At 44.9% G+C, this 61519-nt stretch overlaps 1 protein-coding gene across 1 annotated transcript; it reads right to left on the reverse strand.

Moving 5' to 3' along the window:
• Window positions 1-7632: 7632 nt before the first annotated feature.
• Window positions 7633-58392, reverse strand: DAAM2 (dishevelled associated activator of morphogenesis 2; the record flags this gene model as incomplete). Its single annotated transcript, XM_010075357.1, has 20 exons — window positions 7633-7848; window positions 9051-9221; window positions 17293-17424; window positions 21781-21841; window positions 23189-23296; window positions 25089-25257; window positions 26006-26094; window positions 26978-27084; window positions 28699-28783; window positions 35705-35811; window positions 39172-39204; window positions 41972-42079; window positions 49520-49837; window positions 50717-50901; window positions 51312-51370; window positions 52795-52933; window positions 54447-54564; window positions 55438-55504; window positions 57377-57480; window positions 58282-58392. Coding segments are annotated over 20 exons (2487 nt in total), but the record flags the coding sequence as incomplete, so codon positions are not given.
• Window positions 58393-61519: the final 3127 nt, after the last annotated feature.

Below are 61519 nucleotides of genomic sequence, written 5' to 3' on the forward strand. Positions count from 1 at the left end.
AAAGACTCTACCTCCTGAGGAGAGTCTGACCAAAGTAGAGATCAACAGTAACTACGCCTCAGAGAAAACAGCAAGAAGCCCATTAGCTACAGAAACATCAAACAAACAAAATCTAACACAACAACATTAAAAACCAAAGTTTTGGTCTTCAGGGGAAAAAAACCATCTTTAATTATTTTGTTTCCTAGCCATAGAAATCTATTCTCAAGGGGCCAAGGGGATTTATCCCAGAAGTCTCCCCACCTGATATGGCAGAGAGAAAGTCATCTTTGTTTAAAGAGAAGCCAAAGGTTAAAGAAAGCAAAAGCGAATGAAGAACAGATCCTCAGCCCTTCCCAGCACAAGCAAAGAGCTCCCCATACCCTCCTGCTCACTCCCAGTCATTCAGGGCAGCTAAATCCCAACACTGTTCTGCTCAGAAAAAGCCACGAGGCGCTTAGCTTGCTCCTGTGCGGCGATGATGAGAACAGGGAGGTCCGTGACCATGGGGAAGATGCCAATGGGAAGATGGAAGGGGGCTCCTATGCGGTGCCCATCATCCTGCCCCTGCCACTTAGGTACTGCATGGATTTCAGAATAATCCTTTTGCCTCTGCCCTTGCACCTGTAAAGCAAGATCCTTGGAGCCAGACTTTTAGCAAAGTCTGAACCAAACAGATTAAAAGAGAGAAACTAAAACCTCTTTCAGCAAATATAAACCCAGAACCTTCCCGTCCAGCACTCACACCCCATCTGCTGCCTGCTGGTCCTCAGCCTGTGCAAGCAATTCTCCCCTGATTGCTTTTGCTCATTTCCACAAGCCCTTCCCACCTGAGAACCAAAACCAACAGCTGCGGCTTGCTTTGGGGTCCCAGGGAATCCCCATACTGCAGGAACGTGCTGCACAGCCGGCAAGGCTCCCTCTCAAAGCTAGGCATGAGCTTCTGGGGAGCTCACAGTTAAAATGTTGCTCTTTGATGGGCTGAAGATAAATGTGAAAAGTTGTGGTTTAAGGGTGAATTTTGTCAGCAAGCTATTTCTGCTAAAAGGGAGATCCATGCGTAAATGAAACAGCTGCACACTTGCATCTAAGATGAAAACACGGTTCTGCCCCTGAGCTTCAAGAAGTCCTCAGCATGTCCCTTGATTCACCTAGAAACTGGCCCCAGCCCTTGTGTGCGTGGGCTCCCTTCCTCTCTTGGACTGGTTATGTCCAGCCATGGATTATGAACTCTTAGACAGCAGGACTGTCTATTTTTTTTTTCTTTACGTGAACTCGTGTATTCCCTATGTTGTTCTGAACAAGCAGTGGAAGAGTTCTTTACTCACGGTCTTTTTAAGAGGACCCTTGGATGTGCTGACCTGGTGGCTCCATGGTTAGCTCTGTACCATCGCAAGGCGTGGGGAGGATGTGCTTGTGTTCCACCACGTTGCTTCTTTCCCCCGGACCAACCCGTGAAGTTTCTCCCCAGCTCTGCAGTGACTGTGTCATCTAAAGAGCAGCACGCTCTAGACCAAAGAGGAAGACCCAGAGCATAGCAAAAAAGTGCACCCAGACCCCAACTCACCTTTCAGACTTTCCAGCAAAATGCACAGAAAATGCAAAGAAAATTTACTGAGGCGCAGTGGGGGCAATATATCTTTAATTTTTTTGCTTTTGTGTTTTTTGTTTTTTTTTTAGTATTACAGTATATTCTTATAAAAAGATACAGATAAAAAGGACACTACAGGATTTGTACATTTAATTCACTTATAGTCTTAAACTGACTAAGAAATGAGGATACGCCAAGGCATTACAGCAGCACACAGCCTCCCACTTTGGTAAGCAGCACTGTCCCTTCCAGCTCGGCAGGCAGGGCCACCTCCCAAAGTGACCCGCGAGCTTCAAGCTGAGCAGGCTTGCAGGGGAAGGAGAAGGGCTGGAGATGGGGGTGGTGAGGAAGGGAGGTGTTGAGCACGGAGCAGCTCGGGTACCTGACATCCCCTTACAGTTCTCAAAACTGCAGAGGTTTTTAAAGAGCCTGCTTCAGCACGAAGGGGGAAATGGCTCGTCGTAGATGCTATTCTAGATCTCTTGGGTGAGAGCTCCTAGTGGTGTCCAGCTGAAAGGACCAAGCCCTCCGTGAGCTCTGTAGAACACCTTGTAAAGAGCCAAAACTGCCTGAAGGGGAGCTTTGATCCAGATGCTGCTTTAAATTACGCTGGTGTAAACCCAGAGCAACTTGTACTGGTCACACTGGATCTATTCTATGTTATCTCCAGTAACAGAAGACTCTGCTTTGGAAGATGTATGAAGCATCCAGACTCTTTGACTACAGGAGGTGCCAGAACACCATGCACGACTAATGACATACTTCTCAGCAGGCCCAGTGAGGAAAATCTGGACAACTTCAGGTGATTCTGGTCATCAAAACTACTACTTTGAGTAGTAGGTAGCTTTTATAGATATATATATATACACACATATATAAATTATATATTTTCAGCTGACCAAATTGTGTTACCCAGGTTGGCCTCTACAATGTTTGATGACAGAAGCTAAGGTGGCCAATGCAGGCTACCTGTTTGGATGGCAGGCAACCAGAAATGTCTCATGTTGGGTATAGAAGCCAAGGAGCCATGGCTAGAGACTCCATGGGTAGAAAACCAACCAGCAGAAAGATTTTGTTTACCCTGGATAATCTGGAGAGGTGGGGTGGAGGAGGAGAAAGGGGAAGCAGAGGAGATCCTTCTTCCTTGGTCTTGAAGATAGGAAGGAGTATTAGTTCTGAGGAGGGAGAACTGTCCCAGTTTGTCTCACAGCGTGTTAACTCTGGTGAGAAGTTACAGGGCATGACCCACCTTTGTCCATCTAGCCAAGCTCCTCTGGCATTATGGACAGAATTTGTGTGGAAGGGTGAGGTTTGAGCACGCAACGGTGCAGCTCAACTCTTCTCAATCTTCTCACCATGATTCATGAGGAATAGTAAACAGGTTTGATAGCAAGCGTTCTAAAATAACCAACCTGCATCAGTCCACCACACACTTTGAAATGCATACTTTCCCAGGACCAGGATCACCAGGGGCAGAGTGCTTCTGACCAAAGCAAAAGGTAAGTTTTTTCTTTCCTCCCTTCCCGCAGCAGGACTGCTGAGGTGCGTCCCCTTGCCTAGCTCAGCTTGCTGCTCGGTAGCCAAGCCAGCTGTGGAGCCGGTGTAATGCCCTGGCACGGTCTCAATAGTCTTTGCTGTAATGCAGTGTATACATACAAACATAGCAAATGAAAATAAGGCAAAATAAATAGAGGTGTCAGATTTACAGGTTCCCCTTAGAGATTCCTAAAACTTTTTTTTTTTTTTAAAACATTTAACCCCCAAAAAACAAACAAACAAAAAAAAAAAAAAAAAACAACCCCCAAACAACCAACCCAGGAACAAAACTGCATGTATCATGTACATCATCAACTGTACAACTGATCTCCTTTCCCCTCGTGGAAACTCCTGACACAAGCTTCTCCCATGCAACCCAGCACAGTGTGAGCTTTCCTAAGGAAGAGGAAAGATTCAGACCCTTACAGAAACACCTGCCCCACAGTCTCCCACCAGGGCCCCTCGCGATTTCTTTCGCTTCCTCGGACATTGTGAACACGTTACCAAAATGCTTCTGAAGGACACCCAGGCTGTCTCCCTAGTGGGGAGCCTCTCACCCCTGAACACTCATCCCACTTCTGTTCTCGTAGGGAACCGCTGCCTGGACGATAGCTGTGCTGCAGGGCACCGAGGGGCCTTGCTGCCCTGAAGTCACTTTACCTTGTAGCATCTCCAGAGACTTAATGAGCGACTGAGAAGAGCGACCCAGACCAAAGGGAGTAGGAGGAGGAGGAGGGAGTTCTTCAGTCTTTTCTGGGATCATCCTAATGCAACCTGCTTAAGACCGATGCAGAGACACAGAGGTAAGTGAGCACTAGCCCTCTAGGGACAAAGTATGGAGAGTCAGAAAGGACCTCCTCTTCTGGGCGTGAACAACTTCATCATAAAGTTAGCAACGACTACATTTCTGCAGGAAGCAGAACAAGCCCTCAATCACACCCTTCTTTCTCCCATCTCCTCCTCCCCTTATTTCCAAAGACAGCATGATTTCACTTCTCATGCTGGTGCCAGCCACGCGTGCAAGGACAACAGCAGACCCCGGCTCTTCTCCGGCTCTCAGAGGTCATGCCTCAATGTTACGCATCACAACTGCTCGCTATACCCACCCGGGCTCTGCTAGCACTAGAGGACAAGGAATAAGATTTTCCTTTCTTCTTCAGCGTTCATCAACTCGACCACAACTGCTGATGAAGAATAGACCATAGATGCACTTGCGGTAGCCCAGAGATGAAAAGCAAGGACAAACTTGGCTTTCAGCAAGAATCTGATGCCAGGCCCTAGAGCAGAGCCAACTTTATTCCTTATCTTCTGGGTGGCCAGCCTCATCTCCTACAGTAGAGCTATTAACGGGCCTCTCCGCTTGTCACCACTTCCATGAAATCACTGCTTGCCTCAATGTGCAACTGAGCTTTTCCAAAACTCTCTTTAGGAACCTTCACCACAGAGTCAAGAGCCAGAGGGACCATCCAGCACGCTGAACAAAGCCGTCAAGACACCATCACAGATGCAAAACGAGTCTGGGGCTTCGGAGCACTGAGAAAGCAGTGATCGCAGCAGGGGCATGACTCTGAGCTTTGTTGGTCCCAGTAGGCATCCCCCAGCTGACTTATAGGAGCTGCACAATCTCTCATGATTTGTGTATGAGTCAAGGAGGTGGCAAAACTACAGCAGCTTTCTTTGACTCTGTCAGCATGGCCGGAGCGCCGCGTACCATCCTACGGGATCTCTTCCAATCCAGGCTGAACTGTGTACCCACATGGACAGAGGGCTTACCACTCTCCTTCTGCTTTTGCTACATTTGTGGCCTGGCAAAGTGACTTCAGTTTGAAAAAGCACAGCACAAACCTGGTTTGGCAAATACTGGGGAGGGGAATGCCGTATTTATATAGTCAAGGGTTTTGCCCTGAGCTGTTTCTTCTCCGACAGCGCTCCCACGCTGACAGCCTGCCTTATCGAACAAGTACCTGGGGAGCAAGTAAGCAGCCGTAAGTTGGACAGAGCCATGAGTCACATCATCTCGCACCAGGGCTGACCTTGGCACTACACCTGAATCTCTGGGTGAGTCCTAAACCCAGGGAGAATGAAGAAGGGAAAAAAACCCGACAATGTTCTAATCCCTGAAAGCATCATCTTTGGAATTCAGGGATTATCCAAACCTAAACTCAACTGTACACCACTTTGGCACATATCACCACCTCTCATATGGCTTTACGTGGCATAGGTTATATGGCATGCTTTCAAACAAGACAAACGAAAAGGGCTGGGATATAGCACATCTACTTCAGGGAGCAGCAAGGAGCTCATTAATATAATTTACAAGAGACATCTCTAAAAATCCATTTTGCAATTTAAAATAAAAATGCTTTAAAAAGTCAGAGTTTTTCTTAAACTTCCCAAAACCTTTATGAAATAACAGTCTTTCTTCTACAAGGTGCTTGTGTCCGCTGCAATGGGCACTGCTGTTAATAGCTAATCCCAGAAGGGGAATGGGATAATCAGGGAGGAGAATGCACCCAGCTCTTGTAAGATACCAGCTCTTTACGATGAGTATTCTACAGAGGCGCGGCAGTCTGGAATGTTGTCAATAGGGAAATTCTGGGGTGGGAGACTCAAAATTCAGTAAACAATGCAATATTAGAGTTTAACAATTCTGACTTTTTTTTTTTTTTCTTCTTTCCATAGTTTACATAATTATTTTACTCTCAAAGTGTTCAGAAAACCACCACAGTCTGCTTCTCCGATATCGGGAGTGTGTAATACTGATCAGGCAGCGTGCATGGCAGAGGAAGTTCTGTTCTGCAGCCTCAGTGCAGAGCCTGAGGTTAAGTGACATTCAGAGAAAAATCAAACCAAATGATTAAAGTGACAAATAGAGCTTTTTTTTTTTTTTTTCACTTCCCTGGGATTCCTTGACATTTTGTGCTGTTGACTATTGATGCACAGTTTGTAGATGGTGGGTCCCTTTTCTCAAATGTTCTCTCTTCCTGTCTAGGAGAAAGAATCCATCACCATTTATTTATTTTCCTCTTTTCCTTCTCCAGGGAAGATAGTAAAAAAAAGGAAGACAAGATTAAAAAAAAAAAAAAAAAAAAAGCCCATGACAGCCCACACAATCCAATCCCTTTCCTAGAGCCATGAAGACACACAGAATTCAAGCCTCTTCCTTGGGTTCTTTGCTTTTCCACTGTGTGCTTCATACATGTAGCTTAAATACAATTTTTTTTTTTTTTTAATATGAATTAACCCATCTGCAAAGCCTGCTCAGCTTAGACAATTCTGTGTCCTCCTGGAAGAATTCTCAGTCTTCATCATGGGACCCTCTGTTGGTTCATCCCAAGTGATCCCTTTAAAATGGAAAAGCCCGTGGGCTCCAAGGCTCTCTTTCGACACCGTTCGTATATATCTTACTGAGGCGATTCCCCTCGGTAGGAGCGGGGTGTGTGCAGTGAAGGTCAGCCAGTTAGACCAGTTCATGCCAACAGCAACCACAGCTAGCATCAAGTGGAAAAGAAATCACATTTCTTGCAGCCAGTGAACCCCGTCTGCTTTTTGCTGTTTGTGACCTGGGGATGATATTAGGGAGCTCCTGATTTCCATTGGGCTGCGCTAGGATGTCTTGCACAAACAGGTAAGAAATGTTCCACCGTTTCCTTCCCACCCTCCAGCAATGCCAACAGGCTCCAAAGTAATCTCCTTGTAATCCCAACCCGGCGGTGGCTTAGTTTGCTAAAGAAAAGCCAGAGCTTCTTTCCAAGAAGATGCATTTCATAGCCTCGAGACTCAACCATCAACAAATTCCAGAAAGCTGCTTCTAGAAAAGCAGAAGCTAAAAGACTTTCGCAAAGTATTTTATGTTGATCCTGATTCTTGAATTTCTCTCTTGGTTCCGGAACCCGGTTACTTCCTTCTGAGCATCACTTGCTTTGGACAGTGTAGGCCATACAAAAGTACTGTACAGAACATGAGCCCAAAAGCATTTTTCAGGTGCTGATCAATGGCTTATAAAACCCAATTCTGGAAGGGAACTGGAAACCTTGAGAACCACATCTTGACAAGCCCCCCGAAGGCCAGTCTAGATCTTGAAGAAGCGACAGCCCTGTAGAGCTGCTTGGAAATGAGTCTTTGGTTATTATCACCAAGATGGAGATCAGAAGCAGTTTTTGCTTTGGCACATAGGAAATGATCTTTCTCCAGCTGTGAGGCAGTCTGCAAAGCCCAAGTACGTTCTGTCACCACCACGAGGCCTTTGATGACACAATAAACTCCCAGAAGCAAATCTGTCGGCTCCGCACGGCCCAGTCACAAGCCCTGCTGGCTCCACAGAGGCACTTTTATAATGGTTCAAATTAGGAGCACAGAAGAGGGATGAGAGGAAAGCTGATCATGGCAAGGTAACGTCTCTAGCCACAGACCAAAGAAATCCTTTGGGGCAGCTGTCAGCCAGGCGCCATCGCACACATTCATCTTCCTGGTTTGGCACTTTTTCATCACCTTCTTTTGGTTGATTATTTTTCTTCCTCTTGTAATTAATAATTTAGCTTTGTCACCACCCGCTCTCGGCTCGTCTCTAAACCTTGGTTCCCCGAACGCTTGCGGTTACGCTTGAGCTTGGATAAGTCTTTGTCAAAGACTTCGCCCGACCTTAGTGCTGACACCAGGTCATCAAACTCCCCGCTCTCTTCAGAGATGCTTCCAGCTTTCGCTTTCTTTTGTCGCCTCTCTTTTTCCCGCTGCTCTTTTAGCTGTGAAGAGAGACAGAGCTTTAGGCTTAGCTAACCGAGGTGCCAGATCACTAGGTACACTGCCAAGAAGCAGCTAAGATGCATCTTGGGGGGGGAGGGGAAAGTCCAGCAGCATATCCACAAGGCCATCACCTGTGCCAAGAGCAACAGGCAACATGCTGGGCTTCCCTTCTTCTGCACAGGCGAGCAGAGAGCTGGAGAGATGAGGAATAAGTAGCGTTGTATGTGTGCCTCAGAAAGCACTCCCACCCTGGAGCAGCGAGGACACGTGGGATCTGTCTGTGCTGCTGCTGTTTGGTGCTAATTTTACAATAGGAGAGTGCCAGCAAAGTAGCTGTGCTAAATGACAGTCGAGAAGTGATGCTGGCATTGGTAATTACCCAGCTTCTGGGACCAGGCTTGCAGTGGCAGCACCTACTAAGGTGACAGTACCTAACCTAGTGAGTTTAAAATTAGTTTGGATGCGTCTGTCCAAACCACGGTCACTTCTGTAGTCACAGCTAGCTGAATTGACAGGCAGAAAGGCTGCAGTCGTGCAGAAGGAGGAAAATAAGAAAGGAAAAAAAACCCAGAAAGCCACAAGCTAAACATATTGGCAAAAAAAAGAAACCCCTGTGCAAGATATTAAAACATCAACAGAAACTCTGTCCACCAAACAGCTCATGTGTTGCAGTGGTGGGAAGAGGACGGCACATTGCCTCGCCTCTGGAAAGAGAAACTGGTCATAAACACAACGAGCAATGAAACAGAACTGCTGGTTTTGTAAATCATTGGATAGGTCCCCACCTCTCAACGTGATGCCCTCAGTCTCCTTAGGGCAGCTCCAGCGAGCTCGCTTGTCCCCCCCACTCCCCACCCCGCTGCTCGGCTCCGAGATGAGTGGGAATGCCACGGGAGGGATGCGGCTGTCGGGAAGCAGGTCGCTTGCTCTGCGTGCTAGCTCCTGCAGAACAGGCAGGGCTAGATGGGCTATGGGAATCCAAAAGACCATAATCTAGGAGCTAAACAACACAGCCTTGAGAGCTGATAGAAGAGCCAGCAGGAAAAATGTCATCGTTTGTGAAGAGAATGATGCCCAGGAGAGGCAGCAGGGAGAAGGACATAAAACAGTCACAGGAGATGAGCGTTGGAATTGGGTCACTCAACCTTCAAGACATGAAAAGGCGATGGAAGGAAAGACCTTCCTGCGCCCAGGTCCTTACCATGGCCTCCATGCGTGCCCTGCGCTCCTCTTCTTCCTTTTTCTTCCTCATATTCTCCAGATCTTGCTTGGCCTCTGCAAATGACTGTAAGAAAGTGTCGAAGATGCCAAAAAATTCATCTGGCTGCATCTTGCCCTCGCTCTCTCCAAAATGCTTCAGTGCCTTGGCGTACTGTCAAGGTGGGCAGAAAAGACAAGAGCAACAATGAGGCAGTTTGGTGAGTAACCGTGCGTGTAAATCACTATCCTCCGAGCATCCACACGGGGAGAGCAGAAACCACCCCCCAGCAAGAGAAGTGCCTCTCCTTAAGGCTGGTGCCTCTGGCCCTGAAGAATTTTTTCTCCTAGATATCCTTGGGGAAACAAGGGGCAACGGTGCTGGAGAGCACTGGCTGTCCGCTTACACCCCAAAAACCCCTGTGTTCAGTGCCTGAGGGTGGTGGAGTCATTTCACACCATCTGGCCACATCTCAGCTGCAGCTGTGGGACAGCAGGGGCACAGAAGACAGTGAGCTAGCTGGGGAAAAAGTAGTCTTGGTCCATCCTTTCCCCTTCAACCTTCTCCTCAAATCCACTTTTAAAATGGGTGGAGTTAGAGGGTTTTTTTGGTTTGTTTGTTTGGTTTGGTTTTTTTTTTCTTTTTTTTTTTTTTTCCCCAATAATATGACAGTCTGTCCTCTCAAGAGCCTTTTGCCGTGTCATCCATCACTCTGGAGTCCTCTGAGTCAGGGTGTTGCCTGGGAGAGAGGAGACTATGGACAGACACGGCATGAGAGAGGGGCGAGGAAAGCAGCCAGGGCTCCCGGGCAGGCTCAAAAGAGAGCGAATACAACACAAGTGGCTTTTATTTTAAAAGGCAAATGTTGAGGCTGCGGGACGCGTGTGGAGGCAGCCAACTGGCAGGACTTCAGTCACAGGGCAGTCCTGATGGGGAGAGGGTAAATCCACAGCAAGCCCTAGCTCTGGGACAGCAGCCCTGCAGTAGTTGTCCTCTCTTCTTTGCTCTCTCACACTCACAAGCATGCCTCTCCGCTCACCAGAATGTATGCATGCAGATAGTCTGTCAACAGCACGTACACCCGTGGCCACTAGGTCCTGTATCACTGTACACATCCCAAGGCTGTACCGCTGTCCCACCACCTTCACCCACACACCTCTGCATCGCAACAGGCAGCACCAGCGGCACGTTCCTGATGGCACCGGTGCCCCGGTGCACGGCTCCCCCAGCATCCCCTGCTTGGACTTCACCACACCACCGCCAAGCTGCAGAGCATCCTTACAGACCTCAGCCGCCACCCAGCCAAACCCAGACCCCGCCAGGCTGCGCACTGCCTTCAGGCTCTCTTGGGCGGGGATTCAGCTCGTACGGCCGCAGCCCAGCTTCCCTTTCCTTAGGTGGCTGCCTTTGCAGAATGGAAAGGACAGTACGAATAGATCAGGCTCCAGTCCCAAGCAGAAAATGAGTTTGGAAGCAGCTCTTATAAACCCCTCTGGCTCTGTACCAGGTAAAGCATAAACAATGTCTCCCAGTCAACTGCAGGGGGAAGAAATCTCCAGGGAAAGCAGCTTCCTTCTGGCACAGCCGGAGAGATTCGGCATCTCTTCTCCTCTGCTTTCCCTGCCAGGCCCACAATGCAGTTTGAAGCAATAGCTTCTTTTTTTTTTTCTTTTTTTTTCCTTTAAAAAGGCTGCGTTCTCAGCCAGAACCAAACAAAGAAACCCAAAGTATCTGAGGGGAAAAAAAAAAAGTGTTGGAAGAAATGCAAGTTGCTTTGAGCTACCAAACATGGCAAGAGTTGAAGGAAGCACTTCAGCAGCAAGTCATGGAGGGACTTCAGAGTATGGAAACAGCAACACATCACTTCTGTTTTAACTCCTTTTCTCCAAAACCTCTGAAGACGCACACACACAAATGTGCAGACTTATGCTTTCTCCCCACCCCTCTCTGTACATATGTATTTTCTCTGTATATAATGTACATGTACTCGGCTTGAATATTAGGAACGTGCAGCAGTCCCACAACAATCCAGGCTGTCAATACCACAGAGGGAGCAAAAGCATCTCCATGTGCTGTATTTTCTTGGCTTGCCTGCTCCAGTGTGCTCATCAGCCAGGGAGGCAGGAGTGCCAGGGAAAGGCTTCATAGAATAGAATCATAGAATCATGAAGGTTGCAAAAGACCTCAAGGACCATCGAGTCCAACCATCAACCCAACCCCACCCAACCCACTAACCCATGTCCCCCAGCACCACATCTACACGTTTCTTGACCCCCTCCAGGGATGGTGACTCCACCACTGCCCTGGGCAGCCTGTTCCAATGCCTCATCACTCTTGCAGTGAAGAAATTTTTTCTAATCTCCAGCCTAACCCTCCCCTGGTGCAACTTGAGGCCGTTTCCTCTTGTCCCATCCCTTGTTCCTTTAGAGCAGAGCCCAGCACCCACCTCACTGCACCCTCCTTCCAGGCAGTTGTAGAGAGTGATAAGGTCTCCTCCTCTTCTCTAGACTAAACAATCTCAGTTAATGGGGGATTAAATTAAGTTAAATGAGATCAGACTTTGCATCTCCAATGAATAAGACTCCACTTTGCTCTATCCGTAGTCACAAATAAGAGTCTTGCACAGAAATATTTGCCAGGAGGCCAGTCCTCTGACTTCTGCCAAGATGCTGCTTCATCCTTTGAAAAAGATTTATTACACAGTCAAGAATCCAAAGACCTTCCCCTTCAGAATATAATTTACTTGAAAGCATCCATTTGCAACAGGCATTGCCACCGCTGCTCACACACACAGAGCACCTGAAGCTCACTGCTCACAGGAGACGTGCTACCTGGAACCTCTTCCTACTTGTGGTTAAACGCTGGGGAAAACTGAAAATAAGGCACAAATTAACAGCAGTGACTAGAGCTGCCAGCCAGGAGGAAGGCTTGTCCGCCTCCTGTGAACCCTGAAGCCCAGAGCGATGGCTGTGGTGGTACCTAGTGATGCATCGCCTCCATCCCCCGTGTTCCTCCTGTGCACAGCAAAGGTGAGTGAGGGGCCATGCAAGAAGAGCTGGTTTGAGACCATAATGCCCATGGGGGTTTCCTCATCCTTTCGGGAGGCTGGGGGTTGAAAAGGAGGAGGTCCTTGCCTAGCCTCTTGGATCCCATATACACGGGAGCCTCCGTTAGAGGGTGGTGTTGTCTGCTGATGTTCTGCACATGGACCGTCACCCAACTATCGACACTGGTAGAGGGGCTTTTGCTGCTGCCTCCCCCCTCCAAGGAGGCACAGTGTTGCCATGTGGGAAAGACCCCGCAGCCTGGGAGCCTTCCAGAGACACTCATGGATATAAGGGGTTGTGGTCTCTATGCAGCAGCAAGGAGGAGGCTGAGAACAGACTGTCTTTGGTGCCCTGGGAGATGGCTGAGGAGGTCACAGTCACTCACTGTAAAGCAGGGAAAGATGAAAACCAAAAATCTGTGAGCTAAATGGACCAAAAGAACTACAAAAGAGAAATGTGCAGCTCACTGAAGTAAACATTTTCCTTCTTTCTCTGCCCTCTCCAGAAAAGAGCTGACTGAGCAGAGGAAGGCAGCTCAGGAGATCCAGCCTCTGCTGCCAGCTCTGCCCATGGTGTGGCTTGGGAGCTCACGTGTCCTTTCTGAGCCTTCTCCCTTCGTTACACAACAAAAAGTTTTGCCCCACTAACCTGATATAGGAAATGGCAAAAAAAAAATAAAAAAAATCAGTTGTTCACATCTGTAGGGCACGACATCGATACAGTGCAGTATTGTAAAGGGAGACACGCTGTCCTCTCACCGTTTACACTGCAACAGACCCCTCTGGTTTTATCACTTCTTCCATTTCCCTGCAGCAGATTCCTTGTCGAACAGTAACTGCTCTTGTGCACGACTGTGAAACCTGCAGCTAAGTCCTCACGCGTGCAAAACATTTCCTAGAATATCTGCTGGAATATTGCGGAACAAGGGCTGCAACTCGCTTGTTTCTGAAGTCATTTGGGGACAGATGACATGGGCAAAAGCAAGATGGAAAACTGTGTTGCCGACGGTTTTCCACTGTAATACAGGATGGTATCTATTTTTTTTTTTTTTCATTAAAAATTTCATTTCCACACCATAAGGGCCCCCAAGCTCCATGGTATAACAGGTCCACGAGCTCCGTGCCAGCTCTGCTTCCTCTGCCAAACTTTCCACTGAATTCATCCTCCTGCCAAAGCAAATCGTTTAGACAGTTGTTTATTTTAAAAAGGCATTTTAGCAAGGAGAGTGAAAGCGGGACAGCAGCGCACACAGTCTCTGCTGTGCTTGCCAACAAAATGTTAAACAGTGGCAGAAGAGCTCTGGAAATGGCAGGAACGGGGCTTGAGGAGGAGGAAGAGGGAAAACAGCCATGATAAAAATTTTCTGCTGTCTGTGCTGTCTGCTATTGCGAGAGGATACAGACATTTCTGATACCTTTAGATGCCAGCCTGCCCTGAAGCATCGGCAGTTCTAAGTTAGGGTACAACAGCTACAGAATTTATTCCCAAATGACTCCAGTCTCCACCATAAAGAGAAACACCCTGCTTGAGAGGAGCTGTCACGAGAACGACTGGGGATGGACCTTTTTCCTGCCCTCCTGAGCCCTGGCCAGGCAGTGGCCTCCGCTGTGCCTCGATAGAGAAGTTGAAGTTTGATATTCAGCACAGGGATGGCAATGGCTGACTGAGCAGACTTTATTTTTCTAGGAAGATCCAAAATGTTTTAAAAACAGATTTGATATAAAGCAAGCCCAAAGTAGAGCAGTTAAGAAGCAGTCTAGTGATCTAAGTGCATACGTGTCAACATTTAAGTATGTTGTAAAGCTTCATACAGAGGAAATGTCCCCTTTTTCACGTAGGAAAATAAAAGTTCATGCCATGGGAAGTCACTGTTCCTCTGCCTGGGCATTTTCATTCTCTCCCCACAAGAAACACAGGGAAAAATTTTCACAGCAAAACTCAGCCCTATTGTGTTCTTTCTGATGTGAAAAAGTCAATTTTTCATCTGTTTGAACACATAAAAACTGGTAAAGGATTCCAGGGCAGAATTTCACTGTCTCCTGCCTCCATCTTCTAGTTTATGGTAAACAGCAGAAAACATTATCCCTTGATCTAATCTATATATTCCCTTATAAAGTGGTATTGAAAGCGAGACAAACACAAAAAGAACAAGAACCAGCTGTGCTGAGGAGGTTGTTTAAAGAGTTGGTCTAAGTTTTCAGTCCGGTCTTAACCAAGCCATCTGTTCACGGCATGAAGACCGGTACAGTTATAAGGCTTCCTCTGCAAACACAGATGCCTACATCTGACAGCCTGGCCCTTTAAATATTAAAATAAAATTAAAAAAGGTCCTGTTTAAGCAAAAAGGCCAAAAAAAAAAAAAAAAGTACTGCATGGGATTGTAAAAAATATCCTCTACAGAGAAGGTCAGCACCACACCTTGGTAATGGATTGTTTCCATAACTTAAAGGAATAAAGAAATGACTTTTGACAATACTAAAGGCATTTAAAAAATAAAAAAAAATTCCCAGGTTTGCAAAGATAATATGTATTGTTTTAAATCCCAGCTGAGGAAACATGGCTCTGATTAACTCATGGCAATCAATTAGCCACATCTATATTTAGAAGGATATCCAACTCCAGCTGTTAAAACTAGGGCTCCATTAATATTAATAAATCTGTGCACCAGACCAATTCTTCCTGGTCTCATTACGATATTTTTAAAAGTCATCCCTCTCCAAATACCTTTTTTTTTTTTTTTTTTCCAATTTGCTTTGCTTTGAGAAATCAAAAAAAAAAACAACACCAGGATGATCAGATGTCTTGGTCCCTCTAGTTCTAGCAGGTTTCCATGGTAAGAAAAAAGCTCGTGATTCAACAAACACAGAGAGCCCATTGAGGTTGGAAGATGTTACAGGCTTCACAAAGCACATCTGGTTTGTTGAAAATTTCCAGCTTTCTTGTTCCTTTTTTTTTATTTTTTAAGAAAAAAAGAGGAAAAAGAGGAAGAAGATGGGGGAAAAATAATATGAGGCAAACATGAGAAATAGCTCAGCATCGGTAAGGACAGACAGTTCCCTTCCAGGAGTCCAACAGCAGTTTTTTTGCCAGTGGAAGAACCAAAGCCATAGGTTGAGCAGAAGTTGGAATGGCGTGTGTTCAAACATAGTAAGGGTGAGAGAAGGTAGGGAAACATTTCCTAAGCATGTTATAGTCATTAAAATAAAACATCTCTTTATGTCAAGCGCTTTATGTTGGCTACATCTAAAAAAGCGTGCAACAACTTCCAGACAGATTGGTCCGTCTGTAGGGAGATTCTCTGGTTATTCTTAAAGCAAAAGAACAGTATTTTTTTTCCCTGCAAGTGCCTGATCAAGGGAAGTCGCATTGCTGTGCTGGACGTGTACCACTTGCTGGTTTTTAACCCCTTGTAAAGAATCTGCATTGGGCGCTTGTCCTCATGTGCCGAAAGAAAGGACCACCACCATCCGTAACACCCAAGCAAAAGCGGGCAGTCTAAGCCAAGAACAGAATTATTTTCTTCCAGAAATGTGCACCTAACTATAATGAAGTTGAAAAATATACCCAGTTGTTAAACAAACCCCCAAACCATAAAAAATTGAACTTTTCTCAGTAAATTTCCTACAGGCACGGAATATAAAATATTGGTTTTGTGATTATAAAGCGAGTATGGTGTGAACATTATTGTACTGGAAGGAGTTTGAATCTTCTTGAGCAAAAAAACAATTGAAAAATGAGGCACATTATTCTCCACAAAATTTCCTTACAACTCTTAACAAGTGCTCGACTGCCCAGCTTTGCCTTCTGAGTGCCGTACCAACTGCATTTGCCAGGGTGGCCAGCTCTGTCCGATGGCCAGTAGCCCCTGCTGCTTGCAGCGGCAGGTCAGTATGACCAACATCTCCACAGCAAGGAAATGTTGGTGCATTCCAGAATGCCATTCCTGCAGAGCAAACGGATGAGTGAGGAGTCTTACTCTTCAGATCCTCAGCCTGGATGTTGCCTATCCTTCAAAATCTAAGGCCGACCAACCTAACAGCCCAGGTTTCATTAATAATGCAACAGCTCCCTTAACGCCGCGCGGATTGACACCAGCAGTGGAAACAATTCCATCCAAAAGAAATAACGCATTTGCTTCGTAAAGCCAAGCGCTTGTAACGTGCCAGCCAGCAAGGGCAGGTTTGCCATTACATATCGTTTACTTTAGAGCTTGCTCTTCTCCAAACATTTTCATATGCTTATGATCTTTTCATATAAATTCTTCCTCGTTCAGCTGAGAGACAGAGGGATTAGTGCCAGACTCCAATCATCAGCAAAGAACAAGCACCTCCTTAGTTGTACAAACCTGGTAATGGAGGTGCAGACAGGGAAAGGACAAAATGATCCCAGCAGCACCTGAAGAGGAACATACACGTGGTGCTGGCTGCATGAGAAGGAGCCAAGAACATCAGACAAACCAGGTGTGTTTGGGGTTTCTATCCTTGCAGTGAAATACAAGCAGTAGCAGAGAAGCACAATGGGAAAAGAGCAGGTATTCGGAGTTACCCAACTACCCAGAGGTGCATTTTAAAAGGAAAAAAATGAAGCACAAATGTCCCCAGCCAAACGAGCTGACTGGAATCAAGCAAAAGGTAAAATATTTGAGGTCACTGTCACTCATCACCAAAGGACCTCTTTTTGAGAGGCTGCTTAAAAGGCTGTTCCTTCAACACCACAGGATGGTGCAAGCATTGGAACAGGCTGCCCAGGGCAGTGGTGGAGTCACCATCCCTGGAGGGGTTCAAGAAACGTGTAGATGTGGTGCTTGGGTACATGGGTTAGTGGGTTGGGTGGGGTTGGGTTGATGGTTGGACTCGATGGTTGGTCTCGATGGTCCTTGAGGTCTTTTCCAACCTTAATGATTCCATGATTCTATGATATCCTGGTACAGACATCGCCATTGCAATTCTATGCCACAATAACATTAAGAAAGATTAGCAAGAAGTGAGCAAGAGCATTGAACCTTCTTTTCATCCTAAATATATATTCTAAATTGCTAGAGACCAGATTAGGAAAAGTCAGAAATTTCAGCCTACACCACTTTCAGTGTCTAGTATAGTTTTCACTCCAGTCCCAGCATCTGAAATTGCTGCTTCCATTTGGATTCAGGCTTTTGACTGAGCCAGTGGAACCCCAAACACTTCAAAAGGCGTTCATACCTTGTCTCTAGCCTCGTTGAGAAGGTCTTCCAACTCTGAGAAGCTGAAACTGGCCACGGTGATGAAATCACTCATGACGGGAACAAACCTGTCCCCAGATTCCCGCACGCGTCTCTTCTGATAATCCAGTTCCTGAAAGAGAAAATGTTAAGAGGTACAGACAGGCAAGTGTCCGAGATTCCTGGCTGACAAGGAAGGGAGCAGGGAAGCCCATCGATTTCACCCAGTGCAGGGCACGCTCTGCTCCCACTCCAGACACGTTCATCCGGAGCTGTAACTCCAAAACCACTTTCTTGCCAAGTCAAAGTTTTTGCCTTCTCAGCATGAGAGGGAAGGTTAAGGTGAGATGAAGGAAGGTCTTAGTTACAGTTCCCCATATCCTCAAACAACAAGCACTCCCAAGAAAGCCAGCAACGTGTTGAATTTCTAAAGCAACTTTATAATTTAAGCATCAAGTACATGAAATGCTGAATTTTTTTTTTTTTCCTATGCAGAGTGACAAATAACAGAGAACTTGGATTGTGCAGCAAGTGAATTTGGAATTTTTAATAGTGAGTTTCGCTCCATCTTCTCTTCCCATGGTGACTCAACAGGCTGGATACTTAGGGAAATGTGTACATGTGAAAAATCTATGTAGTTCCTAGCTTTGTCTCTTCCCTTTAATTCTCTGAAAAGCACTAGAGGGGAGCAAAAAGACATCAAAACTGGTTCTCCCACTGAAGAAAAAAGAGAAAGGTGTCAGGTAGAACATTTGCCAGCATCTTGCTAACCAATAAGCGTTAGCTTGGATGTCATAAAAGTCACAGAGTTACAAACTGGGGCTACTGTCAAAAGAATCATTACAGAAAAAAAAAATGAAGAAAAAAGAAGACACAAACCCATAGGAAGCTAAGCTGTGTTTGTCATCTACCTACAGAAAGAAAAAAAAATTGTAAGATTCTTTCTTTCTGTCTGAAGTTATCAGTTTCAGGCCAAGATGACCCATGCTATCTCTTCCCTGACTCTATTCACCATGCTTGTGGCACTGAAAGAGCTACGGAGCTCCTCAAAATGCCGCAGTTATAATGAGACTGGCATTCTCCCGCGCCTGGGCTTGGCTCGTGTGCAGTCTGACAGTCTCACGGGGACAATGAAATGGTAATCTGGGCCTCATCTTTATTGTCAGCTGAATAATTAGTGGGAATGATAAAGCCTTGCTTTCTCTGGAGGGAAAGCAGCATGAAACAGCAGGTCAAGTTACAATCTGACCCTCTGTTCCCTTCAAAAAAAATATTTTTTTTGTGTTGGCTGCAACTCCAGCTACACAGATATTTGGTGCTCTCTGTTACTGGTCATCAAAATACTGGTTACCAGAGCCAACTGGGTAGGTTTATAAGCATCGATGCTGAGAAACTCCTTGGGATTTGCTCCACTGAATGCAAGGAATGGCTTTGGCCATCAACAACCTAAACTCAGATGTGATATATCTTCTGGCCTGTTGGAAAGAGGATGTGACCACTGCAATGAGCAGGTGGCTGGAGAAAAGTCCACAAGAAAGAAGTGCTATTTCCCCTGCTTTAAATTACATCCTCTTCTCCACCGGTTTTCCTGACACATCCCAAGGGTCGGTCCTGGGAGCGCTGCTCAGTTACATCACTTTGCGATGAATTGTCTCGATGTTCCAATCACTCTGAACTGGACCTTACAAGTACAGGAAATGTCACTTCAACGTGCTTCTAAGATTTATGCATATTTTTTCTCTTTCCCATTCTGATTTTTAAGCTAATTCTAGCTGAAAGTTGCTCTGCCCCCTTCTCCTCCCCCTCCTCAAGCAGGTGAGTGTAACAGTTCTGTCATCTTACTCACTGTTGAAAAACACGGCATTTGGGACTGTTACCCAGGAGCAATGTTTTTCAAAGTCAAAGTAAGATTAGGTGGTCTGCCCTTAATTTCAAATTCAGTCCTTCCCTGCAGAATAATTCTTCCAAAATAAATTATAAAAAAAAAACCCAACACACAAGTGACCAGCATGACTACGTGATCAGCCCAAGAGCGATGCTAGAGAAAAAGCAGCTCCTCTGTATCTCCTAGAAATGGTCCGTACTCATCATAACAGCACCAACGGCAGGAGCTAGCGCTGCCCCTGGGGCTGGGCTGCTGGGTCTCTAGAGGGATGAAATGTAGTGAGAGGTCTTTCCAACCTTAATGATTCTATGAGAGGACGAGGGGTAACGGGTATAAGCTGAAAGAGGGCAGATTTAGACCGGACATTAGGAAGAAATTTTTCCCCGTGCGGGGGGTGAGGCAGTGGCCCAGGTTGCCCAGAGCAGCTGTGGATGCCCCATCCCTGGAGGGGTTCAAGGCCAGGCTGGATGAGGCTTTGGGCAACCTGGGCTGGTGGGAGGTGTCCCTGCCCATGGCAGGGGGGTGGAACTTGATGATCTCTCAAGTCCTTTCCAACCCAAACCATTCTGTGATTCTGTGATTCAGCCATGGCAGTGGTTTCTCAAGCAGCGGTGATGATCTCCTTGCTGTGTGAGGGAAGGGCTGTGCTGACACAATTCACATCCTGATTTGGAGAAGACCAAGAACTACTTTGCTGTCCATTGGGAGCATCCTACACAACGGCAACAGCTGCGTGCACGTCTTGACAAAGGAGTAGATGTGATTTTTACAAAGAAGCTGCACATCCTGGAAGGCAAAGAGTTAGCAGTACCTTTAAGAACATCTGACTGTGAAACTATTTTTAGCTTTCTAATCTTAAGGGGCCTTGAAGAAACTTCTCAGTTGCTGGAGCCAAGGCTGTGGTGAGAACACACTGGAGCAGAATCAAGACTCACACCTTCCCCTCCTCCCCCTTCCACCTGACAGTGATCTTCTATTGTTGCTGCAGTACTGCTTTTTACATGCCAGAAAACCACGATCAGAGCAAGCACACTGGGAGGTGCTGGCAGCCCCCGATGAAAAATACCATGGCAGGGAGAACGACTGAGGGAGGAAGATGGTGATGGAATGGGAAGGAGAGGTTGCCCCTGGAACCCAGGCACGGGAAAGAGAAGAAAAATACTTGTAGAGGTGAAAGAACAAATAACCTGATCACAGAAAGCAAAGCAGAAGCAGGTACCCACATTTCAATGGGGGGGGAATTGTCTGTCCCAGCCAAAACTGGGCCTTTCTTCACGTCAGCCTTCCCTTTGCAGGTGCTTTTCATTCCCAAACACTGCACTCCAGGCACGCAGCAGCATCTCCTGTCATCGCTGTGTTCTCCCTTACCCCAACAATCACAGAATCACAGGATGGTTTGGGTTGGAAAGGACAGAAGGATGCTGCAAAATGTGGCAATAAAACCTTGTTTGAAAGGGCAAAGAACAGCTAACCACAGCAGGGACCTTCTTGGGTTCCAGAGACCTCTGCAACAGAATCTCCACCAGGCAAGGAGATGGCAGCACCAACCTGGACGTAGGATTTTGTTCCTGTACTTGCAGGAAGAGAGAATGATGTTCTGAGGGTCAGAATATGTTGATCTGTGCAGATGATGGGAGATGTTAAGGGACAGAGCCAACAGAGTGACTTTAGCCTTTAATCTTTACTTGTTCAGCTGCTGTGCAAACACCAACTTGCTGTTCCTTGCAAGAGCGAGGTGTTTGCAGCTGCTGCTTCACAGAAAGGAGGCAATGCATGGGACATTGTCAAAGCCACAAAAGGACGCATAAGCAAGAGGCAATACGAGAGTTCCTACCTCCTGCCACCGAACGCGGTGTCCTGCTCTGTGCTCTCTGGCCTCAGGAAGGCTGGAGCCTTTCCCCACGAACAAACCCAACACGTTAATTAAAGGATGCTTCCAGGCAGGGGAACCACAGCTGCCACACAAAGGTGTGACTCCAGGGAGCATTCAGACCCATTCCTCGTCTTTAACTCTTCTATAATGCACCATCTGTACTGCTCTGCATTGAGATTGAATGCTCTGCACTACCTACGTCCAAACTGAACACCGAAAACCTAAGTCCAGCTTAAAAGGTTTTCATTAACAGCAGGAAAAAGCACCATTGCTGCTTTGCTTGCCAGCTCAGTGCCCTCATCTTGAGCTAGTCTTTGCCTTTGCCTACCCAAGGAGTGCTTAGGATAGGTTAGGGTTGCACAGAACAGTGCACTACCTGTTCACTACTGCTCCAAGAGCTACGTGAAACGCTCAGCAACCAGCCATCCATCAGTAAGAAAGAGCAAGAATTTTATGTCTTCTTTCAGTCTGTGCCATTTGTCAAACTGTCTTTTTATTTTCCAGGCTGAGATTAAACAAGCTTTTCATTAGGCTTAAGTCTGCTAAGATCATCAGCAGGAGCTCCATGTGAGAAGCTTTTATTTGTTTTTTTCTTGGTTAATGCATTCTGGAATGGAATGGAAAGGAATGGAAAAAGAAAGCCCACTTTCTCTTATCATAAAATATATAGTGCCCCTGATTCCGAGTGAGATATTTCAAGTATGGGGCTTTGGAAACCTTCAGATACTTACAGCTTCAACAGCTTTCAATCCGGTCTTTATGTTGTTGACTTCCTTCTCCAGCTCTACCAGGCTGCACAGGAGACAGGCACAGAGCAGATAGAACAAAAAGAGCAGTGTTACACAGGAACACAGAGCAGCCCATCGGCCCATCCCGTCTGGTATCCGGCCTCTGGCACCAGCCCCACCAGATGATTAGAAAGGAGGGGACGGGGGGCTGTCGGGGCTCTGTGCTGCTTTTTGTATGAGATGTCAGATGAGGCAGACCCCGCTTGCCTGTGCTCACCCTGAATAATCAACTGACACATAAGCGAGGACCCCAGACTTAGCACACACGTTACTGGGGTCTCACATTATCTCTCCGTACCATTCTTGAACCACTTAACCACTAAATCCCATTCGCAGTACATTTACATGTGATTTTTGTCTTCCTCACAGTCCAAACACTATTTTTTCCATCAGCATTTCTGCCACATGGTAATCCTTCCAAGCTAACTGGGCATATAACCCTACTGTTAATACATGCTTCCTTAGGCACAAGTTTTGTACTGAATTTCTGCTCATCATATACAAAAAAAGAGTTTTTTTCTATGACTTGTACAAAGAAATTGACTTTTCATTTCCAGGTAACTCGTTAGTACCTATTTGTGAGGCAGCAGGCATCTCCTCCAAGTATTTGGTGAATAGCAGCTTACATCTCAAAAACACCACTAAAGCCTTACTAAATGCCTTTAATTGTGAAACTACGTTTTTTTTTTTTTTTTCATTTCTCTTTCATTAGCTGTAGTAGTTCTCTATACAAAAAACAATGGCTGGGCAAATAATATGCAAAGGTATTTTTGAGCAGTGCTTTGGAAAGAAAAAAAAAAAAGCTAGTATTTTGGGGGATGGCTTGTGTATTCATTTTCCACAAACACCAACAGAAGTGGAAAAAAAAACCTAATTGAAATTTGTGCAGAAAGTATGCTGCTTCCCACATTTTTGTGCAAGACTGATTTGTGCAAAAGTTTGAATGATCTTCCTGAAAAGGGCTTACGACAGTCTCAGTGCCTGACTCTGCCTTCGAAACAAACCTCCAATTAGCCGGAAAAAATAGCACGTGACTAAAATGAGCCATTACAGAATATGGTGAATGAATGAATGAAAACCAAGAACCAGTCTAGTTACAATGTCTGATTCAGAAATAAAATATATATCTGCATATCTAAGTAAAGCTGTCAATTTAGTTATCTACAAATGTTTTGGAACCAAAATTCTCTGTTGACGTACATCTGAATAGCATCGAGGATGTGAGCAAAGGCATTTCAGCTGAAAGGCTGGCAACGAGTTTAGAGGACAACAATGAAAATCCTGATAATCAGTAAGGTAACAAATCACTGGGAACTCCAGCTCTGGGAACAAGCAATAGCACTGGACTTACTTGACTTTTGCTGCTTCTGGAAGATGCTGCAACTCGGACTGAATATCTAGGATATCTGGATAATTCTTTTCAAAGATCATAATTAAGTAGTGCAACAGTGTAATGTTCCTAAAAAGAAAAAAAAAAAAAAAAAAAGGGAGAAATGAGAATGAAGATGGTGGTGAGAAGGAAAAGGATGGTAGGAGGATTATGACAAATCAGTGAAAAATATTTGGATAGGAAATGTGCCTGAATGAACAAAACAAACAATATATCAGCAGTTAGCAGCTCTGTTACTGAAAGAAAAGTATCCCAAACTGAAATGAATTAGCCCTTTATGAACCATCCTTCCTAAAACCTCCGGCAATATATTGTGCCTTGATTTATTCTGGAAGCACTAGCATACTTCCATCCATCTGTGTCAATGGTGTAACAGAAAGTTACGTAACACAGTGTACTGTTTGTCCCTAGATACTTCAGAAAATAAACAACTAAGAGTACTAAAGTGACATGAACTCCCAAGGGAGAAGCGAGTTGTTCTCAGAGGCGACGTGGAAAAATCCTAAGAGTTAACTAAGAAGAGGAAAAGGTCCTTGGAGACTGAAGAAGCTGCAAGAGCAACTCCTACAGTAATGGAACAGCGATACTCAGGAGCAGCGGTCAGGCTCACTGCTGCAAAAGCCATGGCAGCTCCATCCCATAGAAATCAGATGGATGAGAGATGCAGGAGGAGGTTTAAGAAAATTTGTAAAGTAAATAATGACATTTGCACAAGTGGATTTTGCACGTGGAGAGAACAGCCAGCCACAACAGCGACTTGAGGTGGGCTGTGTGTGGTGGACTGACCAGCGAGACAGCAGACGGCCACGGCTTTACACGGACTGGAGCCTGGAGCTGGGAACCGGCGAGAGAACAGAATCTGCACAGGACATTCAATATAGGGAAAATGAAGCCAAGCTACATTCAGGCAAAAAAAAAAAAAAAAAAAAAAGTTCAGCACTAGCTACACAAGTGTTAGCCTTGGAATACAGTGGAAAGGACATTGTGGTAGTCAAAACAGAACTCTGTTAGTTCAAACTCTGTTAGGTAGGGATGGATTTCCTATGGCTTCTTGCTGCCATTATTCATCCTGTCGCAGCCGGGAGTCATTTCACCACAACTGTGGTCTCAGCAAGCCACGGAAGGTGTGAGTTAGTAAGAACCAGTAGAGGAGATCTCCAAGGAAAACCTGAGTGCTGCTGGAGCCCAGAAGCAGTGTTCTCTCCCCAGCCACATCTGGATTAATTTCCAGAACCGCTATGGGGATGTGGGGCAAAAACACGGGGTAGCACTATAAAGACCTGCACCTCGTGTCTATAAATAGTAAGCTCCACCTTCCCCAAACCAGCTCTTTTCCCTAAAAAAAGCCAGGCTCAGTCTCTCTGAACTACGCCTTGTGGTTCGGTTATGGGGTAGGTCGAGAGGCAGTTTCTGACAGCTCGGCATCAGAAACATATGCCATGTTTCACAGGAGACATAAAACTGTGGTCAGAGTTTTTTGTGTTTTCTTTTTTTTTTTTTTGCTGCAAAACCATGGCCGTAAAACTTCGGTATAAAGGGCAAATTCCGTAGAAATCCTCCTCCCCCTGCGACTTACTTCAGTGATTTGTGAAATAGTACATTTTGTCATCTTTGCACAGTGTTGCAGAAACACCATCCAACAACAGATGTGAGTTATCCAGAGAAACAGCAGAATTCCAGTGCTGCCTTAATAGCTGATCTTAACGGCTGCCGGATCCTTTAGAGTTCAAAGCACTGCCTCAGTGCCAAACAAGACATTATTTTAAATGGTCTACAGAGCTAAACCCAAACCAACCCCACTTTCATTACCATGACAAGAGGCGCAGCAGCGCAGTAGCCCATTGACAGGTTTCTAGCCTACCTGTCTATGCTGGATTTGGTGTCTGCGATTTTGTTCAAGCTGGAGACTTTGAAGCCGTACGCGCTTCCCCTTTGGCCCTTGTTCATATAATTCCCAAAGGCCAGAACGACCTCCAGGAGTTGCCTCAAACGCTTGCTTCGGATGAGTTCTTTGGATGCCAGAAGAATGGCTTGAAAAGAGGAAAAAAAATAAATGAACATGTTACTGCACAGTGGCTGGTTTTAACATCCTTGGGCCCATGATTTGAAGTACCCTAAAATCTGCCTATTGCCCAGCAAATGCTGCAACACAGTCTGTGTGTCCTTCCTGCACCCACATGCCCAGAACCAGGACAGCTGGAGGGAAGATACACCACATCTATAGCCCATAGGATGCTCCTCTGAACCCAGCAGCAAGGCTCTTCTCCTGGACCTCACACTTTAAAAACATAGCCAGCGAGAGCAGGGGGAAAGCTTGAGCTGATCTGAAAATGCAGAGTCGAATAAACTCACCTCCTCTGCAATAACCATGGATGTGGCACGGAAGCCGTACGACCCCTCTCCTTGTAAGTTACGTGTTCCCAGAATACCACCGTCCTGAGGCACTAACTGCCCCATGGAGAGGGAAGGTGTGGGGACATGGGGGTGAGAAGGGAACGCTGTCCTGGACAAAAAGGCCATGACAGCTCAGCACAGACTAGCAGCACACCGTCACATCTGTCAGGTCGTATTTCCAGTGTAACAATCATGAAACTAACTTTATTAAGTCAACGGGTGCAAGAAGAGTGTCAGACAGAATTGTTTCTTAGTGTGTGACATGCCCTGGGCTCACTGGCTCGACAACCACAGCAGGGATGGAGCAGCACCTTCTTTGAAGACAAGCCTCTCTTGACCTTCCCTGCCCCTTTACCCGACCCTTAGCAAAAGCTTTAACCATACCTTCCACTTTTGGCTTTGCTTCTGCCAGCCTCTCTGGAAACTTCTTCTTAAAGAATAACGCTTGCAGCCGCTGCTGATAGTGGTCAATCCTGCAGGAAAGGCAGAGGAAAGCCAACACTCAACTGGAAAGGCAGAGGAAAGCCAACACTCAACTGGAAAGGCAGAGGAAAGCCAACACTCAACTGGAACTCTAGTCTGAAGCCCAGTATGCTGCCTACATAATGGCTGGATGTTGGGTCCCACAAGGCCTATGCATGGGATGACAGCCATAGTTCAAACATCCAACAGTACATGATCAACCTTGTTATGAAAATGGAGGACCTCAAGGCAGGTTTTGATCACCACTGAAAAGGAGCTGGAATAAATCTTTGCCCCATCCCTGGAAGTGTTTGGATGAGGCTTTGAGCAACCTGGGCTAGTGGGAGGTGTCCCTGCCCATGGCAGGGGGTGGGACTGGATGATCTCCAAGGTCCTTTCCAGCCCAAACCCTTCTGTGATTCTAGAATTCCCACTGTGAGAGTCAAGGGGGATGCATCTACATCTCCACCAGCAGAACAAGATGTTAATCCTGACTGAGGGTGGAGCCAATCTGGAACAAGACGGTCAGAGGATGAGGAGATGGGAGAGCTGAATGGAAAAAGGACTCTACATGAAATCCTGACCCCTGGCTACATCACGGTGATAGCTGGATCTGAATTCCTTTTGTGTGAATGAGTTTAGGCAGAGGAGGCAGATTTCTGCTTGTCATCAGGGGACTGGTCCTTAAATGACAGCACGGAGCGTGCTTATCGTCAATAAAAAATTTGTGTAATGAACGGAAACATTTGGGGGCTTCTGGCAAACGCAGGGTATAATGCTGGCCCGCAATCTCTTGCACATTCCCCCTCAGTGCCAGATGATCCATTTTCAATAACAATTACAGCTGCTTCCAAACAGCCCTCGGAGCACTTTCCCATCGTGTAGCAAACAGACCTGCTCATTTCGAAGAGGAAGCGATCCGCCCGGGCCATGCGCTCAATTTCGTGCTTGTGCTCCTCCAACAGGTCGGTATCGCTCTTTTCGGGAACGAACTTCAGCAGCTAGAGAGGCAGAGACAAACCGAACACCGAGGTGAGGGATCCAGGGAAAGGGAGAGAGGGACAGGGAGGCACAGACAAGCCCTGATGGAGAGGACCCTCAGATCCCATGGGGAAGCACACCATCGGCTCAGCCGTGTGACCGTAACTCCGAAAAAGTGCAGCTGTGGCTACAAAACTGACCTTTTTTAAACCTTTGCTTTCTGTTCCATCTTTATCCCTCACTGACCCCAGTCGGTTCATTTTTTATTCTGTGGGGAATTTCCCATATCCAAATCCTAAAGACCAAGTGCTACTGCAGCGTACCCAAGGGGACGTACAGAGAGAACTCTGATTCCCACAGCATCGCTTGGAGCTGAGGTTGGTGCAAAACAAGAGCAGGATGCGTCCCACTTGGTGTGAAGTGCTCATGGTGCCTATCCTAGAGCACGCACAAAGCCTCATCTATCTCTCTCCGGGGTCTGCCCCACTCTGCTGAAACAATAAACAATAACCGAGCGACTGGATATGTGTCTGACAGTGGCTGCTATTCATACGCTGACCTTAAAACCTCATAGTTTGACAGATTTTTGACATATCTGGTGGTAGTTGCGCCGTGGTACGGTTATAAATATTGCCATGCACACAGCCTCCGCGCACACCCACAAAAACCGCTCACACGGCACATCCATCACTTTCCTCTTCAATGCTTTCTAATATTTTATCCCGCTCCCCAAAAATGAGATATTCAAAGGTGTGGAGCATCAGAAGCTTGCAGTGACTCCTACAGCAGCTGTGAGCATTCAGACAAGTAGGCTATAAATTTCCAAAATTGTACATGATTAAATACCGCGACTGGACACAAGGAAGGAATCACATTTGTCAGGCAGTTCAGAGTTAGAACGTTTTGCGCACTCCTAAGGAAGTTTATCATATGCATCTTTGGTCAAAGCATCATCTTTCACTTTCTGTAAATGGGGGAAATTGGTGTAAATGGGGGAAAGTGGGGAATGGTGGTTTAATTGTGGGGCTTTTGGTTTTTTTGTGGTTTTTTTGTTTGTGATTTTTTTGTTTTGTTTTTGTTTTTGTTTTGTTTTGTTTTTTTTCCCCCCCCACAAGCTACACACTGCTTGTCTACTGAACCAACTGCAGGGGCCAGAAGTCCCTGACTCCCCTTCTAACCATTCTAGTTAGAGAGCAAGATCCTTTTCTAGTCCCGGCTCTAACCATCGACCTACACGGCCTGGTTCCTGGCATTTCCCAATGGAAAAGCTGCAGGCAAAGAAGGCAGATTAAGAAAAAAGAAAACAACAACAAATATTTAGCAGTATAAAGAAGAGACGGGAAAAATGATGGGAAAGTCACAGGTGAGAGGAGAGGACATGAAAGGAAACCTCATGCCAATGGCAATCATGCATATTTTGCATCAAGAAAACTGTTACAGAATCAACTGGATATAAACAAGGGAGGAATATCTGACAACAGTGGGAAAAAGACTTTTCTCATGCTCCTATGTGCAGCTTTGCTGACGTGACTGGGCCAAGTTCAGATGTGTGGACATCCCAGCAGAGCCAGGACACAGATCCACTTACTTTAGGTGGAAAAAAAAGGTTAGTGAAGGACTGTAATCTTTCTCACCTGCTCGAGCATATCTTTCGCTAGGTCTTCTTGTTCATCCATCTTCAGGATTGCTTGTCTGATTTCTTCATTTGACAGCTTCAACCTTTCAACAGTATCAACGTTGTACCATTAGTGCAAAGCATCAGTGACTCTGACAATTGCGAAATTAGGAAGAGTGAAAAGCTGCACTAAAAAGGCACAAAACAACCATGGGAAGCTCTGCTATGAAGCTACTATTCAGGAAGATGAATGAACCAGTTCCAAAGGCAGAGATTTCCTAAGTAATCTATTTTTATCCTCTCCAACTAATCAATCACACATAAAAAAATCAGATGGTGATTAACAACAATCACGACCTCACAGATCAGAAGTGCTTCCAGCTTCCCCCATATCAGATACCTCCCTCATCAAGTTCTTTTGCTAGAGTAAAACCCCTCAGATCCATGGGACTTGTGATCGTGAGGCCACATGGCACTTCTGCTTGTGCATGTTAAAGGATCTCCCAGAGTAACAAGTGACAGGACTGATCTTTCCCTTACAGAAAAGGGTCTCTTGTAAGAAGGGTGGCTGTGCTAGGCAAGTTCATTCTGTTGGTGCTCACAGCTGAAAAAGGAATTGACAGCATCTACGTATCCATGTTTCATATCCAATATGAAACAAGCTCTGAAAACAAGAGCTTATGAATATAAACCGAGGTATTAAAATTACACTCTCCTTCCCACCTACTCCTGTCCGGCTGTGTGCAATGAGGAGGGGTCATCGGTTCTAACAAATCACAGAATCAAATAAAAAACTCCTCAAGGTCTCCACTTGAATTCCAGCACAGACCAGAAGCAGTCAAAATTGGTGATTATTGAGAGGCTGTTTGATAGATTACATGAAATGAACTTGGTGGTTCTCAGCACAGATGTCAACGAACAACTATGCATGTGACAAATTCTAGCCCACCATCCCCAACCCGTGACACCCCATCAGTCCTTCCAGGAGAGCAGCGGGGGACCAAATGAACCATGAAGGAAAGGCTACCCACAAGAAAAATCTCAATTTGGGGACTGAAACAGGAAAGTGTGAAAAGAAATATTTAAGGAGTGAAGTCTGCAGTCCCCATGGACCTCATACAATCAATATAATTAATTAACAGCAGAAAGAGAAAATGCAAATAGAAATGAGAAGCTGATGCGTGAGGCAGAATGTTTTTGTCTTCAGTGCTAAGAAACTCCTTGTTGAAATTTCACATTGCTATCGCCATTTGGATAAAATCATATTTTTGGAACTGGGTAAAAGCAAAAGCAAGAGCTTTATTTTTACAGACAGGAAATATTACTAAATCTAAGAAACTTAAAACATTTTAATATTGCCCAATATACCCAACAGCTGGAAACTAAAATATGATTCAGCAGACATCCAAAACCTTTTAAATATTACACTCCTGAACTAATTGCTCTCCCTCTGCTCCTAGCTCATCACCATGCCAACACAACAGAAGGTGCAGCACATAGCGTCGCGGATCTTGCTGGTCTGTCCGGGAGCCCCAGGACTTCAGGCTCCACGCTCCTCTGCTGCCATTCATCAGCACTAAATACACTTGAAAACATCTTCTGTTCAAAAATAATTGAGAGCCCCAAGGAAAGACAGTTATGCAAACACTTGGATTTCTTGGATGACTCTGTGCCTTGCCATCAGCAGAAAAACATCTGGCTCGAATGGGTTAGCCCACAGAGGAGAGCAGCAGCAAGCTCGCCAGCCCCCCGCCAAGATGCAGTTTAACTCAGTCACCGACAGGGTCACAGCGCCTGCAGGTGTGCACCCTCGATTAGTACCAACCCAATTACAAACACAGAAGGATTTACAGGGAAACAATCTTCCAAAGCGGGCTCCTTCGCATTTCGAGAGCTGTAAGCATCATCAGCACAAACCGGGGATCTTCCCAGTTACAAACTGGCCAGAGAACTGCTAATCAAGGGATTCTTCTTGTGTTTTCCAACTCATGCCCAGCCATGCAGTAGATGGGAACGATGGCCAGCGGTAATGTGAAACAGATGTGCAGCTTTTAAACAGAAACAGGTGAACTGATTAAAGAGGAACCTAAAGCAGATGTGTAAAATCTTTCCATTTAGAACGGAATAGAGGCATCCCTCAGAGCCTCAAACTCCTACGGGACAGGCAGCAAGATTAAAGTGGAATTATGGCCCCAAAATTTACACTACAGAAATTCCATTCCAGTATCTATTGGAAGGGCTGCAATGACTTTCTTACAAGCTTTGCAGATCCAGGCACTCTTCCCTCAGCTGCTGGAGACAACTCAATTCCGAACAGCACACGATTCGAGCTGGATTCTCTCTGCCTTACACTTCACCAAATCACGGACCCTGGCATCGGAACTTGGGAAGTAAACATGAGAAAACCCAGTGCCCATTGCCTCAGCTGCACTGCATTCATTCACGGTGCCGACAGCGACTGGTTTTGTGCAACAGCAGCCTGACACTGCTCAGACGAGGAAGGAAAAGGATCTTTACGGAGAATACTCCCTCCTTCTTCCCTCGCCCATACATCTGGTGGCAGCATATGGAAGTCCAACTGCTTGAGTCATCTTCAAGCAATGTTAAAGCTCAACAAGTACCAAATAACTTCTGATATGGTACTTAGCCTGCCTCCCTCTATCCCCTCTGGCTTCATAAATAATCTCTATTGACTCTGCAGAGTCATCCATCACTAATCTCCCCAGGACACCTCGGCTGATTTAACATCAGCTTCACTCGCAGACATCAAGTGGTTTATTGTTTCGTCCTCTTGGAGAGAAAGCCAAGCAGCCTGACTCTGAACATGCCTGGGAGACATGTTGCAGTTTTACATCAGCTTCCCTTACAGGCATCCAGTGCTTGCTCATTTTTCCTCCTTAAATATACCCATTGATTTAACTCACTGCAACCTCCCCCCTTCATTCCTCCCTCCCTCCTGTGGATCAAAGCAGAATACTTGCTGCTCATTAACCGTCTCCCCCCCGGCAGGCAAAAGTGAGTTACTTCATGGGCTTGTTCCTTGGATCTTGCTGAGCTTTTGAGAAAGAAGCACGCTTAGCCCTCTCCTAACTCCTGAGGCTCTGTACAACTGGGAAGGTGCAGGTTGTTAAATATCCATGGTTGGGGAATGGTCATTGTCACTACCCCAGAAAGGCAGGACAAGGAGCCGTCTCCCTGCTCTCAGCAGTCCAGAGTCAGGCTGGTCTGTCTGCATGTGCACCCAGAAGATGGAAAGATGCAGCCACTATTTTCACATCCTCTTATCTTAGCTGCCAACTCATCTCATCAGTGAAGACGACAGTGCCTTAACCTTTTGGGGACAGCAGCTGGGACATTTACCAGGTACCACCATTGTATCAACATTTTGGGAAAAAAAAAAATACACCAGTGCCTTTTCAGCACTTCACTATGCTAAGTGCATAAAAAACCAGACTTTTCTTTTCCTCCTTCAGTTGGGGACCAAGCTACTTGGCATCCAAATCCTCTCCATTTCCTACCAGGAAGGATCTGGGGCTGGCTGTCTTTCGGAGCCAAGCAGAGCAGGATCGCACTGACTGATGTGCTCAGTTTAACCCTGGGGTCTGTCATACTCGGTATAGCAGGTAAAGCCATTTATTGTGGACCTTAACTTCAAACCAGAAAATATCTGAACCCAGGAGTCACTGTTTCTTGCCTCGTATTTTTCAAGAACTGCTGAGTCCAACGAGCTGTTTTGGTATCAAGATATGATCTGGACCCCAAGATACCATACTGCTTGGAATCTACCTTGAAATAAGGGTGAGCACTGTATTGTCCCAGGGGACTGGGGACACAGCAGAGGCAGTGCACAGAGACTGACACTGGCTGAACAGCTTGTCCTCCTGAACCGAAATGGTTTAGAAACACTGAGGCAGCCCAGATACATGAGAAAAATACTCAGTCTCCTTACTATTCTGTTTGGAGATGCTGCACAAGTTCCTTTTCTTTTCCCTTATTGATAGATATTTGAATGGACAAGCACGAAAGCCACAAACATTGGGTAAAGCTGCCTGCTGGTATCTATCTACTGTCACGCTCACATTTAAAACTACTTTTGTGTACTCAGATTCTGCTACTGCTGATTTTATGACATTTTGCTAGCACTCCTACTGTTTCCAGCCTCTTGAGAGGGTTACTGCTGACTAGCCGGGCCACAGGAATAACAAACACATCTCAGAAGAACACTGACATCATGATTTTGCTGGAATTTATTCAAAATAACTTGCACCAAAAAAAGTTCCCTAAGTATACGTTCAGCCTTTTTCTGAGCATCGTATCTCCTAGAACTGGACCTCCCCGGAGCATTCCAGGGAGCAAGACAGTAACACATGGTTCTGAAAGGAACATTTCATGTTCTGCAAGAACATTTAAAGATATGGTACAACAAAACCACTAGAGCAGCAAAAGTGCTGCCCGTTAGTAAAGCCACACTGGTGAGGGAGGTCAGAGAAATTTCCAACTGCTAGGTGAAAGCTGGGAAACACAGGGATCTGGGATGGCACTTCCAGCCCACACAAGTCTGACAGTAAATCTCCAGCCTGGTGGAAACTGAAGACATCAGGAAATTCATGAGGGACAGCAGATTTCCAGTGTGACAGAAATAACTGGGCGCTGGAAGCACCATTACGAAGGGCAGGTCTGGAGCTGGTGCGTGCCTGGACTCACCACAGGCTAACGGTTCCACGTCCTGGTTGGATTACAGCCTACGGGAAATGCTGTGAGATAAACTGATCTTGTGCCTATTCAAACCTTTCCAGTTGGCCTATGGGACAGAGCTTTGTTCTGGATCTATCAGACTCCGTTAAACAAGGATGGTTACATCCTTACACTTGAGATTTACTGATTACAGATTAATTGCTAACAGTTACACTTACACTTGAAAATGGAAAGATGCTGCTATCAAGTAGTTGAAATAGAGCTTTTTAAATGAAAATAGAGATGGGAATGGGGAGGAGGGCTTGGGAATCTGTTAACTGTCAGCAAAAATCAGCTAGCAATTCAAATTTCATCTCTTTTCAGTCTACCATGCTCCAGTCTCTCTGCAAAAGAAAGCAAGAGACATCGACTTCTCACTCTAGCTGGGTTTTGGCTTGTTGGACCATATGAAATACGAGCTCTGCCTGACCCCTTCTAACACCGTGTTAGTAAAACAAAAACATTTGAGTAGTGGAGGGAAAGAAAACCCAACCCATGCAGCTATTTTACTTTAAAGGACACGACGGTTTAGTGTAAACAAAGGGGGAATAAACTACAGGGATATACGCACAGTCAGAGTCAATTGGAAACAGCTGTTGGCAGATACTGTGGCAACCTGAAAGCTGGGGCTGCAGCTCAGGGTTGCACAAACTCTGTTTGTCACCAGTTTTAAATCCCCAGCATGGCACGTGTGTGTGCACCCGGTGTGCTGCAGGAGCAGCGAGGGCACGGCACATTCAGACTCCTTCAGAGTTTCAAGGAGGAAGAAGTGGGGCAAAGAAAAAAACACCTGCAAAGGGGTCATAAAACCCTCTCGGTTATTGTCTGCAGCCAATCCTTCCATTTGCTGTCATTAATAACAGAACCATCTAAAGCCCGAAGAGCAGAAAAAGGCAGGGATGTCGAGGTGCCATTTGACTTCCCAGAGATTTTTGCTTTTCTAGTTGCATTTAAAAGGGAAGTTTGTGGAGGAATAGCAATCCTAGGCCGAGCTGTAAGATATTTCTGACATCCTGGGTGTAATGCTATCTGTTGCAAACGTTAAATGATCTAAGCCAGTGATAGCCCTGGTGACTGGTGTTTTTGCAAACAAATACCCAGTGTCATACCAAGTCACGGACCACCTTCCTGCATCCTCCTCAGCCCAGCCACCTGCACACACCATGTTAGGATTTCTAGGAAATGTTGCATGTGCTTACATGAGTTAATCTGAACCCCAGACACACTTCAGCAGGTCTGTCAAACAGCATGAAAATCCTTTTGCCCCCGTGCCTCCCCGTGCCTCTGCCCTAGCCTGCAGCCAGCTGCCAACACCAGCAAAGACACACGCTGGCGGAGAGAAACGTAAGCCTTCCCCCGCTGCTGCTCGGGAGGGTGGGGGTCCTGCCGACACGCTAACGCCACATCAGGAGCATAATGAGAGCCTCCGTGGGCTGCACTGAGCAATGGAAAGAACTCACTCCCGTCCTGGTGGTCTGGCTGCAACTTTGCTTTGAACTGTTAGCTGGCTAGAGCAGCCGAGCCATCCCGTCACCGTGAACCTGCCTTTTCTACTGATCGGTGAAACCATGTTATTGCTGCCACAGCTTTCCCAGGCTTTGTCTCCAGCCCTGCTGTCCCTCCTCTGGTAGGAAAGGCAACTTTCTCACGTGGATTAGTGTCTGCAGAAATTTGATATTTAGTGTCAGACATCCAGCCCAGTACTCATGTTGGTAGAAAGATATGAAAAGCATATAGAGAGCCCTGAAGTCCCAGCATTTGAAGGCATTAGTCATTGCGGGAGCATGCAAAAGCAATTCCTGGCTACCAAAGCCTAATTTACAAATAGAAGACCTCATTCTTGAATGTATCCTCTTACATTTACCAAGAATCAAAAAATTACAAAGATGAGCATCTCTCTCAGCTCTGCTGTATTCCAGGGAGATGCTCAGAGCAACATTTAGAAAGAAACACATAGAACAGAGACAAATGCCATACCCAGAGCGTGGGGGACACATCACTCAGAGTGAAGGGTAAGTGCTGCCAAAGAGGCTTTCATGTGCCTACGAGTACTGAGAGTTTGGTGGTGATGAATCCTCAGACACACAAAATGTGCGTGTGCCTATGTTTATTCAATGAGAGAGAGAGAGACGTGCTTTTATATGACGCTGCAAGAGAGGTTTCTCTGAAGCTCTGTGGGTGTTATACAGCAGGTCTCGGGAAAAGAAATGTGTTCATTTCTTTAATTCCATCCCCTCTTGCCTCTACATTGCCCATGGCATACCTTGGGAGCTAAGGCTTAGCACACTTACTTGGAAAGGAGAATGACACAATTCTGGGCTCTCCTGCCATCAATCACAGAGAGCTCTTTCACCTTTCGTGTGGAGAGGTAAAGGTCTTCTGTTGAACCCATCTCTTTCTGCACATAATTCAAAAGGGAGGGAAAACAATCAGTATTATGTTTCTCACCCAAGACTGATAGACTTAGCTGCATGTCATGAACAAAACCCATCCCAACCTGGGAAAATCCACCCACGTGATGAGAAAAGGAGACAAGGAGGGCAGAAAACATGTAGGCAGATCCTGGATTACTAGACAAACAGAAATAATTCAATAACACCTATGAGATCATCTTTAATTCCAAACACTGGACCTGATTCTAACCTATTGGGCCCACTCTACCAACATTGTGCAAAACTGGCATGGCAGCAAAATCGAGCACATTATGGTAAAGCCCACTGGTGTCACACCATATCCTTCACCAGATGCCTCTTGCAGGGGTTACACAGCATTCCTGAAAGGCTGCAGCACAATCGAGAAAAATCCTTCCATCATCTCTTACGGCTGCCACTGGAACAGTCCAACCCATATTATATGAGGTGCAAACAGTGGGGCAAGATGGCATTTATCTTACTAAATATATCTTAACTAAGAAGTCAACAGAGACATCTGAACTAGCCTCTCTTTTTTAAATTAATTAACACCTTTAATCATGCAGAAACTACCCTTTTTTAAACCTTCTTTGTGTGTCCCCATTGCCAAACTCATCACCCAGAAAAAAAATGGAAAATCCGCATCCAAAATGTTTGTCACAGCACACAAACTATTTGCAAACCCAGTCTGAGCATGCAAAAGTCTCCTTGTCCTGCCTACACAGCAGAGTCATGGGATTTGTTTCACTTCCAGAGATTGTCGTTCCTTTGAGTATCTTTTAACACCCTTCCTTAAAGGGAAGGAGAGGTAACGATAGAAGGTGCTAATCCTGGATAAGAGCACTGTAGTTACCAATAGAGGGAATTGGAAACAGGACAGTTTTTATTTTCCCAGCTAACTGCTGCCAGAACCTCTTAAAAAATGCCCTTCTGTGATACCAATATTGTCATACCTTGACATTTTGAGATTTACCAGTACAATCTAGCTTTCAATGCACCCATCAAATTAGCGACGTGACTTCTTTCTTAGGACACAACAGCATCCTGGTGCTTCCCAGAGTTCACTTCCAGGACTCAAGGTTCTTCAAGTCAGGGCTTACATGTATCAGCATGACTCATCCACTCCAAGGGATTTTGGCACCCAAAGACTTGAGAGTTAAATGTCAATCATAGATTCATATTGCTAGTTGCCATTTGAGTTCTTGGTAAAATGAGCTACAATGAGCCTGTGTTGCTCCTGAATACACAAAGGATTCCTACAACCACATCCAAATGTGCTTCAGTGAGCCACCACCACTACGAAGTGGCATTTTTAAGAAGGTACAATGCACCAGCTGAAGACATGCACACCCTAGTTCTGCTGGATGTGCCCAAAGCATCTAGCTTGGCAGAAAAAAATTGCAACGTTAATCGATCCATCAAATAGTGTTTTTCCAAAAAAATGAAAAATGGGCATTGGGCAAGTTTATGATTTCTGAGAGAGTAACTAACAAGAGCAAAAAGCAGGGCACCCCCAGTATAACCTGGTATGTAGAGATGTCAAAGTTTTCCTTAGTTTCCTCAGTTTGCAGGGAGGAAGGCAGGGGAATAGGTAGATATGCAGCTGTTGATGGTAAGAAAAGTATTTGTTGGTCTGTGCTCTTGGTTTAAAAGCTTCACTGCCCCACACTAGCTCATGTGTGCAGACAAGCACACCTGGTTAGCGTTAACCAGCACCCATCCCAAGGAAAAAACCAAATTGTTTCAGGGTTTGGCTGTGTACGTGAGGTGGGGGTTTAGACAGCTTCTCCAAAAGCCATTCAGCAGGGATTGGTATAACAGTCTCCATGCCATTTCCAATTCCCCGTCCCACAAGGTTCAACACAGATTAATAACTTGAACGGTTCAGATGTGGCTCACTCCTTGGTCATAAGGAGTGGGCTGGTCTCATCTAAAAATATTGATATTTAAAGATACTTGGAGCTGTGTGTAAGCAAAAGCAGATGAAGCCTCAGGTTTTACCGAAGCCAGATTGCAAGCTTAGCTGAAGGAAAACAGATTGCATATGGACCATCTGTATTTTTGTAGACACGGAAAAAGAGGAGCAAGGGGGCAGTCGTGGCCAGCTTTTGTGGGACTGGCCAAGCACACAAAGCAGGAATAGCTGGAGATGCTGTCAACCTGTAAGCCAAGATCCCTAAGTTTTGTCCCATCATTCTTTACAAACTTTCCATCTGGGATAAATTATGTTATGTGCTCCAAAAAGTACTTCCGATTTAAAATTTTAATTGCAAATTAAAAAAATCTAATAAAGTTTCAGTGCTGGGATGACTAAACACATGGAACGTGTTCATCCTCTTGCTGTTCTGTTTCAAATACAGTTTGATTTTGGCTAGCTGCAGAGCTTGTGGTGTGGTTCCTCGGCAGCACCCTAGTTCCAGTTATTATCAATATTTTAGTGAACTACTTCTACCGTACTGACTTGTTTCACAGTGTGCGCTGCCATGATGGAAGCCAGTAAATGGCCCAGACCCATGTACTGGCCTCACCCAGGGGCAGAGGTCCTGACCAGACTTTCCAAATACACTTCCCTGAGCACTCATGGTGAGGACTACTTTCTTCTGAAGCCACCAGAGACACTTGTGATGCCATCTGAACAACCCTCTTCTGAGAGCATTGCTCTTCCCAAAAGTGTTGCCAAGAATTTTGCTTAAGGTGGTGGATAAATTGAGAGGTAGCCAGTCTGAAGACCTGCGGGCAGGCTGCTACCTCTACTTCATGTAAACATAATTTCAGTCTTTCGCTAAACTCTCTGAGGGTTTCAGTAGTCTGAAATGAAGTAGGCTTTCCTCCAGTCTAACCCTTGTGCTCTTCAGCTGCCACAAATCCTTCTGCCCAACCAAAGTGCCTTCCAGTTCTACAGAAAGAAATCTTTTCTTTATCAGAAAGTCTGTGGCTAGTGAATACATCTGGAGACTTCAGTACTGTCCAAAGCAGATGGAAACAGTGGGAGCGAAGGCTCCTTGAGACCCCCTTTTGTTCTCCACTAGAGAGACTGTTATTTTGGTTAAGGAAGGGTTCACGTTCTACTTTGTCCCTGGTCTTTTTCCTCAGGATCATCAAAAAGGCGACTACAGACACCAGCAGAAACCACGGTGACATTATAGCTAAGTAAAAGAACAGGAACTGCTTCCTATCACACAGCTAATACAATTAAAGGAATTTTCTGCACCACCTTCCCCACCCAGAAAGCAGAGGTGCAAGGGCAGGTGAACGAGCAGCACGAGATGAGTCGTCACCCCATAACGGCACAGTGCAGGACTTCCCATGCACCGCAAGAGGATCAGGAGGCAGACAGCGATACTCACCTGCTTACAGGAGGAGGGGTTAGTTAGCAGGTCCTATGCAGGCAGGAGCCGCAAATAACGAAGAAGGAAACATGCAAAAAAATTAGTCACAGAGAAAGAGATCAAGTTGAACAAGGCAGCTGAATTTAGACACACACTGTCTCCTAAGAGAATAAAATGCTTCACAAGTAATACTGGCCCAGATGGTCCAAAGGTATTTCATCATTCCTATGCATGTTTTACATCAGCAGCTGTTGGGGAACTAAGAGTTCTAGGTCTGTTCTGAAAAGAATAAATTCAGTCTCCTGAGCAGAAATCTCTTCAGTCTTGAAACATTAACTTGGGTAATGCTTAAATACCTTTACAAATCTACTCCAGAGCCTTACAAAAAGAACTGCCACGGTTAGAACTTGAGGGTCAGTTCTCCTCTCCTGATGCACAGGCACAATTTGCCATTTTCAATGGCACGTTATACCCTTTAACAACGCACAGCCAAGTATTCTGAAAGCACTCTGTAAAGAGAACCCTCATTGGAGTCCTGGGTGCCAGACACCAACTACTTCACAACATATTCCATCCTCCAGGAGAACACCAGATATACTGAATCAAAAGGTCAGTATTACACAGTAAGATTGGAGCAAGGTCAAAAGACAAGTGCAGGAATTTTTGGTCCAGCATTCTGGACACTGGACAATTCTGCTTTCCCTCCTAGCCACCAAAACAATACACTGGGCTTGGGAGAGGAGAAGAGACCCTTTGTAATTAAAAAAAAAAATGAAGAAAAGCTGTTTAATGTAAATGAAACTGGAAAAAATTATGAAGATCATGTTAATAACAGCAAAGAAAATGTCTTTATCTGTACTCGTTCACCATTTCAGATGCAAAAGAGCAGGGTTCTGCATTGACATTTTTCTTTAAAGACATTTGGATGAAGTTTAAAAGTCACAAACCCAGGGTAAACACGTACTTGGCCAGAGTGGAGTATTTCCAAAAATAAAAGAGGAGAAAAGACTAAGTGTGAATCAACTGGAAAAGTCCTCATAAGCTTTTGATTCAAAAAGCAATTTTGGTTGCCTGATCTTTAAAAAAAAAAAAAAAAAAAAAGAAAATTGATGAGGACTTGTTGATTGGAATCCAGTTCACACTGGAGTGAGTATGGATGAAGAAGAAAGTATCATGTAAAGTAATAACAATGGAATATTTCAGGGAAAAAAAAAAAAAAACAGCCAATCCAAAACCGTCAAGGAAAGCTGTAAGGGCAGCTATACACCTAACTACACAAAAATACAAGTAGCTTACATAAGCGATACTCTAGTGTCTGGAGCCACTGTCATAAAGTGCATTTAATGAGGATGGAAGAAAACTGGTGTGAGACCCGTGGAGGTCACTCTCTGAGATGATGGCTCCATTCCAGCAGGGGTAGGGGTCAGGTTCGTTTATGGCTGAACAGGCCAGGCTGCTTTTCAGTGATGGGTAATACAGACATAAATATTAGGATTTGAACTGAACGCCAGCAGACCAGGAGAGCTTTTGCTTTGGATTTTGGGGCCCAAAGGAAGCAAGGCTTTGCAGGGTCATTTCTAGTGAGGATGCTGCGATGTCTGCATCCGAAACGTTGGGACGGCACCTTGATGCTGCAACGGCTGCTTGTGTGCACAGATGAGAGTCTGGCTGCTCATCACCACAGCTCAGCTGTTGGGACAGGGTCTACATGCAACCTGGTCACAGCACTGAAGGTTCATGGGCTGTTCTTCCCCTCTGTGAACTGAGCTCTTGTTTCAGGAAATAGGATTCACAAAGAGATGGACCCACGGAAACAGCATCAGCTATTTGCAGGAGCAGGAGGAGAAATGGAATCTCATCATGGGTAACATCCCATTCTGCACAGTCAAGTTGGGATACTTATCTAGGTGGCTGTGAGCTAGTAAATCAGAGGAGTTATTCATTACGTTTATTAGATTAGACAGCAAAATGGGAGAGAGAAGGTAACAGATGGAAAGTCCGAAGATAAAGGATTTGTTTGTTAATTTTAAGGTACTGAATAAGTTAATCATAATGATAATGAAGCAGTCCTCATCACTGTAAGGCTTAGTCATAAAGACTGCTTATGGCAATCACATCTCTGTGTTTTCCTAGAGCTTCAGAGCAATGATCCAGTTCTGCAACGTACAAAAGACTGAATTTCTCCAAACATATTCTAAAAGCAAAGGAAAGCTGTGGGAGTTCAGGGAGTGCAAGTACAATCCCTCTCCTGCTAAATCTCATTCAGTGGAGACAGACAGATTGGAGGTGACTTGCTTTCCAAGAAAAAGAGGGGGAAAAAGGCATCCTAAAAAATGCCTGCTTTTAAAGTACGCTGTTTGTGTTAAAATCAGACAGTTTCTGTCACCTAGCCAGCTGGGTCAGTTAGCTGTTTAAGAAAAAATAGACAAAGCGAAAGACAGCTAGTTCAGTCACCTTGCTCAGTACTCGGGAAACTCCAGACCTTTTCTCTGGACGCACAGGAGAAATCGAAAGATGGATATCAAACACGAATGTACACTTGGAAGCCAGTGGCTGCTGAGATCAACTGGAGCCTTACCTGTTGGGAGCTGTGGTCTCTGACAGCTGCCCATTAACATGAAGTATGTCGATAACAGAGTCATACTCTGCCCTATATGTCCTCCCCACTTCTTTTGGTGCTGTGATTTTTTTTTAACAGTGGCAGAGCAGCAAATGATGCAGCCTGACTGCAGGGGCACAAGGGCCCAGGTCCCTGCCATGTGTTCTTTCCTCCTCCAGAAATTCAAGGGAGACAAGGTACGGAAGAGTTCACCCCTACCTGGTGTCTCTGATAGGCGGAGAACATCTTTTCAAAATCTTCTAGATCCAGCACCTTGAACGCCTTTAAGTCATCAATCTCATTCCAGATTGTGCCGTGGATCCTCTCCTGGAAGAAAAAGTCACGTTTTAATGAGATAGCAAAAGCTTCTAGCTAAGAACATCCAATCCTATTTGGACAGATAATTCTGTCCTGCTCACTGGCCATACTCCTGGTACTACTCCTGTCATTTTAGAGGGCACGCTTTGTTTCAAGAGTCAAAGGAGAAAAAAGTAGTGGTGTGTTGATGGTTTTTTTTTTAATATACAGAATATTTTATAATTTTCATCACAGCAAGCCTCTGATGAAAGGGTACATTCCAAGACTAGCAAACCACATCTCAAGGAATATCCATGATCCCACAGTATGTTTCCTTTCAAGAGTGGCCATCTGTCTAATACAACGATCGTGGTCACGCTGAAAGAAGTGTTACTATCACGAGGAAAAAGCTTAGGAAGGGCACTGATGCATGACGAACCCCAGACACATCTTCCCTTCTGCAAATTTTGCCAGGTTCTGTTGTAAACCCCAAAGGGTGTGTGGTTTTCATTCTGACTGCCTGTGAAAGTAGTTTAAGATTTTATTTTATTCTACTAAAAGTAAAGGCTCCAAGTCTTTGCAATCTAATTGTTTCCTATTACATGATTTTGCCCAGGGCAGTGGTGGAGTCACCATCCCTGGAGGGGTTCAAGAAATGTGTAGATGTGGTGCTTGGGGACATGGGTTAGTGGGTTGGGTGGGGTTGGGTTGACGGTTGGACTTGATGATCCTTGAGGTCTTTTCCAACCTTCATGATTCGATGATTCTGTCTCCCCTGTCTACACGAGTTGACAGACACAAACTATACCCAGATTTCTGAAAGAGCATCATCCACAGTAACTGGAAATGTCCACAACCCCGTGATACATCATCCTGAGCACCAGGGAATCCTGGCTGTTGGGCAGATGATTAGCATGGAGGGAGACAGGCACAGACTCCTCCTCTGACTTTGCCATCCAGCAACTCTGGGCCAAATGAGCTCTTGTGGCACATGAATTAGCTAATCAGCAGTCATCTTCAACTAGGAGAAGGCCTCGGAGTCTCCTGCTGACACTCTCAGGACAGATGTCCTTGCTGGCACAGAGGACACAAAGACTGAACTATTTTCTCCATCCTACTGACTGTTAAGGTTCATGTTGTGTGGGACAAGCTTTGAGCAATCACCCACCCCGAAGAGGAAGACTTGCTCCTCACACCTGCCAACACTTTCAGTTCATTTAATGAACTGTACATTTATTGTACTTTATTAACTGGAAAAATAAGGAAGGTGTTGATTAAAAGAAAAAGGAAACGGGCAGAAGGGATTGTAAAGAGACCTGAGCAAACCCCAGGAACAGCAAGCCACAGCAATGAAACCAGGGCTGAAGTACCTGACTTGTACCTACACAGCAAACCGCGTTAACACTTCATTATCAGAACTAATTAGGAACAGGCTCTACTTCCCCTTCACAGTCATCAAAGGAATAAGGGAAATGTGCTAAGCCACAAGGCTCAAGGAAAAACACCTGATGGGAGGATGAAATGAAGGGGAAATAAAAGTGTGAAGTGTTCTGGAGGAAATTCCTGGCAGGGCAGACACGGTGGAGGAAAACCAACCCCCTCCCCTCCAGAGGCAGCCTGTGGGTGCCTGAGGGCAAGGAGCAGTGTCTGCAGAGCTATTTACAGGGAGAGCACACAGTAGATGGGAGCAGCACCCGTCCCTGGACAGGCTCACCAGTATCGTTGCATCATTCCTTGCCATCACTGCGGCTCTTCTTTCCACAGTAGGAAAAACATCATGACCCTGTGACTGTGACGTGATGAATGAGTTTGGGAGGCTCATCTCAGCCAAAGGAATAGGAGACAAAATTAATTTTAATCTTATCCTAACCCTGGACTCTACTGCCAATCTTAGCCAGAAGCATCCAGGCAGAGCCTTCGTTCTCATTCAGTTTCCACACTGGCTTTATAAACCTTGAATTATAAATCCTGAGGGATGTATTTGAACGGCAGAGCAGTTCTCTTGAGTTCCTCACTGTTTCAGATTGCCCCATCAAACACTGAAATGAAAGAATATTTCTTGACAAGAGCCAGAGAACATGACTTGAGGAGCAGTCCTTAGAGTCATCACTGGGACAGAGCCCTGAGGACGCCAAAAGCTCTCTGCTGTGTTTGGCAGAAGGATGGATGTGACTCAAGAGACAGCTACTCGTGAGTCTTGTCCATCTACCTGTCTACCTGCAAAACTCTCATGGGACTGAAACTTCTCCATAAATGTCAAGAATAGTGAAAGCATGCTACAGAATGGACTAGTCCAAACGAATCGCAGAGGTGCCAGAACAGGCAGTTCTGAGACCCACAAAGGGATTGCAGAGAGTAGTTCTTGTTCATACTTTCCCCCCAAAAACCAACCCAATTAAGTGAAAATTATTCTTATTTCAATTCAGATTCACTGTAAGACCCAGGTTGAACCTGGTCCTGTACAGGATGGTTTGTACGCTACTTGGAGCAGAAAGACAAATCCCAAAGCAGCACCCATTGCAATGCAACTTTCACCCAAACAACCCAAATTTAGTGCTTTGAAACCAAATGGGCTAATCCAGTGAAAGAAAAAACAAGGCAGGCAGAGGTATAAACAACCTTTATCACGCACAACACTTGCAATGGGGCTGTCCCTTCTCTTTCTATACCCTAAGCTCTGCTCTTGAAAACTTTCATGTTGTTGCCAGAAAATTTCCTACACTGAGCTCTTGCTACTCAGTTATGGATTAACTGGCTGATAGTTCCTTGTCATCAGCCAGAGAGAGTGAGTGTTTTAAGAGAAACAGGCTTGCATAATGTGGTTGCTATGATAAATGATTCCCTCAGCACCATAAAAATATTTATGGTCCCTAAATATCAATTTAAAAATAAAGCAAATTCTTTATTTCTTCTTTTTAAGGAGAGATAAAAAAGGAAAAAGAAAAAAAAAAAGAAAAAAAGAGAGATCACTAAATCTGTAACATGCTTTTCTCCCCATATTTATTTATTTATTCATTCTACAAGTCTTTCGAGGTCTGTGGTTCCCCTGCTTTGCAAAGTGTTGTCCCCCTTGGAGAAGCAAATCCTATGAACTACATTTCCCAGTGTAATCGAGCACAATGGTAGCACATACTAGCTAAGGACACATCTTATTATCAGGACAAGTACTGACAAGGCATTTGCTCCATCAAGCCCAGCTTTTGGTACGTTGCATTTAGCGATTTGCTCGCTGTAGCTGTTGCAGTTATGTCATTTCTACCTTTGGGATGAAGTCCAATTTGCTGAGACCTACCAGGATTAGAGAATAACAGCGTTTCATGGAGCTACCGATCATATCAAGCTGCCCTCTGCTACATCTAACAGATTATTTTATTTACTCTGAAAGATAAATAGTGATACTTTGCAAGCCACCAAAGTCCATCTTCCCTCAACAACCTCGCAAGCATGAGTGGAAACTTACAGGACTTTTGGAAAGCCTTTTGTTTAGTATATTGATATTTGTAAAATATTAACCACCAAAACCATCAAAAAGTGAAGCGACTGAAAAATTTAATTCGTAATTCCACTATGAATCTGAAAAAGGAACGGAGTGTGGTTTTCAGATTTCTCTCTTGATATCAGATCATTTCCTCAGAGTAAGAAAAAAATCCACTTTGAGCAAAAACTGTATTTCTATCAGGTTTGTTAACTGAGACAGCTGTACGGCTAGGCACCACCAACGCTATTATGCGTACCTTCACACTGAGATTTTGTAGAAATTTTTCAATTAATTTTTAATCTCTGGCAGCAGTCCTGCATCACTGTTTGCCATGATCCTCGGGCTGCTTTTTAGAAAGTTCCAGAAATCAGAATCATCAATAACATTACAGAAACATCTTTTTATTTAAATAGTGTCAAAATGAATATTTTCTGTTTATGTGGTTGGGGTTTTTTTTGTTTGTTTTGGGGGTGTTTTGGGTTTGTTTTTTTTTTTTTTTTTAATCCTGTGTAGTATGTAGAACAAATTTTTCTTTTGAGATTATTTCACCTATTTAGGGCTGGCTACAGAAAGCCCCTTTCTTTAGAAGCTGCTTCTCCAGCCATCAGATAACAAGCAGTGCAGTCGAAGGTTGACTTGATTTACTCTGAAAACTTCAAATCAATGTTTCTATTTCTTAAAGAGGTAATTATATTAATCCATACTTCCAGTGTCTTTGAAACCAGTCAATCGTTTGGATTAACCATAAATGTCTGGTCCCTGTTTGACCTCGGGTGTTGTGTAAAATTCAGAGTGGGAGAGCAAACTCCACTCGCTGTCCAGAAACAAAGAAAGGAATCTTTCCAAGACATTACAGTGGTTATATTGCAATATCTTTTTCTTAAAAACCAGCGACCCTTGGCACCAGCACTACTGTGGTGCTGTATGAATGGAATTCACAAACGATGTTACAGCGCTGCATGAATGGAGCTGTGGTGTGGAAGAGCTTCACCAGAACTCAGCCCATCCAGGAGCCTACATGGCTTTTGCCACTGATGGTCATCTCACATCAAAGCTAGCACAAAAATCTTTAATTCTCAAAGGAAATTAGTGGGTTGTTGCAGTTTCCTTGGTAGAAGCAGAATACTTTCCAGTCCAACCTTTTTTTCTGGTGCCCAAGGGAACTGTGGACAATCTGTTATTGTCAAGGGCTAAGAGTCTGAATATATTTCATCATTCTCCTAACACCCAACAGCTCCTTGGTCCTCTCCTTCCAAAGAAAATATCAGCACTGGGGAAAAAAAGGTGGTGCATGAATTGCCCTGGAGAACAGCCTTGATTCTGCTACTGAGAAAGAATATTGCAGACAAATCCCTCTCGGACAGCCTTGTCCACCCTCCTTTTGGGCTCTGTTGGCTTTCTCTCCCTCCCTTGAGGCTGCACGGACAGAAAGTGGCTCAATCTCATGCAGGCTGCCTCGCTCCTGGCAGCATCTTCACCCTTGCTTAAGAAAGCTTAGGAAAGAGACTCTGTACTGACCGCTTCGAGAAGGATGGTCTAACCAGTATGCAGAGATACGTAAGAGCTGAAAAATATATTTGACCTGGCTGTAGCCCTAAGTTTGTGCACAGCTGTGTTTCCAACACTGTGTCACCACACCTGGCTGTGATGCATGCTGCAGACACACCTCTTTGCTAACTAGACCTTTTTTTTAAAAAAAACAAAAAAACAAACAAACAAAAAAAAAAACAAAAAACAACATATACATGATGTCAGATGGATTGTTCCTCAAAATGTTTTTGTGGGGAAAACTTGTATTCATGTGAACTGGAACCACATGAACCACAATACTACTACGTACGCTGCCAAGCCTCAGTTTCCCATGCTCAAAACCTCAAGATTCAACGCTCCCAGCCAGGGTGTTTGTTGTGAGTCTTCATTCATCCTCAAGTGGCTACTTTGACAGTTCAGGAGAACAAAAGGGAAGATGAGGCCATCATAGAATCACAGAATCATGAAGGTTGGAAAAGACCTCAAGGACCATCAAGTCCAACTGTCAACCCAACCCCACCCAACCCACTAACCCATGTCCCCAAGCACCACATCGACACGTTTCTTGACCCCCTCCAGGGATGGTGACTCCACCACTGCCCTGGGCAGCCTGTTCCAATGCCTCATCACTCTTGCAGTGAAGAAATTTTTTCTAATCTCCAGCCTAAACCTCCCCTGGGGCATCTGACCTACCTATGACTTTGCATTGAGAGGATTCCTATCCATGTGAATAGCAAGAAAGTGCTTGTCACGAAGCAGGGAATCTAGGAGAACTGATGAAGATGGCCAAAACGTATCGCCTACTCCAGCAGTCAGTGGAATTAAATAATTCCATAACGAAGTGCACCCCAAATAACCAGGCAAGCCACCTGTGTCTGCACCCCCACCTCTGCAGTTTTGCAGAGACCTCACTAGGTCAAAACACTGACACTAACAACACCCCAAAATGAACCCCCCACCTGCTTATGCTCCTTTTTTCAACTATTCTGCCTTTCTCAAAATAGCATCTTTTACCCACCTCACCACCCAGGTCTTCAAATTTATTAGCACAGCTGCCTTCACTCCTAACCAGAGGGCAGGATAAGCCTACAGTTACTGTACACTAAACAGAAACACCTGTGACTCTCTTTTTCATATACACTCATATATATACACATCTATTAGTCATTATTTCTTTTCTTCAGAGCACTAAGTTCCATGTTCTGCAAAGGAAAATAAATCCCCGTCCTTACGTTCTCTCCCACACCCCCCACGTGGCCTTGACAGACAAGCGCAGACGGTGCAGCAAATATTTCACTTCACTTTATTTTAAAGAAAAGGAGAGAGGGGGAGAGAGAATTCTTGTGGCATTCCAGAGGTCCCTGGACACTCATTCCAAATGCCGGAGTTGGGCCCTGGGTGAGTTTCAGTCTAAAAGAGAACCTGGGTTTCTAGGCAGCCATCCAAACTCAACACAGACACTTTTTTTCTTTCTAAAATAGTTAAAAAAATCCCAAAACCTGAAGAGAAGGGGAGGGGAAAAAAAAAAGAGAGAAAGAAGAGAGAGAAGTGGAGTGGAAGGAGAGGCAACCTAGGCAGCAGAACATGAGTGCAACAGGAACAATCCAAGTCCTCTGCTTTTATTGCCAATTTGGAGTTTTATCACCCAGAGACAGAGTTGTAACTGTGCAGGAAGGGCAGCTTCCCTCCTGGCTGTGAACCAACAGTGAGGAGAATCAAGCCACCCTTCTCTCCTTGGTGATGGCTCCTGCCAGGGTAGAGAAGGCTGGTTTGGGAGCAGGTTGTCACCATGCTTTGCCCACATTGGCTTTGGCCATCCTTCTCCCTGACATGCGAGTGAGGGCAGCTCTAGCACACCAGTCCTGGAGATGTCTGGCTCTGGTTTGTGTCTTCAGTCCCGCTATAGCTTTGCCTAACCGATAGCACGCCCAGATCTGCTGCAGCTCAATCGAATCCGTGGTCACCACAGGAGACATGCTGCACTCCTGGAGAATTCTCTCGAGACAGTTACTGACTCCTACAGATCTCAGCCCAGGGAAAGCCACAATATAGAATCACCGAATCATGAAGGTTGGAAGAGACCTCAAGGATCATCAAGTCCAACCATCAACCCAACCCCACCCAACCCACTAACCCATGTCCCCCAGCACCACATCTACACGTTTCTTGACCCCCTCCAGGGATGGTGACTCCACCACTTCCCTGGGCAGCCTGTTCCAATGCCTCATCACTCTTTCAGGGAAGAAATTTTTTCTAATCGCCAGCCTAAACCTCCCCTGGTGCAACTTGAGGCCGTTTCCTCTTGTCCCATCACTTGTTACTGTAGAGCAGAGTCCAGCACCCACCTCCCTACACCCTCCTCTTAGGTACTCGCTTCCATCACCTTGCACTTCATGGCATTAATCAACACCGAGTTGTAATTAGAAAGTAAACTAATTGCTGTGACTACTGTGATTTCTTACCTCGCTCAGCTTAGCCCAGTTGAAGGATTTCAGCGGGTGCGAAGGCTGTGGGATAGATTTCTTCTTTAGGCTGGTGCCACTGCTGCTGAAGGTGGTTGTTGAAGGAGGTGGCATCCCCATGCTGAAGAAAGGTGGTGCTCCTGGTGGCGGAGGAGGTCCTCCTGGAGGAGGTGGTGGAGCAGGAGGAGGGGGACAGCTGGAGAAAGGCAGAGGAGGTGGCAGCGGCGGCAAACTCTCCGAGATGTGAGAAGAGGACAAAGCTAACGGGCCACCTGGAGGAGGAGGCGGTGGGGGTGGGAAGGAAATGCTGCCCCCATGCTGGAAAATAATTAAAAAAAAAACCACTGAGAAAAAGAAAGCAGTTTAAAAGGCACAATAACTCCATGTTGCCAGCTGATGCGATTTTATTACGAGTCTGAAAATATTTGATGTTTTCTTTAAAGCCTCCTGCACTCAAAGCCATGCAATAAAGGGAGGAATCTCAGCTTTCGTTTTAGAGAAAGTTTCAAGCCATTGAAGTTATGGAGAAGAGCTTGAAAAAAGGAACCAGAAATGGCTCAGAAAAACAGAAAGTTAGCAAAAGAAGCCAAAATGTATTATTTTCTCCTTATGTACGAAAAAAAAAAAATGTTCAATCTTATGAACTTTTGAACTCCTGGGCTTTCAACCTTAGGGTTTGAAATACTGAATACCTGTCATTAGTGGGAGAGCGGAGGAGGGACTGAATCTGCTTCTGCAGTGTCAGGGCTGTGTCCTGGGGAGCTGAGGCTAAGGGGCAGAAGGAGCACCGAGCAGGAGGGAGCAGCTGCGAATGTCCCTGCTGCAGAGCTCCAAGGCAGTACAGATGCTCACGAACCATGACAGGAATCCTGTTTCTTCACTAAATTTACTTTAATATCTGGGAGATTTCTCTCTGTTCCACTGAAATAACAATCAGGGCCACCCCACTCAGCAGTAAAAATTATTTTAAATAATTGTAAAATAAAAAAAATAAATCAAAAATTATGGCTGGAGGAGGACACGTGTGCCTTGGCAGCTCCTGCAAGGAAGGTGGTTGAGGAGAAGGAATGGACCAGCCCCTGCATTATCCATTCTGTACCACCAGCTCAGGGATTTCGGTCTCACTCAATGTGCTTTTGTTCATCATTCACTAGTCAGAAGGCTTTAAGCGGGACGGGAGGAGTCCCAGTCTCATACCGAGAATTCATTAAGTTGAGCCACCAGGTCGTTCATCTGGTCCCGGGTCTGGCGCAGCTCCAAGGATTCCTTCTGCAGCTTGTCCTTCATTTTGTTCAGTGTCTTCATCATTTCATCTTTCTCCTGGGTCTTTGTCTCACATTCCCGCTCCTTCTTCTCTAGCCTGCTCATCAGCTCGGCGTGATCTAGGGGGAAGAGGCAGGTAGGGCTGAGGAAATAAAGCTCATGAACAGTCCCCGAAGAGATGCAGGTTGTGCTGAAATAAAACTGACAAGTTCAGCGGGGTATGTATAATGAGAGTAGGAAAACTGAAACAGAATCTGACTGTCCTGACAATGATCTTCAGCCATCAGGACAGCGATGTCCTATGTTCTTGAGGTCTTTCCAACCTTAATGATTCTATGGCTGCGGGAAGGTCCATACTATGAAACACGCAAACTGATCACCACGAGACAAAATGGACTGGAGGGAGCAAAGCAGGGTCTGGCCACAAAAGGAAGAGTTGTGCCCAGTTCTGCTGCTTGCTGCTCTGTGACCAAGTTGGGACCAGTCTCGCCTCCTCTTTGGCCTCCCCAAGCACAGAGGATGCACTCACCTTTCCGAAACTTCTCTGCTTGGTCCCTCCACTGCTTGACTTCATTTTCATTCACCAGCCTGAAAGATGAAATCAGATCATTTAGACTTGTTCTGAGCTACCCGTGCTGAAAGGCAAATGGGCATTACATGTAGTCATCAGCAAAAGGCAACCTGGTGAATTTACACGTTTATATGGGATCATACCGGCGATCCCAATCCTTACTGTAGCCAATAGCTAATATAAATGTGATGGCTTGTTGCTCAAGGTCCTGAAAAGGGATAAAGGAATGCCTGGGGGAAAAATCCTGATGTTTTCCTGTTTTTAGGTAATGCCCTTAAAGTGTCAAGTCTACTTCTTCTGAAAGAGAAAAGTCATCACTAAAATCACCATAGCTGCTGTGGGTTACAAATTACCCCACTCTTAATACCACACCAGATTGCCATCTCGTTTTCTACTTTCTGTGGTTCTGTTTTGTTTTTTTTCACAAGGAGGGAGGATGCTTATCTATTTGGTAATATATCAGTAACGAGGCAATGCTCATATCTCATCCTGGCACAGCTATTTCCTATTCCTGACAGCAACTATGCAGGGCATGCTGGGGATTGATTAGATATGCAGAGTAGCTCTGCAAGTAGCAAGGGAAGATCAGGCACAACGTCTGCAATGAAGTCTGCTATCCAGACAGAAAGAGAGCAACACCGGTGTATTTTTCCATGACAAAAAAATCAGTTTTGATTTTGGCTCACGCCTGTAACAGGAGGGACTGTAAGATTTTTAGTACAGGAGAATTTGGTTTTATATGAGGCTTATGCTCTATAAAATGCTCTTTTCAGTGGATAATTCAGAAGGGTAATGGGCCATGAATTACCTGCAGAGGCAGATGGATGGGATGAAGAGTCCAAAAGTTTGGCTAAAAAAGGACTGAGAAGAGGGAAGTTGAGATGAGAGCCAGCTCATGTAGCTAGACTTCTCAAATGATGCATCCTATGGGAAAAAATAATGGTAGTGCCCTCAGCCAAGTCTGTGGGTGAGAGCATGCAGACATTTTACGAAGAGGTAAAAGGTTCTGTGTACTAGTGGGGGCTGCTTTCCACTATTTGAAATCTTTCAAAGCTATGTGCTGATTAGCGAGGAATGAGATCTAATTAGAGATGACCATTTTTTTTTTTCTTGAATATCAATGAAAGCTTTCATCAACATCCTGAATGAAAAAAGAAACACGAGGAAGCCTTGTTATAAGATCATGGGTATTTTTTCTGCTCTTCTCACCAGCTAAATATTTCATAGAAATTAGAAGCCAAAGGCAAGGACTTTGCTAGAAAATAGTGTCTAGTTAAGGTATCATGAGAAGGAAACTATCTAGAAGACCAACAAGACAATGAGAAGCTGTAAGTTAAAATAAGAAAGTCCTCAGATATGATATTTTATTTCCTAAGCATCTATTTGCTTATCATATACTTATACCTGCATAACAGAAATAAACAATAATAATGCAGCTTACATTTTAATGATATTTTTGACGTTGAAGTTTTCCAACGGAGCTGTATCAGGATCATCTCCTCGTTCATCCTGAAGAACAATCTGTTGGAGTATCCTGTCCAACAGCTGCCACTGCTGGAAGTTTCCTCCATTCCTCTTATCTGCATGAAAAAAAGATCAACCCATGAGAACTTCCACTTCCACGCCAAAGTGCACAAACCTGCCAACAGACTGGCATTCCTTCCCTTCCACCTTCCATCTCATCCTGTATGTAGAAAACTAGAGCACACAAAGCCCATCCCAGAACTGTTGCTATCAGGTTATTTACAAATACCTGCCATATGGGAACAACACATCCCAGGCACGGGCAACTGACTTGCACCTTCAGGCTGTGCAGCCCTTTTGACAGATTAGCTCTAACTTGCACTTGAAATGTCTATAGAAGTGATTCCTTTGTGATAGCTGTTACTCAGGATTTTCTGGGGCTTGATGTTGGGTGTTTTGGGCTTTTTTTGGTTTTTGTTGGGTTTTGGTATCCAGGTAACATCGTGACCAGACACTGTAAAAACAATGAGATGTTCTACCTCCATGCTTGGTTATCTGCAGGTCAGTGAAACACAACTGGCATGAAAAATCCATACAAATATGACCAAAAAGTGTGGAGAGAAAGAACAGAAATGGCACCCAAGGGACTGGTCCCATGGATTTCAGACAGAAGAGCCAGAGCAACATCAAGTTCACCTCAGCTCCCTGAGTTACAAACCCTAGACCTTTAGGTTCTTTAAAACCTCTCCAGTACAATCCTGTCCTAGCCTAGCAGGATTTAGCCCTTCTGCCATCAAAAATCCAGGTCAATACCTAAAGCTCAAGCACTGTCAAGGAGACCACTGGGACAAAGAACTGCTTGACTTTGTGCCTGGCAGTACTTGAATTCAATAAGTGCCTGAAAATATACCACATTTTTCTGAAAAAAACCACCACAGTACCTCTCCCTCGTGTTCCCTTCTCAGTTTGACTGCTCAGGCATGGCTGAAAGGAGTGAAGACCCGCACCCGATACCCACCAGGATCAAGTCAGGCAGTTCTTCAGTGATCCTGCTCTGCCTTTGCTCAGCTACTACACTCGGGAAGTATAACCAAATTATTTTATTGCAGTGAACAAGAAGAATCCTATCACTTCTTTAGAAAGCAAATGCCAATATTATTTTTCAGTTTGAGTTCAGGAGCTCTCCACTGATGCACTGCCATGAGACTGCAGCCTGAAGGCTTGCTGTGGAATTCCGCAGCGACAGAGCAGCTTTCAGTACGCTGCTGTTTCACCAGAAAAATTCCTCTGTGCATTTTGTTAATATTCAAAATGGTATCTATTTCTGGGAATTCCCTGTTCTAGAGCACAAAGGCTCTTTTTTAAAAAATTCTAATTTAAAAGCTCTGACAGTGCCTAACTGGAATGTCTCAGCTACTTCATTTTATTTGCAAGTGCAGAGAAGTCAAGCTGCTGCTTTAAGTATGGTGACAAAAATCTGCTGGATGGAGACAAGTCCCTTAGGCACTGCCAAGTTCCGAATGGAAGACGAAGGCGGTGTGTGTCCTGGTATCTGTGACCCTGTACCTCCACCAAAGCTTCACCCAGTTCTTCAGAACCCCTTGCTCTGGAACACGGTGATGTACTCACATGGCAACTGCAAGCAGTGCTGGAGGATGGATAACAAGTACGGATAAGCGTCCGTGTGCTTCAGTCTCTTCTTGATCAACTCAAACATCTGAGAGGCACTTTTTGTGTCAATGTGGATCTGACGTGAGAGAAGGCAGTGGAAGAACAAGTAAGAGAAGAATCATGCACAATGAGAGCCTGGCTAGCTGAGAAAGGGAAATTTCTAGCAGCTGGACCTCTGTAGAGTCTCCCACAATGTCCAGATGCAAGTGCCAGTGAGGAGCAGGCACACGGGTCTTTGAGATCAGCATTGCCGCTCCCATTCCAGTATGGAAAAAAATCCCCAAAATAAAGGTCTAGAAAGGTGGGAGGCACGCAAAGCCACCCGGAGCTACTCTGCAGCAAGCAAAACATTTGTGTCCTAGTAAGTTGTGGCACAAATAGTAGAAGCCAAGCAGGAAAGGGCTAGTTCTTCTGTATGGGTGTGCAGCAAGAAGAAAGGACATTATAACTCTTCTGGAGCGTACAGCCTCTTACTATTGCTAGAGGTTGTGGAAACTGTCCTTGTTTTATGCTCATCTTTAAAATGCACCCAATCTAAAGTACCAATCCTCTGCAGGTGACAGCCTTTGGGAGAGGTTCCTGTCATCTTGGGAAAAGTATCAGAGAAGAACCAAGCTTCACCCATAGTCCTGCTGGAAAGGGGATGTCTGAAACTAGAATGCAGCTGGACCATCAGGACTGAGAAGATGAAAGCAGGGTTGAGAACCTCCTGCTCTCCTGAACCTTCGGCCAAATAAAAGAAATAAATCTCTGTCAAAGACGCTTGGCAGCATCTTTCCATTCTTCACTCATCACAGATCCCCTACTTGCTAAAGGAGAAACAGTGGAAACAAGAGCACCAGCCACTCTCGGCACCAAAGTCAATCATCATTTTCAAGGGACGCTAAGGGAACATCCAGAAGTGGATGTTCAGCTTTGGCAAGTTCAGGTACTCCAGAGAAAAACTTACCAGGTCAAACCGCTTGGCCAGTTCCAGGTCATCTTCGTTTCTGACCATCTCAAAGAAATCTAAGTGCCTAAGAGAAAACAGAAAAAGAAACCAAACAAAACCTGCCAGAGTTCATGGCATAATTCAGACTTCAACTAAGCGTGTCACTACAGAAGCAGCGACACCTCGTGCCCAGCTGGAACGCCTGGAAGTTGGGAATCCTTTCTTACGTGAAGTGCTGGGATAGGTGTGCAAGGCAACCCATGGGGACCAGTGAGAGGCTGAAAGGAACGGCTAGCTGAGGTATATGTGCTCTTTAATCCTTGTGCTAAGTCCCTGTGTTGAGGTAAGGCTACTAAAAATAAACATAAAACAGGAAAGGGATATTCTGTTTGTGATGAATGCCATGCCTGCAGTGATAATACACTTCTTAGAAGTCCATGCCACGCTTGGTAACCAGACATCAGACCATCAACAAGTTGTTTCTTTTACTTGGTGGAGCAGAGGTGCATTCAGTGGAGGAGTGAAACAGCAGATCTCACAACTGCCTTTACATTTGCCTACCGATAAGCACAGCAGCATGCCTCTGTTGGGATCTGGAGGACCTGGCGAGGGACACGTTTGACCATGTCGTCTGGACTTCTCTTGCATGGAGAGCAGAGCACAGCATACGATGTGGAGAAAGGCTGTGGCACACCCCCCTGGACAGAGCTGGCATATAGGCTGCGTAATCCAGGCACCTGGGATCATTCTCAAGAGTACCCCTAAGCCCCTCGTAAACGCTCCTGGTTCCTGGCCAAAGGAACACGGATCTCAGGCACGTTCTGTTTGATCGCTCTATTGCTCCATAGCAGCTCCTGACAGCGGAGGTTTGAGAAGACGATGCCTTGAAAGCTGCAGGCACAGAGCTGACCCAGAGGTTTCTCACCACATGCTTTGGCAAACCTGACACTCTTATCTAGGAAATCCCAGGTATCGGATCCCTGCAAATCAGCCCCGCTCTGCAGGAAGGGGCTTGGAGTAGCAGGCAATCAGGGACACATCAGCAGGTCAATGCATCTCCACAAAGCTTCGCGTGGACACGGGAGAAGGTGGACTCCCACGGCTGCCTGCTCTTACACCTTAAAATGCTTCGTTGGGTCAAGCAACTGGATGTGACCAGGCTCCTCATTGGTTCATCAGCCTTTTAGCATCTTGAAGCGTCTCGGGCAAATCGTTCAGATTGTTTACTCCAAGTTTATTTCAGCATGTGGCTTTGTGAAGGGTTTAATTTAAGGTCATTAGCAGCTTCAATTACTGTGGCAAAATATGGAATTGCTAGAGGAGAAAGCATTTAGTATCTGTATTGCTTTTAAACAGAGGAATTTGAAGGTGTCATTCAGCGGCACATTTTGTGCAGTAGCAGGGCCCTTTGAAGATGCTCCTCGTTCCTCTCTCTTGCCCCCTGGGCATCTCTACCCTTCGCCCACCACAGCTGCCTCTTCTCTCATAGTTATGCCAGGGCTGCTGTTTAGGAGGTTGTGACACAAGCTAGATCAGAAAAAAGACTGAGAAACTCAGATCCTGCACTTGGACCACACATACTCAGTCTCAACGAAGCCAATGAACTACTGGTTCCTCTCCCTCCTCCCAGCACAGGCTTTTGTTGCAGTTTTGATACAAGAGAAAAGAATCAGAATCTTTTTTTTTTTAAATTTTTTTTCATTCTGATTGCCATCCCCAGCCGAGAGAAAAAGCAATTCAGGAACTCCTTGCCACAACCACTGCCAATTTAGTATCTCTGTTTCCTACTTCATCTGCTGGTTTTAATGTTAAGGATAAATATAATTTTTGTCTTTAAAGGGAGTCAGTTTTTAAGGCACAGAGACAGCGTTGTGCTTAAATCTGAACCCCCAATGGAGAAGAGTTTCCACAAACTCTTTCTGTTCATCAATAACTGTTCTCAGAAAACATGTCTTACCTATCCAGCGTGGCATTCTCGTGTCCTCTTAGCTTGTCAATGACGGGTTGAATTCCCAGCATTAGGAACTCATATCGTAGGTGTAATCGGAACTCCAAATTGTCCTTAAGAAGTGGGAGAAAACAAAGTTATCGGGTTCCAAAAGCTTTAAATCACATTTTTAAAAATTACTTAAAATCTCATTTCTTCCCTTTTAATATCCTCTATCCTGACACCAAATTCACGGGATCATTAATTCCAGTAAATTAAAAAAATATTAACACCTCTGCCTCTGTTTCACTTAAAAACACAGTCCTCATTTACCTACAAGGAGCTCTGCAAACTCAGACAAATTCATTGCCAGGCAGAGCTCTTATCAGCTTGTTGTCTGTTGTGGTTTAACCAAAAAAAGAACAGCCAATGTTAAAAAAAAAAAAAAAAAAGGTTTTTTTTTCATGAAACAAAAGCAGTCTAAACTATCCTTCAGACCCAAAAGAAAGTCTTGTAAATGAAAGAAAAACCACCAAACTGTCTTTTATGAAGTGTTTCCGTTTGACATTGTTCAATTTAAATGTTTTGAGTTTGGCTTTGAGTCAAAACAACTTAATATTTCAAAATATTTCTGAAGGCAAAACAAAATGTTTTCTAAAAGGCTGAAATCAAGAGGTAAACGCTTCCCAGTTCTTAAAAAACAAAACAAAACAACCGAAAGCAATAATTTCAGATCATTTCAGTGCAAGTAGTCTACGTTATATTAGAAGAGAGTGGGAATGAAATAAAATAAAAGACATTCTAGGGCTGATATTAACAATTCAGCATTATTTTCCACAATGTATATCCACTCAATAACACAAGATTTGGGACTTAATCTACTAACCATTTCCAAGGTAAATTAATCCAAGCATAACATTTTTGAAGTGACCCACCTCACCAGCACCTGCGTTCAGCACAGCATTGATAAAGGACATGATGGCTGTTTTGAGATTTACTTCATCTCGGTACCGTCCCATGCTTCGGTCCAGCTCATTCAGCAATGTCTGAAACAGAACAGCAGGCTGGCTTAGAGGAGATAATCTCATTTCTTGCATGATTTTGCATTCTGTTTGTGGAGTATGCACACACTCTTCTTTTGTTTTGATATATATTTTCAGAAATATTTTTTTTTCAGACAAGGTTGTTAGAAATTTTGGGCATGCCAACAATAAATAAACGAAGAATAGTGATAGGAGTAAAATGCTCACCTGATCCTAATTAAAAAAAAAAAAGTTGGTTTTGGGTTTTTTTTTGTTTGTTTTTTAAACAAGCTATTATTCAGAAAAAGCAGATGCCCTTTATAGTTCCTGCCAACATGATCTATGAAAGCAGCAGAATGATGTCCTTCCTAGCCAGCTAACTCTGTATGGTGAATATGACAGGAAGGTTATACATGCAGAAAAATAGATTCATACATCCTTTCTACTCACGCCATTCAAGTAGTTTTCATTATTTTCTTGTATCTCAGCAGGACACTTATGTATACAGGGGGAGAGAATTCTAAAGAGGAGCTGCCTTTTGAGGAATAAAACCTACACATGAACCTTGGAGGATTTATCCTTCATTTAATGCCTCAAGAAATAAGCGGAATATCCTCCTGTGTATTCCCCAGGGGAAGAATACCTTCCTGGCTTCATGCAAACCCTTTGGTTTGGGTTTTGGTTTTTTTTGTTTGTTTGTTTTTGGTTTTTTGTGTAAAAATCTCTTGATCTGTCAGAGAGTTCTCCTGACACCTGTTCTCATATCTGAGCATAGATCACTACCAAGCAAGCTTGAATTCATTAACTCCCTTTTCTTGCTTCTTCTAAATTGCCCAGCTGGCACTTGCCAATGTCCTTGGATTTCCACCATATCCATGATTTCCCAGTAGTTATATTATGACCAAATACCAACCCTTTCCCCATTTTGTATAGACGTGGAAATGCATCTTGCATAAAAACACATTCAATGCCTTACTGAGCCAAACCGACGGTCGGTCCAGTGCAGCATCCCATCTCTAACAATGACAATAGCAGAGTATTTAAGAAGTCTTTAAATTCATCAACAAAACCAACTCTTCAACTTGACAAATAAGTGAAATAAATGGGAGAATGTCAAGGTCAGGTTGGGCTCTGGGCAATGTCATCTAGTGGAAGGTGTCCCTGCTCACTGCAGGGGGGTCGGACTAGATGACCTCCATGGTCCCTTCCAACTCAAACTGTTCTATGATTCTATGTATTCAGTTCTCTTACTGTCAGATTTGACGTGGAAATCCAAAGCACATGTGTCTTCTTGGAATAATTTAAGTAGCCATTACTACAAACGCATCAAAACCAAGGATGGTTCTCTTCAGAGGCCTCCTTCCTACCATATATTCTTACAGACCGTTAGGAACATGTGAGAATCTATCAGATACAGCATCCAGATAGGTTGAAGGATGTTAACGAAAGTTTTCCGTCCCCCATGTCAGAAGGCTGGAGGAGGAGCAGAACGCAGTGGGGGCCAAGCCGAATTCAGAGCAAGAACAACAACAAAACTCTGGGTTGCACAAAGCTAATCGAAGAGCAGCACATCTTCATGAGATTGTTCAGCTCTAGAAGGAAACACTATACGTTCAAGCCATTCCTAAAGATCAGAGCCCACACCCGCACGCTGTGGCCGAACTCCAATATCTCCAGCCCTTCGCGAATGGCTGAGGTTCAAGTCTTCGCTTGAACATTTCCTGTGAAAAAGATTTCACCACACCTCTTGGCAGCCAGCTCTGTGGCCCATTTGATCTTAGGGTTGTAAAGGTTTTTCCTACTATTTAAGGAAAACTTTCCTCACTTAATCCCATTATTCCTCATCACTGGCATCCAGCAGGGTTTCATTCAATCTGCAGCAAACCTCAAAAGGCTTTGGATGAGCCCTGAGGGGGAAGAAGCAAATCAAGTGGGAATACAAGATTTTAATTTGTCCCTTGTTAGCTTCTCTCCTACAACTCCAAATGGATCGGATTTCTCCCTTCAGACGATGGTCTGTATGACAGTGTTCAACACAAACCAGGCAAGGGGGCTCTAAAGGGCACGATCCTAATCTCCACCTTTCCAACTGACAACATCAACCCTTCCTTTATTCCTTTGCCTCAAGCTCCAGAATTTCTAGCAGCATTAAGGAGGAAAACAAGAGCATTCTGCCCAAAGCAGCCCTGTTAATATTTTCATCGGTACGTGAAATCAGCTTCTTTCAGACAGCACCTAACACCTAGGTTCTCTCAAGACCAAAAGGTAAATTCTTTCTCCCCCCAGAAGACCCCAGCTGGGTGGGTGTTTCAGATAGAAAACGGGGCTGGAAGGGCACTGATAGACTTTTCTGGGCCAGTACAGTACATTATGACTTTGCAACATGAGTTTGACTCAACATATGGCATGTTAAAAAGGACAATGTGTTACAAAGGCTTAATTAATGCATTGATTCCACAGGAGAAATGAGGGGAAGCAGCAAAGCATGACAATACTCAGAAAGGCCACAGCTTAGGGAAGAGTGAGATTGTGCCCCTTTCACAAAGGAAACCAGCCATAAATACGACAATGCAGACATGAACGACGCTGAATTCAGAGACTCTTCTTTCTCAGCTTTCATAGCATTTTAGAAACCTCCATCTTCACAAAAAAGGTACCTGAGAAATTCAAGCTAAAGCAATGTTTTCATGGTCACCCAGTGAGGCAGTGACAGAATTACACTAGTACCGATTTTGAATGCATCAGACCGAAAAGAATCCCAGCAAGGACACCGAGGGCTCATCTTCCTCATTCCACATTTCTGCTTCGAGGGTTTATTGTCTATCTTTCCAATGTTTTCCTTCAACTCCCTTCTTCAAGGGGCAGAGTAGGGTTTGTAGGCAAATAGGTATATTTCCAACAAAAATTGGATGAAGAAAAGACGGAGCTTTTCCAGGTTGCCCCAGGAGGGAGATGGAAGGCATGTCTTTATAGTATTGTGGTATTTGAGTAAAGATGGAATACTGCTCTGAAGAGGACAGTTTCCAAGGAATATCTTGAAAGAGGAACTGCAGACTGCTCGTTGGACTTTAAAGGGAGATTTATTCCAGGCAGAAGGGCAGTATGAAAGAAGGGTCAAAGATTAAAGCAGGCAAAGGGACCAGCTCAGGCA

This window comes from Pterocles gutturalis, unplaced genomic scaffold (genome assembly GCF_000699245.1).
Source record: "Pterocles gutturalis isolate BGI_N339 unplaced genomic scaffold, ASM69924v1 scaffold20867, whole genome shotgun sequence".
NCBI lineage: Eukaryota > Metazoa > Chordata > Aves > Pterocliformes > Pteroclidae > Pterocles > Pterocles gutturalis.